Below are 72089 nucleotides of genomic sequence, written 5' to 3' on the forward strand. Positions count from 1 at the left end.
TCCTTATCTTCACTCTTCAGTTTGCTCCCAAAGAGACCCAAAAATACCGAATGTGCGTTAATAAAGCGAAAAGATTTTTCCTCCGATCTTAAGCCGTCATCTGTCAACTTCACTCTCGGATTAGGGATCATGCTTTTTCTTCGGCTATTTTCGCTTGCCTTCCCTTAACATTCATTTGATTTTCTTTTTGATATGGCTCAACTTAAATTCCTATAACAAAGCAGTGACCATTCCGGAGAGAACCAAGACAGATTGAAAATGTTTGGTAATGTAAAGACGATTAATTGAGCTTGCATATATATATACGTATAGCTTACCATCAGTAAGTGTACACACATGACGTCATGTATCGTTCTCGGAAGTACTCTCAAAATATGCATTATACATAAGAAACAAAATACCAACATAACTCGGTTTGATTAATGGTTAATTACACTAGCTGTTTTAAGGTTTAAGAAATTGTGGTTCTTACCCATCCACTTGTATAATCTTTTAACAGGTTGGGGGGAAACGTAAATTCCGCTATAATAGTAGTATTTCACTATTACAGTGAAATTACGCTATATTTCCAGTGGTGGATACCCTCAATTTCACCCGATACCATGCAAGGCGTTTGAACCGCACGTCATGGTGGGTATTACAATGAACAAAAACTGTCATGCTTGCATGTTTTGAATTTTAATAAATTTTCTACCGTTGCGTTTGAAAATGCGAGCACTCTTTTTTTAACGGAAGTTGCATTTTTAACATAGCAACCGATGATTGCGGGGATATATAAGCCTGTTTGAATCTCACTTATTGCGCATTAATGTGCACAAATTAATGTTTTTACAATTGTCAACTTAAACTGGAAAGGGTTTATTGAATTAAACAAGAAAAAGATTATTTCTGTCTGCATGGTTACGGGTATGGAGGCCCGTTATGGTAAACGGAAAGACCCATTATAGCAAACATGAAAAAAGAGTGTATTGATAAACTCGATATCTTTTCTCTTAACAAAATCAATTTATAATAAATAATCCAAAAATTACATATAAAAGATCCCAGAAAATATATCTACTTTTCAATATCGGCTGGTTAATTGTTTATTTCAGAAAAAAAGACTCAATTTATTTCGGTGTCGGTAATATTTAACAAGAGTGTCTGTAACCTTATTTTAACACATGTTCAAATAATTATAATTGAACAATCTTTTTAACTCCGCACAGATGTATCTTTTTTAACATTTTATGGTTATGAACTTAGGCAAAAATGATTTAACTTTAAAATCTGAGAGAAATAGCTATAGTTTTTTTTTTTTTTTTTTTTTGTTATTTAAAAAAAATATTCATATCTAATTATATTCATATGAAATGAAAGTATATAGCAAAAAATCACACTAAAAGTATTAATTTTTCAGACTTTTAGATTTATGCCATTGTATTATTGTTTAAACTACAAGGAAACTTCAAATAACAAATCATCACTGCTCAGCATAAGAAGTGTCTAAAATATCTTCGACTCAATTCATATTTTCCACAATTAAAAATTGTTGTAAAACATCAAATTAGCCGCAAACAATTTAGCATTTGAAAAAGTACTTTCACAATTCTGAAAGCATATCCATGCAATGGAAGTGCAAGATATTCAAAGCTGAAGAAGAATCTTGAAAAGCGTATATTTTCATTTACAATCAATTCTTTTATCATAGACTTCATAGGCGTCAGAACCGCCTAGCCCCCCCCCCCACTTTCTTGCAAGGATAGACATTTTCTTTGTATTGAAAATTGGGGTTTATATTTTTTGTTGGTTTAACCCCCCCCCCCCCCCCACTTTCAATTAGCCACCCTTTCAATTTGCTTCAGACTCCTATGGACTTTATTACATCGATGAATATATATCTGATGAGCAAATGCATTAAAATATGTATATCCGTACTTATTTTAAAAAAAATTATTTGTATTGCTTTGAAGACAGTCTGAAATAAAAATGACCGAACCACGTGCACCCTGGATCTTGATCATGCACGTGATAATTCCTATGTTTTCTGCAAAACAGGCTATGCTGCAAGGCACTGTGCAAAATGTGAAAACGAAATTATTCTTGTATCATTGGCAGCATTCGCAGCTATAACATATTCAAAACAATTTTTACGAGTTGAAGAGTTTTTGATTTTTTATTAACCATGCACTTTATGCACCACGTCATTATGATGCGACCGGAAAATCAAAATTTCCTTTTATATATATGTAATACAAATGTACCTTTTGTAAACTCTTTTTACGAGTATATACATGTAGTCAAAAATTATCAAATAACTTGATGAGAAATGACAATGAAATTGAAACATTATAACAATAATATTTTAAATTTTACTGATGATTTTCTACATGCTATCAATGAAGAATTATAATACTGAACTTTTACAAAAATAACTTCTCATTTTCCATGTTCACTATTTAAAAACCATGTACAAAAAGATCGGCTGCAGCAGCGGTCGATAATAATGGGTCTTTCCGTTTACCATAACGAGCCTCCATACCCGTAACCATGCAGACAGAAATAATCTTTTTCTTGTTTAATTCAATAAACCCTTTCCAGTTTAATTTGACAATTGTAACAAACATTAATTTGTGCACATTAATGAGCAATAAGTGAGATTCAAACAGGCTTATATATCCCCGCAATCATCGGTTGCTATGTTAAAAATGCAACTTCCGTTAAAAAAAGAGTGCTCGCATTTTCAAACGCAACGGTAGAAAATTTATTAAAATTCAAAACATGCAAGCATGACAGTTTTTGTTCATTGTAATATCCACCATGACGTGCGGTTCAAACGCCTTTCATGGTATCTGGTGAAATTGAGGGTATCCACGACTGGAAATATAGCGTAATTTCACTATAATAGTGAAATACCACTATTATAGCGGAATTTACGTTTCCCCCCAACCTGTTTAAGGAGGCTTAATTAAAATGTGCAGCATAAAAGCCAGGTATTTACATGTAAAATGTAATTGCTTGAATTATTAATTATACTAAATAATAGTGTTCGAACAATTAGTATACTGAAGGATAAAATGTTTAAAATGCTTTACCTCTGAAGAAGCTGCATATTGCACATCAGCATCTGAAATATAAACCCAGTATCTAACACCAAGTTTTGTTATTGTATACATCTTGAAATAAGTTCTGAATGTACCTCTTATAGAAAAGTAACATGTAGCAACTGAGGAACATCCATGGTTCTATTTGGTCAACGTAAGATTTATAGTAACTTCGGAATCGAAATGTTCTAGCATCACTTTAAAAGTTTTATTATATTTATTTATTTATTCACCAATCAAGGGCCCGCAAGGGGCAACGACAACTAAAAAACAAACAATATAATCATGATTATAACAACATTGACTAGTAATGGTTGCATCAGGTGCAAAATTGACTTGATCCTCACTTGTAAAAGTTCTCAGTTTTGAAATACTGGTATAGTTCACGACGAAATATAAGCACCACGTATAATGTAATAATAATACAATATAAGGAAAAAACCAAGCTACTTTATACTGCAATGATCAGACGGATAATAGCAAACAAGTACATGTAATCATATTATCAATCAATATTATTACAAAAAGTATATATATTTTGTTGGCCTGGTAGCATAGGTACCAAGAAACGATGCCTATTGAGCAGTCTGGATAAAATGAAACTCTGAGAAACCAGCTTGCTCGGTCCTGTACCCCAAGCACCCAAGACAGCTTGCAGGAGGTAAACTTCATTTGTTGGCCTAACTACTTGGAGCACCAAGGGACGGTGCCGAATGAACAGTGTGACAATGCAGACTGTCAGTCTTGTACCCCAAGTAGCCAAGACAGCTTGGGGGTATAAAGGATCCTAGTAATTAACTTAAAATGTAATGCATAAAGATACAATTCTTCAGAAATCAGATTCCATTGTTCTGAATCATTTTACAAATTTGAGTAAGAATTTCAACATTTTCATTGGTCATTAACCATATTAATTTTTGGTCATTGTCCATCTTATCAAAATTCTTACAATATTTTTCTATTATCTTATACAAAATAGCCCTTTCTTCCTTTGCATATAATATGAAATTTTGAAACATGTATACAGCACTAGCGGTTGGCACTGCATGTACATGAAATTCTGTACTAAGTAAACTGACGCTGATCAATAATATCATTAAGATTTTTTAAGCGATCATCATGTATTTGCTCAATTTGATGAGAGTTATATATGTTTCTTCTAAGTATATAAGAAATGTAGCCTATATTCATTTTATATAATTTTCTAAAAAATTTTACCACAAAACATTTTTTATCGGCCAGTTCAGATATATGGGGACAGTTTCTCAAGAAAAATTTAAAATCACAAGTTTTTACCAAATTCTATAGCCTAAAAACTTAGGACTTTTCAACTTTATATATACAACCATTTCCCACGGTAAATTAAAGTCCAGATTATTTCTATATAGGCCTAATATATAATATCATTGTCAGCTTCTTCATCAATAAAAATAGAACTTGTAATTTACTTACATTGTCATTGGTCATTTACAAAATTGTTTTGTTAAAAACATGTTGATTGTACACACAAGTACCCTAAAGATGCTTGAGTTTCTGATTGACAATATCTATGTGGTTTTTGGATACCAGGTCTTCCGACAATCTATTATAACGTGTAACTTTAGGGTTCGGTTTTAAGGGATACAGGGTCTTAATATTATATAAGTTTATAAATGAGACTTTCCTATAGCTCTATCTGAGCATACAATTAATAACTGGAATTAATATTATTTACAACTATTATAATATATTATTTATTATTTATACATGGGACCCTTGTCCATGTTATTTTTTTTTCATATTAGCAAAGGGATACAACCGGAGGTTTTTTGTCTATTATGACTGGGCTCCCTGCACATGGTTCCGAAACCAAGTTCCTTTTGTAACGAGTACTCGGTACCTCACCCTTACTCAGGATTACTACACCTTGCATTTACAAGGCCGTAACTACCATTGAGGCAAGTGAGGCAAATGCCTCACTAAATTTTTAGAGTTTTTTGAAAAGTGAAAAAGTTTTACGTGGTACTTATGTGTGTCTTCGTGCTAAATCAATATTTTCAACTTTTATTTCCATTTCTGTCAATCCTTCATCTCAATAGGTGCCTCATTTTCATTTAGAGCACATGTAAAATTTAATTCAAAATGTTTATTTTGTAAATTATTTGATTATTTAACACCCCATCTAAGAATTTCTCATTCATATTTAAACGCTTGCCGATGGAGGGCTGCAAGTTTTAAATCGGTACTGGGCTTCCAGGATCACTGAAGATGATTGAACGGTGAGGGGTCTTTTTTGTGCCATCACTTACTGTGACATAGGATCTCGGATTTTACGGTCTCATCCGAAGAACCTGTCTCTACATCCCGCAGTGGGATTCGAACCCGTGATGGAAGGATCAATTCCTTAGTCTGCGACTTTTGAGCATACGCTCTATCCACTGCGCCATGCGGGCGACGAATCAAAACGTAAAAACTCTAAGATTATTTTTTTTATTTTCTAATACCCAGGTTTCAGGACCTCCCTCCCCTTCGAAACATCAATCACAGGTCATGCCCCGTCTGAGACTAGGAATGCCCAGCACCCTTGCCTCACTAAAAATTTGAGCCTAGTTACGGCCTTGATTTACCTTGGCTTGCCATAATTATATTAGAGATGTGATGTAACTTAGATGTGGATATAGATGGGAGCTTTGTACCCTAGCCTCTATTTTTTTCACTTTTTTAAAAAACTCCTGCATTAATATTACCTTCTACTCTCACTTTTCTTATCAACTTCTTTCTTCTTCTACGAGTTTATGAATGAATTCTCAAAGCTTTATATAGCCAGGGCTATACTTATCCAAACAGGGGTGAACAGGATTACGGAATGTTCCATTAGTCCGAGTCATACCAGTGTTTGAAAGGATAGGCCCATTGTTCTAGTCACTTATTCATTACACTATAATTCCCATGGGTACTCAGGGACGTAGCAACAGAGGGGTTAGGGGGGCCTGCCCCCCCCCCCACTTTTTTTGCCAACAATACTTTTACTATTGAAAATGATCATTGAAAGGCTGGTAGCCCCCCCCCCCCCCCACACACACACACACTTTATATTAAAGTAAAGTAAAACGAAGGAAATATAGTATTTTAAGTTTAAAAATGGATATTGAAAGAAATTGCTAGTGAAAAAAGTTTGCATCTAGCCCCCCCCCCCCCCTCCACGAAATAGGATTTTCGACTTTGGGCAATTTTCCTTTTTTTTTTTTGCTTGTCAGCTTTTTCAGGTAAGTAAAAAAAAAAATTCTGTGGCTGGCCCCCCACTTTCAAAACCGATGCTGCGTGCCTGGTACCAGTTGCGTTACAATGACCTTGTCTTCAAATACAATCATTTATATATCATTGAGTATATCACTGAGTCAAATGCTGACTGACGTTTTTCATACTAATTGTTAGGCCATACTTAATTTTCTCCGTTACTTCCAGATCATGACAAGGCGCACACGGCGGATGTGACCGCTCGGCGGGGGGATGCTCACTCCTCCAAGGCACCTGATTTTTGGGAGGTCCGTGTTTGCTCTGTTCCTATTTTGTATTGTTTTATGGACTTTTGAGCTTGAATAATGTTCGTTGTCTCAATATATTTCATCAAGTTAATTAAGAGCGATTCCTGTAGCGTAATGTAGCAGCGTACATGTAATAGTGATCTCGATATTTAAAACATTTTTTGAATGCACAATGAAAATAAATTTTTGGTATTTGAAAAGTGAAAAATAATAATACTTAAAATATGAAGATGAAAGTTCAATAACCTGATGTTTTCGACTTTGTACCAAAGAATTTTTTTTAAAAATATAAAACAATAAACTTCAATATGACAAATTTCATGTCATGATTTCACCCAATATTTGCTTTCATTAAATTCTTTTCATGCGTTAAATGAGAAAACAAATTAATTTTATGATTTTCAAAAGAATTTTGATATACATGTATATTCATGTAGTTAACATGCCTGAAATATTTAGGATTTGATTCGTCAGGTTTTCACAACCTATCAAAACAAATACTCATATAAAAAATAAAATATGTAATCTGTCAACTACATACCTTCTTCAAGTACATGTAAATTAAATTTATACAATTCAGCAAAGATCGTAATATAAATGAAACCAAGGCCGTTAGATATTCGTTAAACGGACACATAAAAAAGAGACAAGTGTTAAAACATATGCTAGCTCATTTGTTATAATATATTCATTGAATAAAATTAATATTTTCACAAGTTTTATTCTCACTGTGTGCAGAATCACAAAGAACCAAAAATTCTATGTTTTTCTTGGTTTGAAATTAAAAAAAAATATTTCCCTGGTGAGAGAGGGATTTTAGAAATATATATTCATATTTATAGTGCCAAGGTCATCTGAACATAATACCGTAAATCTGGAAATATTTGCTGTAGATAAATTTTAAGCAAATTTGCGATTTCATTGCATTCGCAAAAATATTTTTCTTAAAAATAAATTACCAATAAGAAAATGTAAACAAAACAGTGGTCATTCGCAAAATTTTGAAACGTAAAAATTAATCAACAGCATTTTGACCCGAATTCGCAAAATAAAATCGACGTAAAAATTTTCAGATTTACAGTATGCGATTTTTTATTTATTCATTTTGATAAATAACTTCACTTAATACCTGTATGAGTTTGGGTATACCGTTGTAAACTCACACATTCTTGACATCATAAATTTCCCTATATTTTCAGATGGCATTTTTTTTTTATAGTTCTGCAATATTAATGGGTCGATTTTGGATGAGGGATGTGCATGGCCATTGACCCAGAAATTTACTTTATCGATGGAACTCTCGCCAACATTTCAATTCATTAAGCAATAGTATGAAAATCTTTAAAATGATGTCATTCATAATTACAAGTATATGTGCGATATGTGTAAGTTGCAGAATTTTATCTCCACTGGTATCAAATTAAAAATTTTAGTGATGCATTCCATTTGCCTCACTTGTCTCAGCTCTGTTTGAAATAATGATACCCCAACAATAAACCAGGCTGTGGATATAAATACGACTGAAATATCCTAAGAAAGACAACCATTGCAGAACATTTAGGACGATTTGTTTTCAACCAAAACGAGATTTGCCTTTTCTTTCATTTCCTTTTTGTATACATGTATAGTGATTACGTAAAAACAAATATCAAATATAATGCGGTTTTTTTAACCAGTAAGATCACTTTTTACATGGTAATGTTTTCAATAAGCGAAAAAGATACTTTTTCATTTTGTGTATAAATGAATTTTCAGGTAAACTAGAAGTTTTCTAAAAATATATGTCATTATACAAACACAACCAAACACTATGATTTTTTTGAATATTTTTTTAATGTGTTAGACTTCCATCATAACTTCTCTATTTGATCCCAAGTCCCTACAATGGCCTCAGAGCGATATGGTTTCTTTGGTCTTTTAAGTTCCCTCATCTGAATGCTTTCTCTTTGTTTCAACTATAAGAAAACAATTTTTAAAAAATAGCATTAAAATCCTGCTCTCAATATTCCAAAAATTCTTGAATATACAAAACATCTTTATTCTTTTTGATGAGATTCCCACAATTGAGTCAATACAGTAAAGCTTGGCTTTAAAGAACTCTGTTGTAGGGAAATTTCTGTTATAAGAACTTTTTTTTAAGCAAGGCAAGTTTTTCTATCTTTTATGTTCTTTAAAATGGATGAAGAAATTATGTCATAATGAAGTAATGTTTAGGAGTTCTAGTGACTTCCCTGTAAGTGAATTTAACCACTCCATAAACTTAAGAATTTTTAATTTATATGTATATCAAAAATGGTAATTAAATTAATTATAAGCGATACACTTGAAAAAACAAAACTTTCAATTTTATGAGAAAAGGATCAATATAAAAATACTTTTCTGCATAAATTGCCAGTTTTACATTAAAGACCTAGTTTAATGACCATAAACAAGGTAAATTTCATCAGTTGTTGATTGCACAATATATAGAATTAATCTTGTATATGGTGCTTCTAAAATTTCTATGTTTAAAAAAAAAATGATACCCAATGGGAATATTTTACCAGGAAAGTTTTATCTTGGCTCAAGTTATAAACCCTTAAATATGAATTCCCTGTTAACAGTACTATAAAAGTTTATAAATATTATACACATAATTACTAAACATGTACCTTTCTTTGTCGTCGAAGATCTTCCTCTTTCATTCTGAGATTGTGATCATGAGCAAAAACTTTTAGAATTTTCTCAAAACTAACATCAGATTCTGAGGGGCCTCTCCCTCTTTCCTCTGCTGAAGATTTTAGTCTCTCCTCTAATGAATTTTCTCCATTGTCCTCTAATGAATTGTCTTCTTTTGGACTAGACTCTGTTGATTCTTCTGACTGCTGTTTTAACATTGAGCTCTTTTTGGCTATATAACATTTTGCAAATCTGAAAGTTTAAAAAGATAATTTTATATGTTCCACATACATGTACTGTAAACCAACTTTTATTATTTTTGGTAACTTTTGGGCAACTTCATCCATGATCTGTCAGTTTGAAATCTATCTACTAAAAAATTTTTGCAATCAAGGAATTATTCTTTATTAATACACAGTTAAAATTAGAAAGTTTAGAGGAGAAATTTTCCAAAGTAAAAGAATGGTTAAATTGTAAAGAATATATGAAAGTTCAATGCTTTACAGTAACCTGGCAGTGACATTAAATAAAAACATTAAAATTAAAATATATTTTTGTTCTATTTAATCTATTTCTCTTTTATTTCAAAATAAATTTCATTCAAAATACTGTGAAATCACAAATTTAATTTTAATTTTCGTTGTTTTCGAGGTATGACGAGACCCACGAATTTATGTCCAACATGAAATGTCAAATATTACATACATAAGTACAAATCAATTCTTGATCCACGAAATCAAATCCCCATTAACCAAGAAATTTTCCTCAAACCACGAAAATTTGACCCCACAAAAATATGTGATTTTACAGTATATGAGAAAGTTGTACATAACTCAGACTTACTTTTGACTCAGGGTGTCTACATTGCTCTCTAAATTCACAACCTCTGGGGTGCTATATTCATCATAAAATTTTCTGGAAGAAACCACAGCATGCAAAAGGAATTAAAAAACCTCCATAAAAAAAATCATCTCTGTAAAGCCTTGATTTTCTAAATCTACTCAAAATTTTCATTTCTTAACTGTTACTTCTTTACCGCATACTTTAATATAAGATTTCATTGCAAAGATTTTGATAAATCAACTAAAGAAAAGAATGGGAGTTAAATGACTTCACCATCATTTGATGACATGGCAAAACTTTCCATGGAGTTAAGCAAATTGATCAATATCAATTACATTCTGTATATACTATATATATTTGATAAATATCATGGTTTTATTTGTATTTACATTCTAATTAAGTCTTCAGGATAATTAATTCTTTTAATTCTGCTGGATATATCTGGCTCTTTCCTTTCAGCATCAAATGTGTCTAATGGAGGAAAAGCTTCATAAACATTATACCAAATGGGAATCTTTTCTCTCCTCAAAGCACCTGATCTTATAAGTCCTTGTGTTCTGTAAAGAAAAAGAAATGTATTTAATTGGTAATATATCCTCAGGAATGTTTCAGTTACTGCAGAACTTAACATCTCATTATATGTAACTGCAATCTCTGATACATGCATACCACATCAAAAGACAAGTGAACCCACCCACCTAGAAAAAAATAATTACTCTTGAAATAATTGATATATTTTGTCAAACAATTTATTATTCATAATTTATTGAGATGACACATTCCACATGATAAAATATCATTCATTCAAATTCTTGAAAGTACTATGGTGATCAGATAATATGGCAATTCTGAGGCCGGTTCAACAGAGCGAGCGCTCACGAACATTTCTGTTGGAGGTATAAGTAATTTCTCTGAGCGCTCGCGAATATTAGCTCTGTTGAACAGACCTCTGCAGGTCTGGAACTGGTTTGAATTCCCTCTATCCTCATTTTTATTTTGTGACCTATACATAGGATGTGTTACCTGCAATAATGTAGCCCTCGCTCCTTTTTTTGGGGGGGAGGGGGGGGTTATCAGAAAAAAAAATGGAGAGGGCTACATTATTGCCAGCCAAGGATGAGCTATATTTGCCTATGATTTGAACTGGTGTGATCAATTTTGGACAACTTAATTTTAACTTATGAACCAAACACTGTGATACAGAGTGATAGATCAATCATAATTTTTAACAAAATATTTTTTCTTTCTCTCAGAATTTTTCAACTTTGATTTTTTTTTCAAATGTATAAAAGAAATTGAGTACCTTTTGTATATAGTTCCTAGAAATTGTCCTCGAGAAGATGCCATGTTTTTAAACTGGTGTTTCTGTTTAAAGCAAGGGCACCAGTTTTTTTTAAAGTAACTTGTACTTCATCCATTTCGAGTTAGAATTCCCGATTGTTTCTAAATGCAAAATAACTTACAACTATCATATTTTAGGTCCTATATTTTACGCCTAAAACTTTTTTTTTTGTTTATTTTTTATAAAATTTGATAGCCAATAACTGCATAGCATAAATTTTATCGTGCACCAGTTCACGGGCACTGGAAGTTTAACCATCACGGCCCGGATATGGGACAGTAACTTTTAAGCTCACCTGAGATGAAAAATCAAGTGAACTTTTCTGACCACCCGTTGTCCGTCCGTCTCCCCCGGGAGTAGGGCGGGGCCACAATAGGGAATCTGAGTTTTACATTGATATACTGTGATAAATATGGGGAAAATCTTCAAAAATCTCCCCAAGAACCACTTGGCCTAAAAGCTGAAACTTATGTGGAAGCACCCTGGGGTAGTGTATATTTTAGATTGTCCAAATCATGACCCCTGGGGGTAGGGTCTGGTCACAGTTGGTATCACAAGGGGGGGGGAGGGGGAATCTGGTAAAGAACAGCATGGCCAAAGTTACTCAGGTAAGGGATGTTACATATGTAATTGCCCCTGGGCCTCTTGTTATTAATCTACATGTAAAGGTATGGAACATATATTTTTTATGTCCCCGTAATCGCAGTTTCGGGGGTTATATTATAATGGTTTTTGCCTTGTCCGTCCGTCTGTCTGTCTAGATGTCTGTCCGCGAAAAAACTCTAACATACCTTGCCCATTACTTTCGACTGGGTGGGACTATGGCTTTCATATTCCACAGGTGTATTCCTTATCCTTATGACAATACCTTTCATTTGATACCAACAACTTTGACCTTGACCCTGGAGTTTGACCTACTTTTTAAAGGCTATAACCTTGGCAATAATTTTTGAACGGTTAGGGCTAGGGATTCCATACTTCACAAATATTATCTTTGTGACAGGACCTTTCTTTAGAAAATAACAACCTTGACTCGACCCTTTGACCTTGACCCCGGAGTTTGATCTACATTTTAAAAAACGTTAACTTTGGCCATAACTTTTGACCAGGTGGTGCTAGGGTTTTATATTTCACATTTGTATTTTTTGTGAGAAGGCCTTACTTTGGGTGCTAACATGTTTGATTTGCATTTGAGAAAATTTAACCTGAATTCGCTACGTTGCCATACAGGGGCTTCAGTTTTTCATAAACACACCCTGTTTTAAATGCGAAAATCATGGGACATGTAATTTTTTTTTTAATATATGAGATTTTTTTGTATTGGTCCAATCATTGTGTTAAAATTTGCCTAAATAGGGGGGGGGGGGGGGGCTCAGTGAATAATGCACTCCCCAGGTAGCTTAATTATCACATTGACCTCAAAAACAGCAATAATTGTCTAATATATATAATTCAGATTCCCATTTTCGTTTAATAATGTTTTATTGTATAAACGTATGAAAACATATCGGGTTTACTAATATGTGATATACATTTCCTTAACCCATTGTAACATTCATTTCAGTTATTTTCTGTACAAGATATATTAAATAATGAGCGAGTCAATAATAGTTACATGTTTCATATATCAAACAAAGCATTATTATTTGTAGTATAAATGTACAAGGATTTCCGAGAACCTGCGATGAGTTTTTGGATATTAAGCAAGTATTCCTGATTCCAGTTTGATTTCATAAGGAACGGAAGTCAGGGGCTGGAGAGGGTCCACTTGTCCCATCACTACGTACTTGTCCATCTCCTCTGTCACAGACGAGTCTAAAAATAATAGGTGACCGTTATAAATCAAAGAATTCCATACCAGTACAAAAAAAATTCGACAAAGTAAAATTCAAACCGTGTGAAACGAAACGAAGCTCCAAAGAGCTCTTTTACTTTTTGTTTTGGGTGATGATTGAACTTTTTACCCACCTGCAACTAAAGAAAAGGCCATTCCACGGGCCATGGCTGTACGACAGAATCGGTCGATAATACCATTTGAACCCAGGTCCGTCACTTTGTTGGACTGCCTGGCCACAAAGGTTTTCAGATTGCCAGTCGGTATTGGTCCTGCCTGAAACCAATGATAAGAAACTTAAAATAACGGTAAAATAATTTGATGTTTTACACATATTCATTATCTCTTGTTGATGGCTTGAATTTCAACTTGAATTGAACTTAAATTAAATGATACGAAATGATTACCCAAGAAATGGAAGATCGGAGCTCAAGTTCCTGAGAGAAATCAAAGAGACTGGTTGGTGCGTCCAGTATGAAACACAAATGTTTCTTATTGGCCCAGAATGCCCTGTTCCGTTTATTTTTCTCCAGGGTTTCGCTCGTGATTCCTGGCTCGCTGACCTCTACACGGATTGCTTGTTTGTCCTGTTAAAAGATTTGGCTTATATATTTCATCATGTCAAATAATACGCATCGCCAAAACTTAAACATATTAAGGGAGTAAATCGTAATTGACCACATCTTCTCATCGGTGTAATTAATATACATGTATCCAAGAACGTGAAGGACCTACCGCTCCAAAGTCGATCATGGAGAAGCTCTGGTCGTATCCGGCGGCAGTAAGGGAGCGGTCCTTGGACATCAGAAAGCCCACTTTGTTGTTGTTGGAGACGAAGCCTCGCTCGTTCACAACACTGCCATCAGCCAGGGACGTGTTCCAAGAGGCCTTGGTCACATCCTTCAAAGAGAACCAGAGTGAGGTTAAAGAGGACAGCCTCTTTCTCAAACTTATGTTCCAGTTAACTTGAAAGCTTAACGGTCTTCGAAGTATAGATAATCGGATGATGCAGATTATTTATAATTCATTGTAGGTTCCTTTGATGTACCAAATTTTGCTTTTTTTTAAACACGTTATGGTTATTAGATTTTTTAACGAAAGCTTAACGCTTTCTTGACCGATCGAAAAACTGCAACTTAGAATTAAAAGATAAGAAAATATGCATGTAAATAGGGATTAAAACATTGACCATGACCATTGAAAAGTGAGAGCCGGTGACTGTCCGGTCTTACAAAGTAGTCTCAACTATCAGATGACTATTTTGAGCCTGACAGGAAATAATTTTAAACAAAATTGCAATTAGGGAGAACTTTACGTTAATCGCTCTCCTCTTTTGGGGTAAGCTGATACTTCCTTTTCTAGGTAGTAACCTTTGAAGAATTAAGTTCGAAAAATATATAGAAAACAATGTAATTCTTAAAATGATACTAGTATTTGCTATTGCATCAAAACAGAATACAGAAATGCATTTAAAAAGCTAATAAAAATCTCTTTTCATCATAGAGATTTTTTAAAAAAAAATTATTTAGTTGGCTTTTGCAATGCCATGTTTTTAAATTCATTGCATCTGCATGCGCACAAAACGTTAATAATTTAGAATTAGACTACTAGTATATTGTCTTGGATATTTTCCCCTTTAATAAACATGAAGCGATTTTATTCTTTCATTGATTGATTTATTTATCACTTTTAGTTATTTATTTGAGCCGACAAGAAAATTAATTAATTTTTCTGTCATCATGATCACAATACCTACCGACCAGTCCTTGTTCTCTTTATTCTGTCCTCGTCTCCTACCCCAGCGTCTTTTGTTGCCCTGCCCCGACACACAGTATACCAACAAACAAACCAAGGAGAGTACAACTAAAGTTCTCATTTTCTGTGAAGAGTGCTACTTACTATAAGCGATATCAGAGATACTAACGACTAAGTGGGTAAGCCTTGGTTTTTATCGGCCTGTAGCTTGAGGCTTGGTCAGTAATGACGATAGCAGCTTACACGAGTCATCATGTTACGAGCAAAAAAACACTGATGTTACATACAGCAATGACCAATCAATGGCCATGCACACCCACCCATGGGACTTCCAAAACAAATTGATAAGGATATACCCATAAAATTTGTTCAAAGTTATATTTCAGTGTCTTGTATAAAACAAAAAAGTATTGTGTAAAAAGAAATGAGTATTCAAAATTTCAATATGTATATGTTTTTGTTTTCGATTTGTAAAGAAAATACATGTATAAGAGAAATAGCGAACAAACGATTAATACAATGCCTTTACATTTTTCTGTCTGGTTGGAGCCTTAACTTGTATATGCAGCTGCATTTCATTCAGTTCTATAGTACAAATTTATATTTAATAATTTATGTTGAATCCTTTTTATGCATCAATCTTGTTCTCTTACACTAGTGTAGATTTTCGGACTAGAACACATTGTTCTTGCAATCCTATATCGGATAAAAAAAAGGGGTACCTGTAAAGTGCGAAACGAAATAGAAACGAAACGAAACGAAACGAACTGAAACGAAACGAAATCTGCCGAAACGAAACGAAATCTACCGAAACGAAACGAAACCTACCGAAACGAAACGAAATCAAGACGAAACGAAACGAAATCAAAAACGAAACCTGCCGAAACGAAACGAAACAAAACTATCAAAATGTTTTTTTTTTCTTTTCAAATCAAGGTACATGTATATAATTATATATGTGTAACTGCATGTGGACTTTATTTTTTATTTCAAACAGAATTTATATATTCATGCACTTGATAATATAAAATTTAATTACCGATAAATTATGCTCCCTTCTCAGTCTAATGATGTGTTTATATGTTTGCCAGCTGAAAATATGCACGAGCGTACTATGCATGTGCAATTTCAATATGTGAGTATTTTCTAATTTTTAAATCTTACTCTTATTTTCAGTCCTTATTTATCTAGATACAACATATCTATCAAAATTGATGTGTTACATGTACGTAAAGGCTCGTTTATGTACGGTTGTTCAATTATACATGTAACTCCAACCGGCTACGTCCTATTTTTCTCGAGGTAATTTTCGAGGAAGAATTTGCAATAAAGAGGCTCGACCAGAGACGTCTAAAACGATTTAACTGACAAGAATAAAGTCTCTCGAAGCGAACAATGTCATCTTTAAGTAGGTAAATTATTCAATAAGATATTAAAAAAAATATGACATAGGCGTCGGAACAAAACTTATTAGCACTTTTTTTGCAAAGATATATATAATATACGCATTGAAAATTGGGGTTTACCTTTTTTACCCCCCCCCCCCCACACACTTTCAATTGCCTTCCGACGCCTATGTATGAGCTTGAAGCGAAACAATTGCCTGTGGTGCTTGAACTATATAAATTTCATATGAAGTAAAAGTAGACCATATAAACATTCTGAAAGTTTCGTTTCGGCAGGTTTCGTTTTGATTTCGTTTCGTTTCGTCTTGATTTCGTTTCGTTTCGGTAGATTTCGTTTCGTTTCGGCAGATTTCGTTTCGTTTCAGTTCGTTTCGTTTCGTTTCGTTTCTATTTCGTTTCGCACTTTACAGGTACCCAAAAAAAAGTTCAGTAATATAATATACCCAGTAAGGCAGCAGTGAGGAATTCTATGATTGTTATTTTCGTCTAGAACAACATGGGTCACTTGGTGTGAGTCAGTTCACGGATTACTAGACATATATCAACACATTAACACACATATGATACAGAATAATAATTTTCACAAAAAAAAGTTCAATAATACAATATACCCAGTAAGGCAGCAGTGAGGAATTCTATGATTGTTATTTTCATCTAGAACAACATGGGTCACTTGGTGTGAGTCAGTTCACCAATCAAGCTTCAAGCATTGCGATAGTTCGCGTAACTCACGGAAGAATCGCTGTTGTTACCGTCTATTAGAAGGTAACCTGACAAACAACAACAACCCGAAACCCCAAGGAGAAAAAAATAACTATAAAAGTACCTGCCGAACAATAAACCACAAATATATCTAGTAATATCTATGATTATTGTCTTTATTCGTAAATTGTATTAGTTTATTTATTGGAAACAAAACTTATTAGCCTCTTTAAAAGTAATAGCAAAAGCTTAATATCAGAATATATTTTGTTTTTGTGTTTCAGGATCACAGTAATAATTATGTAATTAATTTATGCATGTATACATTATGTTTTAAAGTGGTGTGATTGGTTCTACCTTGGTTTTTATGTAAATTTCTTGCATCTGGTAGTGACATTTATAGATCTAAATATTGTCCAATCATTCTCTGATAAATATCTTAAATACTCAGGGTAACATTAATTATTCCATGTTGACATGTTTCCTGGCATTGTATAACAGTACCCTTTATATAGCTATAAATGCCTATAACCAGTCGTCATTTACATATGTCACAGGTAGATTTGTGGCCACCTTGTAGCTGGGGCTCGTCTAAGCCTAATAAGTATATATATATGATATCGGGACTAGTGTTGCTCCAAGACATAGGACTTTATAATTAGAAGGTTATTAGCAGACAATATTCTTGTATTCATTTGAAGCAAAAAACTGAATTGTCTACGAATGTTCCGTAAAATCGAACATGACAGACAGAAATGGTAGGGTGGGTGTGACCTATGGATATGAGATGCTTATTCTTTTATGTCACCTGATCTTATCTTCGATGTTTCTATATGTCCACGTTTTTTCTATTCCCCGATGTGTATAGATGGACTTTGACCACGATTACTGATTGGTTTTCTAAAATTAACAGCATCTATTTTTCTGTGTGTAAATTGAAGTATAATGAACGATGGGTTGATCAGAATATATTAAAAAAAAAATTATGGTCAAAGTTAAAGCTTACGTGATGAAGCCATTTTATTGTTTGCTGACATAACGTCAAAGTGAATCGGAAGAGACTCTATAGTATGAACGATGTCCTTGACTACACCTACATCTAGGCGCATTGTTTAAAAGATTCCATCACATTCACACTTGCATAAATGTGGACAAGTATTGTATACTTTAACTTTTCAATCAATTTTCAATGTATATATTTATCCCACTGTGGGACGTGGAGACTGTCCTTCGAAAGAGACCGTATAAACCGAGGTCCCGTGTCGCAGTAGGTGCTGGCACGAAAAAGATCCCTCACTGCTCAATAGACCTCAGTGCGGAGCATGGGACAAAACTTACTGGCCTGGGGGCCATAAAACTTAGACGAGATCACTTTTGATCTCAGTCTCACTAAGTTTTATGGCCCCCAGGCCAGCTCTCCACCAGCAAGTGGTGACGTCTCCATATGAGTAAAAAAACTCTCGAGAGGAACATTAAACAACAAACAATCAATCAATCAAGTGTATATTTTCATTCATAATAAAAACAATAATTTATAGATATATACAAAAGCTAATAACAATAAAATCATATTGCAATAGGATCTTTGTATAAAGATCAATAACTAGTCATTCTTGGCATTGACTGTAAAACATTGTTCTAATACAATACATATTTTTTGGCAAGTACATGAAAGAGAGTGATTTCTATGAAATTTCAATTTTTGGTATTGAGAATTTCTTTGAGTTTCCTTTGGATGAAATACTTTGGTCACTCTCTTTGCTTTCATCACTGGAAGAATCCGTAGATAATTTACTCTTCAGTTCTGGTCGTGATTTTTTGTTTTTCATGAGCTGGTTTATAACTGGTCTTGTTAGTTTATTTTCACCCATGCTCTGTGACCTATGAACTGGAGACAGGGTCACGGGAGAGGGTGACTTTTTGTCCTTTAAACTCTCACATGACAGATGTAGGTCTTGAACACTAAGTTCAGAGACAGAACGACTGTCAGAGGTATGCCCATCACGTGATAACGAATGGAGAAAACTAATGGCAATAGATGTCTTCCGGAATGCGCGCCCATACATACTGTCGCTATGGTCACGGTCCGAAATATGAGATTCTGTTGGAGAACAAGGTCTTCCAGTATCTTGAGACTGCCGCCATTTTTCTTGTAAACTGAAAAGGATAAAAGGTATTAAAATATCTTCCAACTGTTGAAAAATAGGAAAACATTTGGCAAGAAAAAAAGTTATACTTTATCATGGTTTGTGGAAGTTTTTTCGTGTATCCCGTTTTTCCGATCAACCAGTAAGTCTTCTGAAGACCTTTGCCCTGTAAACAATAAATTTATTTATTTAACACAATATAAAATTTTCAAATTGTACATTACAGATATAATATGTCTTGATTCAACACTAAGAAGTCCCAATAAGAATAACAAAATCTGAAAAATAGTCATTTTGATGTCCTTTTATTGGGAGAGGGAAGGGTCTAGCTTAAATTTCAAAACGCAACAATTTTATCTTCAAAGGCAAGAAGATATACATGGCTCCATTTTGAAAAATTCATTTTAAATAAGTGCTTTTTGTTCGTTTTGAAATCCAAATTCGTTGACTCACCTTGCTCTCCATTTTGAATTAATCGTTAATTATAAAAAATATATACATTGTTCAGATAAACGTATTTTCTTTTAAGTAAGAACTTAATCGTTTTGCGTTTGCTTTATTTAAGAATTAGGATGGTCGCCAGCGTGGCGGAGTGGTTAGTGCGCCAGCTTTAGAGTCGCGGAGTAATAAAGGAGTTGATCCTTACGTCGCCGATTCGAGGAACAGAGAGACCGGTCCTTCGGATGAGACCGTATAAACCGATATCCGGTGTCGTAGTAGGCGCTGGCACGGCTCAATGACCGTAAGTGCCGAATGTAGGACAAAATTTGTAGCTCTCCACCGGCAAAGCGGCGTCTCCTTATCATTAAAAAATTCTTGAAAGGGGCGTCAAACAACATGATGGTTGATGTAAGTTGATTATATCAAATTAAAGGAATTTAATCGAATTAAAGGATTTTAAATTACCAGTACAAGAACATATCGGAAAATGTTTTAATTTGATTTACATCTGCTGGAATTTGTGGCGTCGAAAGCATACATTCTTTGAAAATAAATGCTTTTTGCTACATATATGTCGCAAAATGAGTTCAGAAAAAAAATCGTTCAGACTTTCTATATTAAAAGTAGATAGAAATGTTGCTGAATTTATTAACTGTACAATATATTAATGTTAGCTATATAATTATTCGAGAGAATCGGATTCATAAAATTCCCTCCAAAGACACAGATTTTTCTTCACTCTATGAAAAGTAAAAAAAGAACTACAGTTGCTCCAGCTTAAAAAATCCTTAAAATTACCTTAACATCTATAATCCCCCGCTCCATCATCATAAACCCCCATCCAAGTTCCTGGAGAGCAGAATTCATAGCAGCACTAATGTGGATATGAAGAGCTATTAATAAACAATGAGTAAATATATGTATAAAATGTTTCTTCTTATGCAAGAAATGAGAAAGTTATGAACGAATCAACTTTGAATACTTTGTCGATTTAGATATTTTCTGGAGCTGTTATTAACGAATTGAATTCTCCTTTTTTCAATTAAAATTGATATTTCCGCTTTAGACGTTAAAATATGAATATTTGCGATTACGGGGCAAAGAAAAACATCAAGTGCATACCTTTTCCTGTAGATTCCATTCTTGAAGCCATATTTACTGTATCCCCAAACAGACAGTATCTTGGCATGGCGGTACCCACCACCCCCGCGGCACACCCCCCTGTATGAAGACCGATCCTCAGCTGAAGCTTGGATCCCGGGAGGTGGCGAATCTTAAAGTTTGTCACTCCGTTTAATAAGTCCAGTGCCATGTTAGCTATTTCCCCACAATGTTTCTTGCCATTTCTTCTCGGAAGACCACTGACACACATGTAGGCATCACCAATTGTTTCAACCTTTGGCAAAGAATAACTTTATAATTTAGCAATGACGATGCAGATTTTAACCAGATTAATAGGTAAGTTACTAAAGATTAAATGCATAAAAATGTTGACACAACATACCTTGTACACATCATGACGCGCAATAATCTCGTCAAAAGTTGTATACAAATCATTCAACAGGTCAACAACCTGAAAAGAAATTCTTCATTTAATACTGGCATTTCCTAATTGAAATTTAAGTAATTATGAAGAAATGGTTTTGTAGGTACATATCTGTTTCCAGAGAGTACTCAAAGTACCTGTAGCGGCTGGCTTTGGTTTGCTATCGTTGTAAAACCGACGATGTCGGAGAAGAAAATGGAGACGTCATCAAAGCACTCCGGCTGTACCGACTCCCCACGCTTCAGCTGCTCAGCTACCAGTCTGCAATTAATTTTTTTTTCTTCTAAAAATGTTTTTTCTTAAATATATTTTGACATATAATTGTGCTAAAAATTAAACAATCTGCTAATTACGGTGGTAGCATGTTGTAGAGAAGTCGGTCCGTTTTCTGTTTCTCCAGTGCCAGTTCCTCTGTTCTCTCAGTGACCAGCTGTTCCAGGTTATTGCTGTACGCCTCCAACATCTGAATCATATTGTCCATAATATTGATTTTTCTGGGAAAAAAAATCAGAAAAAAAGGTATGATAAACTATTAGAAATAACTAATACAACTAATTCACCTGCTTAAACACAAAGCATATGCAAGATATTGGTTTTAGAAAGTTTTGAACAATTGTAATTAAGGTTCGTTTCTAGAGAAAAGAACAACTGTTTCCTCCTCCAACCAAATTGTTTGTCTACCCATGCTTTACCAAATGAGTTAATGCCTTTAAAATAGCTAGTCTTACCAGTACTTTTAACAACTTTGTGATATACGCCAGTAAATCTCTTATATTTCAGAACCTCTATAAAAATATAAATATCTTAAAAGCAGAAAAACGGGTAAAATCTCCTACCTCCCACTGTTTATGTCGATCAGCCTCTTTCTGATATTATGGAAGTCTGGCCTCGATTCGGAGTGTTCGTGCCAGCAGCACCTCATTAGAAATACAGCTTTATCCGGGACATTACTGTCCTCTGGTATGTGTGGACGATATGGAGGTACATCATGGTTCCGAACCCTCATTATTATTTCTAAAAGTAACATTTGTAATGACTCATGTGATATCATTTCCAGTAACAACCTACATGTATCTAGTTGTGTTTTCTGATTAAATACACAATACCATATGCACAGTGCATCCTTTCTTGCAATGAAGAATTGAGTTATTATTAAAATGTTCTTTGAAAGGCTAGAGGCTCCCTCTCCCTGATTTTTGTCGCAATAAAGTTCTCCCATGTTAGTCTATTTTTTTTATTGTAAAAAGAGACGGACCACCCTACGAAATAGGATTTCCTTTCTTTGGACAAAAAGTCTGTCAAAGATTTTTCATGCAAGTTGATTAACCCTTAAAAAATATGCAAGTTGCTTTGATAGTATTGTAATCTTTACTATTTAATTAAATCTATGTACTTATCTTCAAATGTTTATACCAAAGTAAAAGCTATTCTACACATGCCTTTGGGAGAGGATACAATGTTGAAGTAATATGGAGCGGTCCTGAGAAATATTTCCTGTAGAATGATACCAAAGCTGTAAACATCCCCCTTCTGTGTCCCTTTACGGGGCATTTTCTGAAGTCTTAGAAGTTCCGGTGCCGTCCAAAACAAACCTGAAGGGAAGAGATATACATTTGTATTTTCCGCTTTGTTTCCAGTACATTTTTTGTCACGGAATCTTTTTTTAAATTTCATCGAATGATACTTGTACGTATAAATACAGTACAAGAACGGATGACTCTTAGTAACGTTATGCTTGATAATAAATATGTTAGGTTACACTGTTTATGCCTTACCCGTGTAAAATTCGTGTTCCCCAATTTCCTGAGTTGGTTCCTCAGGGTGAGTGGTTATAGCCCCGTAATCGGTCAGTTTTAAAACCCAGCGACTGTCTATCACACAGTTACTGGACTTCAAATTACCATGGGATTTCAAGGAAGACTTGTGTAAAAACTCCATGCCCTGTTTAGATTTGGAAGTTTCTTAAGAAATCAACGAATTTTAAAATATTGATATGAATGAAGAAATTTGATAATTAACATTCAATACTTACCCTTGCCAGATCAAGCGCAAAAGACATTTTGAACATCCAATCCAACTTTATATCGTCATTCTCTATAATATCCTGAAATTAAAAAAAAAAATTCCCGATTTCTTAGTCTTCATTAAATAACTCTCCATTAAAACATGAATGAAATTATTTTAGATACCGGTAAATGGGTACCTGTAAACTTCCTTTGGCACAATACATGGTAAGAACATAGCAGTTTTCAGGCTCCAAATTGGCGCCAACAAACTGGTTTAAGTTGTCATGGTGTAATTCTCTCAACTGCAATAAAATTGTAAAACCTGCATAAAAAACATTTATTTCATAAAGTTTTTTTTTAATATATACATACATGTCTTCACGTAAATGCTAATTTTACCGTTTTGAGATCTCGTAGAACTTCCCTTGTCAGGCGAATGGACCTTCTTTGTAAACTTTTTACAGCCACAACCGATCCCTGAAAAAAATCAACGGATAAAGCCACTTTCTTTTTGATAGTTATTTACTTGCATGATGATCAATTAACAATATAAATCAAAGGTGCTTACCTTGTAATTCCCAATTGGGGCAAATAAGAAATTTTTGTCAAGACTGCAAGAAGAACCAAATCCCAGTGTACCTCTCGTTTCCTGTAAGTAAGTCACGGTATTTAACAATTTACGCTGTAGATCATCATATTTCAAAAAAGTTAATGGAAGTGCGTTTATCAATTTTCAAAAATGTTAACTGCAGTGCGTTTAAGATCACTGTCCATTGAGAACAGCGCCCTACCATTCTGACCAGCTTCTTTGTTGGGTGAGGCCCTTCCTGCTGTTTCGGAGTTGGGTGTTTGTTTCTCAGTTTGATCTCATTTTCATTTACTTTCCACAGCATACCCATCAATTCCTTTTCAAACCTCATTTTTCTGCAATGAAAGTTTGAAAAAATCTTTTTAACGAATATCTATATAACAAAGAAGGATCCATATGTTTTTAATCAATGGGTACTTTCTTTTTCTAACAAAAACTCGTTACAGAAAATCGAAGTAATAAGCTCTCTGTATCAATTATTTATCACCTGGACGCACCTGTAGAGAATAAACGCCAGGATAAGTGCTGCTACGCTGACCAGTCCCCCAATACAGGCTCCAGCGATAATAGCACCAGTATCCGTGCTTTCTGCTGTAGAGATATTAATAAAAGCTTGAGGTTAAACTTTTTGTTTTTGGAACAAACTACATAATGTAGAATACATTGAAATTTATCATTTGAAAACGTTGAATGGACTGCAAGAATCTCAGGGAGCTGGATAACCATCAACGAAATTAAAGTGTGAAACAGAGGGAACAAGGAAACCGAGACCACCTCCAACCAAGAGTTCTCCAACACTACCTTCCAAACGATACAAAAGAGAAAGGAACAATCAATTATACACAGTTATGGGGAAGTTTTACGAGGATATGACCTGCAATGATGCCCACAGGAGAAGACATTTAGGTAGCATGACTGTAATGAAATGCATCATAGCAGAGAAGAGGTTCGGAGTAGAAGAGAAACAACAGGAGAGAAAAGTTTACGTCCCAGTGGAAGACAGTAACAGACATCAGGAAGGACCTCAGACCACACACTTACAAAAAGGTAAATGTGAGTCAGTGGAGAAGAGAGAGAGAAGAATGTAGTCAACTCAGCAATGACAGTAGAAGAAGAGACTAAAGGAACTTAAAAATGCAGAAAGAATCTGGAACAACAAATAAACTCGTATTAAAGGTCGCAAGGGTACTTAATATAAAGAAGCGATCTGGAAAGCTTTATAAATCTACATGTAGAGAAGAGGCTGAAACATTTTTGAAAGAAACACTCAGATGGAACCATTAATAAAATACAAAAGGATAAAACAATAAAAGCTGTACCACCAGAACAGGAACCAATCTAGACATGAAAGAACACTGTAAGAAATTAAAGAAAGGTATGAACTGACAAGAAATAAGAAATTTTCCAAATTTTTCAATAATAATGTTAACAAGAGTCATCTTGAGAGACAGTTATACTAGTATACCAGCACGTTGACAAGCAGACTCAGGACTGTATTGCTCCTTAACGTGGAGAGCTAACAGATGACGTACTGGAGAAGGAATATTTGGACACGTCAGAGCAGAAACGGGTGCATACTAAGTTTTATTACGATTCCGAGAGATCCTAGAAAGCGCCAGTGTCATCTCAAAACTGGTCAATAGAGACTAAAAGGGACATCGCAGTTGTTTGCATAAATCTTGCAAACGCCCATGATATAGTTCACAAGCTTACTGAAACAGCTCTTACATAACGGAAAAGACCAACACAACTTTGAATGATTATATAAAAGGATCCATCTCAGCTTTAGAGTGAGAGACAACACAGCGTCAAAGTAACAAGATGTGATTAAAAAACTATAACACAAAATATTCCACATTTATTGGCATTTTTTTCTTAAATATAAAAAAGTATGAATTGCATCAATTTATATGTTTTGAAGTCTTCTAAATATAAATTTTGTTGTTGCAAAAAGATTTAAAAAAAATTCACTCACCCCCATCGTTGCAGGTTTTTCCCGTAAACCCACATCTAGGTGTGTCTAGTGGCGGACCACTTCCTATCCATTCCATGGCAGTGTGAGTATTAAAACACTGCTCTCCAGATAAATTGTACACTATGGAGAAATTGCCCTGTTGATAGTGGGAGACACGGTATGTTCGAATGGCACTTTTGGAATTGTTAAATTGGATGTGACCGGTCCATCCTAAAACACGTACAGATATACAAAAATACGTAGGGAAAATGTCACCTCAGTTGCACATAACCTTCAATAACGCCTGGGGTGCTTATGTATATATGATGATGACTATATAAAATTAAGTTTAAAATGGTCGTTGTACAATACATGTACATTAAATGCGTATGCCTTGTATGATAGAGGAATAAAAAAGTGAGTACATTTCGACATGTATTGTTACCAATATATAATGAAGTTCTTAAGAACCTTAAATTAAGTTACCCGTGTAGGCTATTGTTTGTAGATTTCGTTTAAGCTGAGATGTCGAACTGCTTGGATATTTCTGAACATACTGACTGTACAACATCACAGCGTCATGAAGGTAAGCATAAAACTCACTGGCCTACAAAGTACATAACTGTCTCGTTTTGGTATCAATATATTAACAATACGAACTTTTAAAGACTTCTTTTTCAAATTGTAAATTTTCGATTTTCAAAAGTACTTCTTTTGGCTCATTTCTAAGAAAAGCAAATAGAATTTTAGTTAGCATACCGGTTGTGAATTTGGAAGGTGATTAGTAAATCTGAGGTATTCCAATTCAGTGGTTGTGAAAGGTCCGATCTGCAGTAAAGATTTCAGTGTATTCTTTGGGTGCGGGACACCCAGGCTGGAGGAGTGATTAAGGGCGGGGCTAAATTTCCAGTTAATGAATATGTATGACCCGTCGTTCATTCCTTCTGCAGAAACCTCAATGAGAAAGGTCTCTAGGAACACCTCAGGCACAAACACCGCTATAACTGAAACAAAATCTTATTTTTAGCACTTTTTAAAAAATACTTCAATATTTTTAAAATAAGGATATATTAAGATCTATACATTTTTCAACACCTTTAAAGAAGTAGGATTATTTGGCGATGTTGCAACTTTTCATTTAGAACTTTTTTTTGAGATTATAGTTACAATAGCTCAAAACTTTCTTAAATGATTCAACAAAGGTTACCACATTTTCTTTTCTTTGCTAACAATTGTCCCATAGTTTGCTATACACCACACTGATGTACATTGTATATTTAATTATTTATATTAAATTTATGCATTACACACAACTTTATTAGCAATGGAGATTCGATTGTTTAATGTCTTTTTACGTTTTTATGTACCAAAAGTGCTCTAAAAAATGAACAGATTTAATACACTTTTTAGTATTAATACATTATTACTGATAGACTTTTTATTTCATGTTTGCAAGAATATTTTTCTTCTTCTTAAGCTTTTATTTTTCAGATAAATTGAATGTATGGATCTTATTTTTTTCGAATTCCCTTTTCTTTTTACGTTTCTGTGTCATCCCTTTTTTTTTTTTTTTTTTTAGAAATGCTTGTTATCTTCTTTTAAATAGGATCGTTTGCTGTAAATGGCAAACCAGCTACTTACTTCTTGCTGAAGATTTCATGGAAGTCAGTGCCGTTTTCATAGAATTCCCAGTCATATTGGTGGCCAGAACCTTTTTTACGGTGACGTCATTGTCGCGTAACAATGATTTGGTGGTGATTGCCATTTGTCTATTTATTTCATTGTTTCCGTGTATAATGCCTATAAAAATATTAGAAAAGCATTTCAACATCAAACCGCTTTTTTTCTTACTATTTTAATACATTTCTTGGTATTCTATGTATTAACATATTTTAAAAATTAAACTGATAGTTTATTTTAAAACAACTTTCAACATTCATTCTTAGAAAAAAAAATCGTTTAACTATATATGTCCTATTTCTCAGATATGTTACTTTTTAAATATAAATTTCAAGAACAGCAAAAATTATTAGTCATTTTTTAGTACGAAACATGTTCAGTTTGTTCAAATCATGACCAGTGCAGGCAGGGGGAGTAGGTTTGGACCATTTGTACATTGAATCTTTTAATAATGAACCATTTCTCTAATCAAAGTGATCAGGTGAGCGATGAGGTCCTTGGATGTCTTTTTTCCTTATTAATAACTATATGATCTTTACTTTAAACATATTACACTAGGAACATAATAGTTTGTTATACCTTTAAAAGGTATTCCTATACAAATCTATATGAAAAAAAGTCTAACATTTCTAATGTTTTGCTGAGCGGGCATAAAGAAATCGATGTTGGACCACTGAGTGAGATATGGACCGGCCGATGAGATGTTGGACCGCTTACGTCACAGAATGGGCGGAGCTTAATCTCATTTTCATTCGTTGGTGTTCAAAAGTACATGAAGGACTTGAGGTTACATCACGGATGACAGTACAAAAAAAACATGTACCCGGTAGGTAAAAAAAAATTAAAATGAAAGGTATAACAAAATATTTATTGACTGAGTTCTAGGGAAAAATGCGTTTTGTCGACCCTCGAACCAAACTGTCTGCCTTCGGCCTAATGGCATTAGACAGACAGTTTGCTTGTTGGGTCCGACAAAACGCATATTGCCCTCGTACTCGGTCAATAAATGTATACACAGGGAAAAGTGGCTTACGTGATATTCATGTAATTATCTTTTTATTTGAAAATTATGTGGAAATCATATGAAAATTATATAAATATATTTTCATATGAATATCATGTGAATATAAGTTTATATGATATTTTTCGTGTCTTTTTTATGCGAAGAATTCACATGAAAGAACTATATGCGGTATTAACCAACATTTGCCCCCCCAAGTCAAACTTTGATGGAGTAATATTTAATTAAGTCCTTAAACAGGGAAAAGTGACTTCAAAGCACTGAATAATTTATGTGATAGTCATGTAATTAAATTTCAGTTTTTTATGAATTTTGAAAAATTATATGGAAATCATGTGTGTTCAGGATAAATATGATATAAAAATATATTTTTATATGAATATCTTAAATGTGAAATATAAGGATATAAAATATATGATAAAAACAGAAATTTTTTCTGGAACTATAATATTTTCTGTTTTATATGTACAATTTATTGAATTCAGCACATCAGGAAGTTTTCAAAATTTACTTTTGTGAGCAATATACCGCATATAACTTTTACCTGTGTATTATTCACTGATTTCAAGATTCAAAAGAGGAAGAAGCGGTCAACATGGGTTAACACGGTGTTTATGTTTTTTGTTTCATTTGCAGGAATCTTTTTGTATCTTTAAATCCATTGCTGGTTCCTTTCTTATATGACTCTATATCTTCGCAAGGCTTTTAGAAGAAAAAAATCTTCATTTATTAAATAGTCAGGTACTTGTTAATTTGTTAATCGTAACACAACAACTACACGATTCTAAAGAATGCAAAAGCACCAAATTAACAGAAAGTTATTGGCAGGGGTTTATTGTGTGGAATATATTGATCTCTCGTGTGGTCAAAGTTGTTGTAGCTCGGGTGTTTTATATTTCTCGCTATCTTTTGCACTTTCATTTGAGATGTCAGTTGAAATGTCATCAAAGAGATAATTATTCTGTGTCAAAGCATTATTTACATATCATCAAAAAAGCACCTTAAGCTTCAGATTTATCATAAGTTTGAAATAAATAGCTTTCTAATCAGCTATTTGGATGGGTTCCAGACAGGAAAAACTTTAGAAATTGTTTCCCATGTGTTCGTCATCCTTCTTTGTAGACAATTTTAGGTTTATCAAATGTTCCCTTTGTATGCCCCATATCAAAAACCAACTCTTGAAAAGCTGAACATTGTACAGAAAGATATACGAGATTTTGGAGAAATAAAGGGGTTTCTTTTTGTGTTCCTAAAGATATGGACACGTACGTGTATCTCTGGTTGTATGCAGAGAGACCTGTAGTTTTGGTTTTATTGAAGACAAACATGTACATTTACACACATTCATTGGAATACGTAAATATAATAATAGCATGTTGTACCAATGACAGACATCTGAAAACTGCAGTCATAAACATTTGAAGAAATGCTTGTACCTTTGAAGACAGACAAGTACAAAAGACATACATTTACCTATAAAAACGAACGTGCCTTTAAAGACATACATGTACATGTAAAGAGAGAAATGTACTAAAGACGGGCATGTACTGTAACTATGAAAACAGACATGTACCTATGCTTTTCCAACCATGACAGCTCAGAAGCGTTGCTATATTCCTTGCGATATCTTCGTATGATCCCAGCGTGCCGATTAAGGTGGGATAGGATTCAAGCTCTTCCTTAATGGGGGTCCACATCACTTATTCCAAAGCCATCATATTCTTATAGCAAATGTCATGTATGTCACATGTCAAATCAGATATATTGCAAGGTTTTACTCCCTCTACTAAATAACCTCCTTAAAAGCCAAATGCACAAATGAGTATCTGAAAGCAAGAATAGCTACAAAGAAGTTCTATTTAAAATGTAACAAACAGAATAAAAATACGTTATACTCATTTTCAACAAAGGATACCTGCCATTTTTCTCATGGTAAATTTTCAAAGACATGCAGTGGTATAGCTGCAGATCTGTAGTTCGCTGGTCTGAAAAATTGGGATGGATCTGATCATCTATCCCAATTTTTTTTTCAGATCAGAGAGCTACAGATTTGCAGCTAGAAGTGATCAGAAAAATACACACAAATAATGTTTTCATTTATTTAATTTTGTGTACAATAAAAAAGATTATCTTTTTTTCAAAATACATGCATGCCATTTACTTTGGATTTTTATTCATTTCATCTTACATCATCAAAGGGCAGATCACTGTAACTGTATGTATAAATCTATAACACTCTTCAGTAAGCAACGTCTTGAGCACGAGCTACCCTAAGTTTAAATTGTGAGCTCTTTTCAATTAAAGACTTTATCATCATTTTTCTGCAACATCTAACATTTAATTTCTATAAAGTAGAAAAATTATTCGAACTTATCTTAAAACAGTGTATTTAAGTATACTGAAATTTAACTAATCAACTGTTGGAAAAAGAAATTGAAAAAAGAAATCCTGACGATTAATCAGTGGAGTTCATATTATAGCTGACATACACAATCGACCTTGTTACATGCTCTTCAAATATTGAAGGCGAAAATTGGTATTACATGTATAAACAATACCCTCTAGTCTACCATTTACATTTACGCATAAATTGTCCAAGTTCTTAGTAGGTCATATTGATTTAAAACAAGAAATACACGTAGATAATTTGTCTTCTTTTGACTTGATTTCATTCATAATTGATTATATATCGAGTGAAAATGGGTATTTTTTTTAACATTCACAGAAACACAAATATCCCTAAATTGTCCAAAGATAGCCATATCCACTGTTGTCAAATACTGTCATTGAATAAATAGTATTTTTTTTTTACATTCAATTTTCAGAGAAGGAAAAAATGTTGATTCCTGTAGCTATGATTTTCCCCTATAGAACTGCTCATGTCAATTTCTATATTAATCGAGACATACTCTCGTTTTCCTCTAAATTAAGTTTCCTTTTGGTGATTTAGTCAGCCCGTGAGTAGAAATTTCGGTGTACTTATTGCCCAGAGGAGTAGTAGTATTCCTGTAAGAGATTAGACCAGGGCCTTTCCAGGTTAAATATGATTATATACATCATCCTGTTCATACTGAGAAATTGTCGATAAGCTCGAGATGAGAAATCAAAATTCCAATTAAGATGGGAGTTTCTGTTCTTTGGTAAACAATTCACCCAATGTTGATTCTTGAATTTCTGGGCCATTGTTTTTCATGCTGTGATAGATCCTCTGTTTGTGTATCTTATCAAGATAATAGACAACTGATTATCTTATCCTAGTGTCAAGAAGGCTCTTCAGATTTTCGACTGTAATCTTTTACCTGTAGCAAAACCAAGTGATGCTACCCTTAAGTTTACATGAGTTGACAAATACGGGTATGACTCAAACCCATCATTACAATTCATTTCTAAATACTATTTTTCCTTATTTCGTTATCAGCTTGCGTCAGCACTGTTTGTCTTGATTTTCTGTGATATTTTCTAATTATTGAATTCTTTTTCCTTTTTTATTTAATGTGCATGTTTAGTTGTTTCATCCATTAAAACTGTTATGATGAAGTCCCCTGCTGTATTATACCTTAGCCAGGATAAACAACTGCTTGTTTGTAATTCCTTGACTGGTATGTTTTCCATGATTATCTAATTCCAGTCGATAGGCATAATATTTTTTTTTTTAAAAGAAGGGTTGTTGCCTTATTATTTTTTTTTTAACAATTTATTTTGTGATAATTGAGGTTGAATAACACTTTTGCATATTGGTTCTATATTAGTGAACTCTCTTTATGGTACACACAAACTGTAAAGGCAATTGAAAATTGTAAGACTATAGAATAATTATGAGCATAGCTATTGTTTTGTAATTCTATGATTTGTTTATGCATAAATAATCAAATATATTTTTTGTTCATCAATTTTTTTCTACAACTTCCCTACGTTTTCTTGAAAGTGTTTGGATAGTCAATCGGTAAATGTCCGGAAACATTGATAATACAGTTAGTGACTGTCAGGGAAGTTGTTGACTCAAGATTGATTGTTAGCATGGAAGGAAAACACTACCGAGCGTCTCAAGACCAAAACAACTGTTCAAAAAACTATTCACATAAACAATTATATTATACATGATTAACACGTCATACATGTATTGAATGCACACATTTCATGCGCACGTGTAAAACCGTGTGTACACTAGTCTTCCTTAATAACGATAATTTTAAATTATGTCTACATGTACAATTTTAAATTTTTTTGTGCAATTTTAAATTATGTCTACATGTACAATTTTAAATTATGTCTACATGTGCATTTGAATCACAAATGTACATCACAAATGTACATGTTTGATCCTTGTCATCTGATATCTTTTAGTAACATTTATAATAGAGAATTTTTAAAATTGCACATGTAGACATAATTTAAAATTGTACATGTAGACATAATTTAAAATTATCGTTATTAAGGAAGACTAGTGTACACACGGTTTTACACGTGCGCATGAAATGTGTGCATTCAATACATGTATGACGTTTTAATCATGTATAATATAAATAGAAAAGTCCTGAAGCTTAATTTCAAATTTCTTATGAAGATTTTAATAATCTGTTAACTTCCTGTCTACTACATTAATGCATGAAATACCGGTATATTACAAAGCAATAATATCAGCACTTGTGCAGAGAAATAAAATAAATTTACAACCCAATATACTAAATATAAAAAATACTTGTACTGTATTTATATCATTGCCTTACAAAGGTAACATTCATTGAAGACTTTCTTCAGTATTTGCAATTGGTTAACCTGTATTTATAATCCTATTGAAGTAACAGGAACCTCTTATCTGCCGTATTTGATCCTTGTGTAATCACACTGAATTAGATGACTTACCAAAATAAATACTGCAAGTGCCACTTGAACCAAAAAGATTGAGTTCCGTAAGAACTGTCGACAAATGGTAAAATTTAATCGGGTTCCAATTTTCTTTTAATTTCTTTTTTTTTTTTTTACTTCTCTAATTTTTTATGCGAATTGCGATCTTTGAACCTGAGAGTTCTGATTTGTAAATCGTTTGTGTGTTTTTCCTGTGAATTAATACTAATATAGAGTGTTATGTTGTCCAAACCAACAGCATGAAATTACCAAAGTAATGATGCAGGGTTTGGAGAAATCAAGGGATGGGTGATGGGAAAGGTGACAGGCAAAGAATACTAGCCTAATAAACTAGCACTGTCTTTCCCTTATACGGCGTAACTTAGACGATGCTCACATTCTGCTCAATGAAGCGCGTGAAGAAAACATAATAAAAGGCATCCTATGATGGGGTGTTTTGCTTCTTGTAAAAAAAAAAAAAATTAGGCACGTAATACAATTGTATCAATGGAGGGGACTGCATCACTACCCCCCTCTCCCTCTCCATTGCACATTCACACAAGTTAAGGATTAGAATGTTTTGAAAGATTGTCCCCATCCCGCTTTTTTGCAGTTGAGTCAAATCTTCCCACTATAATGTACAGTATTCGAAAAGTATTCGAAAATTGTGTAATCTCCTCGTATAGCCAATCCCTCAAAGAAAATAGATTTTGAAAGATGGGATCTTGTTGTAATATAATTCTTTTTCCGACTCCTCCTTTAAGAAACGATACTATGTATTGGTGGATTTCAAATTTGAAATTTAAAACGAAGATTTGATGTTGTTTGAGCAGTATTTACTTTTGTTATTTTTTTTCATTTAGGTGACAAAGGAAAATTTTTATTTTTATTTCTTACACTTGAAAATGGACAGAAATCACAAAATTTTACACAACGTATACAATTATTTATTAAACACGTAGATGTATGTAGAATTTTAAAAAAAATGGTTAATTATAAAACCAATTAATTCTAATCTTTATACCGGCTAGGGGGTGCTAAGCCCCCCACTTTTTTTCCAAATATATACATAATTTAAATCACTTTCCAAAATTTATGATAAAATTGGTAAAAGTTTGATGTTAGCATTTTCGTGTCTGGGAAATACAAATTAGCCCCCCCACTTTCAATTTGCTACCGACGCCAATGACCGGTATACATAATTTAAATCCTAAAATTTATGATAAAGTTGATGTTACTCGTAGAAATTATCTTTCGGCATATAAATCTTATTTTGAAAAAAATACATATCAGTGATATAATGTCATCGATTTTATTAATGCTTATTTATGCAGAGTAGCTTTATATGGAGAATGACATTGCGATTGTAAATGTACTCTTCATTTTGGAGATCGTTAAATCTATGAAGAAAAAAACCTTCTTGAAGAATATGACCAATAACTTTAAATGTACTCACCATTTTCGCAAACAGGACCAAAGAAGACATCTACATCATCCTTGATTCTGAATGCCTCGTTTAACGCTGTTGCTTCTGAACATTTAGTGTCCTGAGACACCTGAAAGTGCAGCACCGAGCTCACATTTCTTAGAGCCTGCTCAAAAGCGCTAAAAACGGTCTCATTTGACGGTAATCCAATACTAGGCGTGGTGGAAGGAAGTAAAAGCCCTATTTTAACTTTACCGGTAACAGTACATAATTCTAGAGAAGAGGTGACGAATAACACAAACCAGATTGAAGGCATACTAGAAACAAAAATATAAAATATAGCTAAAATAATTTTAAGTTGATCGATTCTGGTGAAGTTAAAAGTAACACCCCGGTTGTAGAGTTGACGCTTTGCTCCCTTTGTGCCTCAGAGGGTGACAAGCTGAGCCCGATTAAATCACCCCATCCTCTCCAGTTTAATAAGACAAAACACTATCTAATCAGTTGGTCCGCGATCATCTTGACTTGATTGGCTTTGTTTCGCAGGATTGACGGCATACACAACAAACTCATAATTTACTTTGACAAAATTTTGAACCAAGGAGGCAATGGCTAGTTATACGGGGTCCAACTCTCGATATTATTTCAGATTTCTGCTCAACTTACGACTGTTTGCTTCCATTGGTGTAATGATGTTACTAAGCACATTACTTTGGATGATTGGAATACAGAAAAAGAAACGCTGATAGAATCCAAGTATTTCAACACTGCTCGTACTAGCTTCTTGTTTAAAGCAATGTGCATCGGCCCATGCATTCAAATCCATTACCGCAGTCAATGACCATATTCCTAGCGGAGTTATATCAGAATACTACATCAACCCTTTTTAAGGTTTTCCGCGATTACAGTTTATTATGACGCTTTTCCACAAGTTTTATAACAATAGATTAGATTCAGGCATTTGCGTTCATAAGCCAATCAAAATCTTTTTCTCTCTCTCCTTTATAATCCCCGTATTTAAAAAATACTAAACAAAAACTATTAACGAAACGTACCGCTATTGAATGGGACATAAATGATTGAAAACTGATTCAAATTGGGATTTCTTTAACTACCCAGAAATGTAATCAGTTGTCGCCTTCTTACTGTGATATAATCGTGGACCTTTATTTTTAAACTAGAGAAAGAAGTCGCACCCAAACCTGGCGTATGGTCCCAACCTTTTGATATCATTTATCAAATCTTTTCTAATAGGACCTTCAGAAAGACCCGAATAAATGTTTAAAGGGATTGAAAGGCATTCTCTTTGGTAAGGGTTATAATAACTCATGCCAGTTCTTTCCTTGCAATGATTTATAATGTAAATATATAAGTATACGTTATCTATACCAATTTGTTTACACTCTCTAGTGGTTCAACTTTAAGTTAAAATTAAATATATTTTATTTAAATTGCAGTAAAAATATTTTTTTTAATTTAAGAAAGCGAATTTAGAGTGAGAGATAAATAAGAAAATATATATTCATTTTTAAATCATTAATATTAAAGATGATTTTTTTAAGATAAAGAAGAAGAACGATTATTAAAGTGATATCTTCCTTCGCTCTGCGACAGCGATAAAAAACATAAAAAGTTATTCTTTGTTAGCTGAAAGTTGCAAAAGTGAAAACCTCACATCTTAGGGAATTTCTCCTGGACAAAGTACTTTTTAGCGTTGCTGAACTTTTTTAAATTAACAACACAACTATGTTGCTTTCAGTGACTTACTCTCTGTAAGATTTACCAGCACGTGTCTTGAAAGGAGGTATCTTTTTCAGTTTGTCAGTTTCCCGTCTTAAAGTTCGCTATTCTGTTCATTAATTTTTGAAACAGAAGAAATGCTTGTTTGTATTCTTATCCCATCTGCAGTTATAATTATCAAACTCAAGAATAGAAAAGCAATTTCAGGGACCTTTTTCTCAAAAACATAATTTACACGCCAGTATATATCACCCAGCTGATCGCTGGTGAGATCGGCGGGATATGGGCAGAGGATTAGCATTAGTGGTGTATCTGAAAAGCACGAACTAATTAAAAGATGTACTGTTTACACTTTTGGTTTGTAAATTTTGCAAAAGTAAGCCAAAGTTTGTTTTGTAATTGAAGAGCCTGTTAGTGTTATTACATAATTTACTTTATGTGAAACGAAATTGGGATTTTAATTACAAAGAAATATAATTTGATCAGTTGTAAAACAATTAATTTCTTTAACATTTCAAATTTAAACTAAATTAAAAATAATTTGCAATTTTTTTCTAAATGGAATGTAAAAAAATATTTTTTACGCTATCGAATACTGGCACTTGTTTCAGAAATAAATTTTTAACCCAGAGTGGGTCAAGAATTTATTTCCGAAACAAATGAAGGCTTGTGCTCGAAGTAGCTTTTTCAGTGATGATGTCACACTAGTCTGAATAAACGGTACATGCATCAGCTTATTCGTAATTGTGACGTCATAATGCATATGACATCACAATGCCATCCATGATGAGAAAAACAGGTTGTTTCGGAAATAACTTTGAACCCATAGTATAATAATAACACGTGCTTTTATTATACTATAGGTTCAAATTTATTTCCGAAAGAAACTCACTTGATCTTAGTCCACTTTTCCACTTTTAATTCCTTTGGAAAAAGTGAGACTGAGATATCAACCAGAAGTCTCTGTCGAGACTATAGCTCTACTGGTTTATACTTAAAACAAAGGAAGAGAAAAGTAGCAGTTGGGACTTGAGACTTTAAAACAGCAATAAGTAAAAAAAAAAGATCCTTGCCGCTAATCAAAAGAAAAACAGATGCACAGAATTATGTATCTTAGTGTAGTCTACTTGTGTGACAAGTTATATTGAAATTGGACCAAAACTGTAGGAGGAGTAGCATTTTGAAAGAATTTTACAGAAATTTCTATTTTTAGTAACCACGGCAACACTGTTCATCGAAATCAAAAACAAATGCACAGAATTATGTATCTTAGTGTAGTCTACTTGTGCCAAGTTATATTGAAATCGGACCAAAACTGTAGGAGGAGTAGCATTTTGAAAGAATTTCTCAGAAATTTCTATTTTTAGTAACCATGCAACACCGTTCATCGAAATCAAAAACAAATGCACAGAATTATGTATCTTAGTGTAGTCTACTTGTGTGCCAAGTTATATTGAAATTGGATCAAAACTGTAGGAGAATTAGCATTTTGAAAGCATTTCACAGAAATTTCTATTTTTAGTAACCAAGGCAACACCGTTCATCGAAATCAAAAACCGATGCACAGAATTATGTATCTTAGTGTAGTCTACTTGTGTGCCAAGATATATTGAAATTGGACCAAAACTGTAGGAAGAGTAGCATTTTGAAAGAATTTTACAGAAATTTCTATTTTTAGAAACCAAGGCAACACCGTTCATTGAAATCAAAAACCGATGCACAGAATTATGTATCTTAGTGTAGTCTACTTGTGTGCAATTATATTGAAATTGGATCAAAACTGTAGGAGGAGTAGCATTTTGAAAGAATTTCACAGAATTTTCTATTTTTAGTAACCACGGCAACAACGTTCATCAAAATCAAAAACCGATGCACAGAATTATGTATCTTAGTGTAGTCTACTTGTGTGCCAAGTTATATTGAAATTAGATCAAAACTGTAGGAGGAGTAGCATTTTGAAAAATTGTTTACAGACAGACAGACAGACAGACAGACGGACGGACGACGGACGCATTACTATCGCATAAGCTCTTCTGGTCTCTGACCAGTAGAGCTAAAAATGAGCCCGTCTAAGTTTTATGGTCCCCAGGCCTGGTCTCATCAAAAGTCTTTTTTTGTTGCAAACGTCTATAGATTTCTGAATATATATTTCTGTATAGTTATAAATATTAATTCAAGATTACCGTGATTATAGCACTGACTTGAATATTTCAATAAATAGTAGGAGATAAACTAATGAAAAAAATATAAATACACCGGACCGGTACGACTTTTTTCTCTTTTAAAAGCACATGTACGAGGGTTGTCCCAAAATTCCGTAGACAAGCGTTGTTTTGTAGGAACCTTATGTCATACATTAATGAAACTTCGTACATATATTAAACCAACACTATCTAATAAATTTATGGACCAACAGCAAAGGCTGTTGTTATACATGTACAAGCATATATACATGTATTTTGCTTTTTATAATTTGTATCACTTGTGTCACGCGTAATTTTTTTTTTAAATATACTCATGCTTTGCAACCGCTTTAAATATCAAAAATCAAACCAACTCGTAAAATAAATCCAAAATTGAATATTGAATCTAAAAATTAATTCTAAAATAATTCCAGATGAAATATATGGAGATAACAAACAAGATTCAATTCCATTAATTAAACAATACTAAATAGGAGCAGAGCAAACACGGGCCTCCGAAACAATAGGTGGGATCAGGTGCCATGGAGGAATGGGCATCCCCTGTCGACCGGTTACACCCTTGTCATGATCGGTAAATAACGGAAAATCTGTCGTCATATCAGTGTGTGAAAAATGGACTAACGATTGGTATGAAAAACGTCAGTCAGCATTTGACTCGATGATAAATTGTATTTGCTGACAAGGTCATTGTATCGACCATAGAACTTACGAAATGATGACTTTAAACGAGACCTCTGATATTCTTGTCTCATGAACTTATTTGTCTATAGTCTACTTCGTTTTAGAAATTGTATATACGTAGAACATGCTCTTAGATCTGTTTTGACATATTTGCATCCCTTTCCTATGTACCCCCTTAATTTACTTTGTTCTGATATGGCTAAATTACAAAAAAAAATTAATATATACCTGCATTTAGAGTATTTTCTAAATCCGCAATTAAAGTTTGGTAATTTTTAATATTGTACAAGTTGTACAAGATCTGCATTGCTGCACTGAAGTCAAATCTTCATTTATGTTCGTCACGATATGAAGGCTATAATTTCTGCGACTGTTATTCATTTGGCTCTCACGGTTTAGTTGTCATCAGTATTGTAATTATGTTGAGATTAATGTGAAAAAGCAGGCAGAACTTCATTGAAAATGGGCTAAAATAGCCACCAATAAGCAAGATCATATTGCACTTTACTGTTGCTGATCATAAAAATCTATATTTGTTTCTGCTGGCACTTGAAATAATTGGTAATAACCACAAGATATCAAAAGGTACAAAAGAATTTGGTGACTTGGAATTGAAACACAGACGTTAGTGCGTGTATTTATGTAATCTTATATTGTGACTAGGAAAAAAACTTTGCAATACACATTTATTATTGAATTTAAAACAATTGTGTAAGAATAGGACATTTTGAGCTTTCTCATAAATTGTACCAAAATGTTGAATTTCGTACACTTACAAGTACAAATAATATATGTTTCATAAGAATTTGTGAATGTCCCATCATACCCGCGGACTGTTTTGCTTCCTTGGTAAAGTTTTCGAGGTCGCAAACTGGATTTTTATTAACTTCAATTTACTCTTTTTCTAGGAGACCGCGGATAATATTTTTTTTATAATGAAATATGCGCAAAATAACACTATATGACTTTTTGATTAGGTATTTATTGCTATATTAAAACCCAATTCACACATTAAATTCCGCACCATTACCAAATCTTACTATTCAAAATATGTTAAATATATTTCATTCATTGATTATAACATAGCTTAAAATCTCATCTGTCGATATCTGAAAATCTATTGTTCCATTATATCTTTGATAATAGACAAATAACATCTCCAAACCATAGAAGACGTCCGCTATTTCAGAATTCCGTTGTCCTTAAGTAATTTATACATTGGTTCTTGGGGGAAATCGTCGTCTTTCTGCCCGAGAGCCGTTACCTAAAGACGGCACGATATAATTGATTTATTTCACAGGAAAATAAATATTGCAATTGCTTCTCTAGATTATTTGGGTTTTTTCTTCGTTTTACAATCGATTACCGAATTGGAATTCCCAGAAAGTATTTCATTTGGCCCGTTTGCATTTCATGAATGTTCAGGTCATTGGGCGTCAGAATTTCGTAATGTTCGTGTCCCAGGAGGTTTCTTGGAGACAGGGCTGTTAACAAGAGAGCAAGGAATGAGTATGAGCACGGGACAGGCCTCAGACTGACATGAATGTCAATTGCACTTAGTAATCACTGCTAAAATTATGAATCTGCTCAATGGAATTTTACCAATTCCGAAATGACCTAACAAATTTTCGTAAATTCACGAACATCTATGGACCCGATCCTTAAAAAAGAAAATCCATATTTTCAGTGCAAGATATGGTTTATCGGACAGATACTCTTTCATAACTAGTAAACAATTGTTTAAAATCCTAAACTTTCGTTTCAAGTATATTTTTCTACAGAGCATATTCTCTTTCTTAATATGGAAATTTCATTTCAATACTAATCCCCCACTTACCTTTTGTTGCTGAAAGATCAAGCCTTGGCACACACCCCACCCCATCCCATAAAATAGAGTAGTAGAATTTTTTCGACGTTAGCCTTTTTAGCTCACCTGAGCCGAAGGCTCAAGTGAGCTTTTCTGATCACATTTTGTCCGGCGTCCGTCTGTCCGTCCGTCCGTCCGTCTGTCTGTCTGTCCGTCTGTCCGTAAACTTTTCATATTTTCGACTTCTTCTCAAGAACCAATGGGCCAATTTCAACCAAACTTGCCACAAAGTATCCTTGGGTGAAGGGGATTCAAGTTTTTTCACATGAAGGGCCACGCCCTTTTCCAAGGGGAGATAATCATGAATTTGTTAAAAATTAATGGCATTTTTAAAAAATCTTCTTCTCCAGAACCGCTGGGCCAGGAAAAATGAAACTCATGTGGAAGCATCCTCAGGTAGTGTAGATTCAAGTTTGTTCAAATCATGACCCCCGGGGCAAGGGTGGGGCCAAAATGGCCGACCCAAGTTTTACATAGGAATATATAGGAAAAATCTTTAAAAATCTTCTTCTCCAGAACCACTGGGCCAGGAAAGACGAAACTCATGTGGAATCATTCTCAGGTAGTGTAGATTCAAGTTTGTTCAAATCATGACCCCCGGGGCAAGGGTGGGGCCAAAATGGCCGACCCTAGTTTTACATAGGAATATATAGGAAAAATCTTTAAAAATCTTCTTCTCCAGAACCACTGGGCCAGGAAAGATGAAACTCATGTGGAATCATCCTCAGGTAGTGTAGATTCAAGTTTGTTCAAATCATGACCCCCGGGGCAAGGGTGGGGCCAAAATCAAACCCTAGTTTTACATAGGAATATATAGGAAAAATCTTTAAAAATCTTCTTCTCCAGAACCACTGGGCCAGGAAAAATGAAACTCATGTGCAAGCATCCTCAGGTAGTGTAGATTCAAGTTTGTTCAAATCATGACCCGGGGCAAGGGTGGGGCCAAAATGGCCGACCCTAGTTTTACATAGGAATATATAGGAAAAATCTTTAAAAATCTTCTTCTCCAGAACCACTGGGCCAGGAAAGACGAAACTCATGTGGAATCATTCTCAGGTAGTGTAGATTCAAGTTTGTTCAAATCATGACCCCCGGGGCAAGGGTGGGGCCAAAATGGCCGACCCTAGTTTTACATAGGAATATATAGGAAAAATCTTTAAAAATCTTCTTCTCCAGAACCACTGGGCCAGGAAAGATGAAACTCGTGTGGAATCATCCTCAGGTAGTGCAGATTCAAGTTTGTTCAAATCATGACCCCCGGGGCAAGGGTGGGACCAAAATGGCCGACCCAAGTTTTACATAGGAATATATAGGAAAAATCTTTAAAAATCTTCTTCTCCAGAACCACTGGGCCAGGAAAGATGAAACTCATGTGGAATCATCCTCAGGTAGTGTAGATTCAAGTTTGTTCAAATCATGACCCCCGGGGGTAGGGTGGGGCCAAAATGGCCGACCCAAGTTTTACATAGGAATATATAGGAAAATTTTTTTTTAAATCTTCTTCTCCAGAATCTCTGGGCCAGGAAAGATGAAACTCATGTGGAATCATCCTCAGGTAGTGTAGATTCATGTTTGTTCAAATCATGACCCCGGGGGCAAGGGTGGGGCCAAAATGGCCAACCCAAGTTTTACATAGGAATATATAGGAAAAATCTTTAAAAATCTTCTTCTCAAGAACCACTGAGCCAGGAAAGATGAAACTCATGTGGAATCATCCTCAGGTAGTGCAGATTCAAGTTTGTTCAAATCATGACCCCCGGGGCTAGGGTGGGGCCAAAACGGCCGACCCAAGTTTTACATAAGGAAATATAGGGAAACCTTTTAAAATCTTCTTTTCAAGTACTTCAAAGCTTAATATGATTAGTGATATTTATATGGAATCATCCTCAGGTAGTGTAGATTCTAGTTTGTTCAAATGATGACCGCCTGGAGGGGGGGGGAGGGGAGTAAATTCAAGCCCGATGTGCTCAGGTGAGCGCTGTGGCCCCTGGGCCTCTTGTTTTAAAATTAATTTATTTACTAGTATTTATTTATTTTGCTTGTGAAAATATTTACTAAGAAGTCCCCCAACAATTTTGAAATCATTCAAACCATTCCTGTGACCTGAAACTTGCGACAATAATTATAATATACATGAAGGCCTACAAAGAATGCGTTCGTAAATTAATTAAATCAAACCTATTCATTTGAAAGCATAATAAGTTTTGTATAAATTCAAAATTATCGTTAACATTTATTTTTTAATTCATAAACTTTATTTTACAGCAGTAAGAAGTATATGGAGATAACAAATAGTATTCAATCTCAAAGTCCATAAAACAATACAAAATAAGAGCAGAGCAAACACGGACCCCCGAAACATCAGAGGTGGGATCAGGTGCCATGGAGGAGTGAGCATCCCCCGCCGACCGGTCACACCCGCCGTGTGCTCCTTGTCATGATCAGAAAATAACGGAAAAAACCCGTCGTCAATTCAGTGTATAAATAATGGACTAACAATTGGTATGAAAAACGTCAGTCAGCATTGACTCAATGATAAATTGTATTTGCTGACAAGGTCATTGTATCGACCATAGAACTTACGAAATGATGACTTTAAACGAGACTGCTGATATTCTTGTTTCATCAACTTGCTTGTCAATAATTTACCTCGTTTCAGAAATTGTTCATATGTAGAGCATGCTCTTGCGTATCGAATCAACTGAGATATATATACTCCGTATGCAGGTGATGAAGGTATATTGCTGCATAAGTAAGGGAAGTTGACGATAGAAAAGTTTAAGTCATCACGTTTATCAAATAGTTTGGTTGTTAGATTACCATTAGCGTTTTTTTCAAGTAAAATATCCAAGTATGAAACAGAAGTGTCGGACTCTGTGGTATCTTTTATCTCAAGCTCACCAGGATATATCGTATCGACGTAGGAATGGAAATTACCATTGTTAATTGACAATACGTCGTCGATATATCTAAATGTCGAGTTGAAGGCCACAGCAAGTGTTTTTTCTTCTTTTCACGCATAAGATTTTGCATAAATCCTGCTTCATATGAATATAAAAATAAGTCTGCTAATAACGGAGCGCAATTTGTACCCATGGGAATTCCAATAGATTGTTGGAATACCTGGTCTCCAAAAACCACATAGATATTGTCAATCAGAAACTCAAGCATCTTCTTGATGTCAACTTCAGAGTACTTATGTGTGCAATCAGAATCTGTTTTAACAAAATAATTTTGCAAATGACCAATGACGAGGTAAGTAAATTTACGAGTTCCATTTTTATTAAAGAAGCAGCTGTCAATGATATCAAAAAGCCTGGATTTTAATTTGTCGTGGGGAATTTTTGTGTATAAAGTTGAAAAGTCGTAAGTTTTCAACATGTTGATTTTTGATAAAGTCTTGTGATTTCAAATTGTCCAAGAGTTCTTTAATTAGAATTTTTTAGTATCCACATCTGATTCACACCAATTCTTGAATATATAGTTGCACAGTACTCTTGAAGTTTTTCCTTCACTACTGTCAATATCTTAGTGAGGAGTAACGAAAGAGGTTTGGTTGAACATTTACTGGAACCTGCAATGTATCTTTGTTTGTAAGGATTCTTATGAAGTTTCGGAATCCAATATATATAAGGTAGTTCAAATTCATTTTGACTCTGTGGAATATTAAAAGTATTCAAAACTTACACTGAACATGTAAACGAGTACAGTGAATGATAGGTTATGTCGATAAATTATGAATGACAATCGTCAAAATCATAGGCGCTCCCCATGTAATTCTGTAAGTGACAAAAGATCAGTATGAAAGAGTCTACCTCCTCTACACTATAAATTCAAAACAAAACAAAAAAAATATATGAACGTGATGATTTTAACTTTTCTGTCATCAACTTTCCTTACTTATATAGTAATATACCCTTGGAACTTGCATATGTTTTTTTTTTTGTCTCCCAGTTGATTCGATAAACAAGAGCACGCTCTACGTACGAACAATTTCTAGAACGAGGCAAGCTATTAACAAACAAGTTTTTGAAACAAAAATATCAATCGTTTCGTTTACAGCAAATACTATCCATTACTAAGTCGATTGCTGACTTTCTTTTCTTAGTTCTTGCTTTATTTACACACTGGACTGTGTACGGATTTTTCCGTGTTCCCAATCATGTGAAGGAGTACACGGCGGATGTGACCAGTCAACAGGGGATGCTTACTCCTCCATGGCACCTGATCCCATCTCTGATTAAATCAGAGGTCCGTGTTTGCATTGCTCCCCAATTTTGAAGTTTCAATAGACTATTTGGTTTGATTAGTTTTTATCTCTATATTTCAATGTATAATTATAGCATTTTTTTATATTTCCGACCTTGTTTGTAATAGAGGAGTTTTCCATACCTTGTCCATTTGCTTTTACTCTACCCCAGACCAAAAGGGGGATAATGATCCTGTAGGGCCCCCCCCCCCCCTTCTCAGATGTAAAAGATTTCTGGGCAAAATATCCAAAATCATTTGTTGAATTCTAGACTTTAAATACAATTTCACAAGATTATCACTGCAATAAAACAAATTCTTGCCAATAAAAACTGGAAACATATATAGTTTCTAATGCATGTACTTTTGAGGCACCACAAAGATACAATGTACCAGTGAAATTGCAAAACTAAAGCTGCATAATATAGGTAAAATAGAACATTTTATAACAATAACACATGTAACAGTGCAAGTAGCAGAGACGGAGAGAAAAGTCACAGTTCAATACCCAGATATCCAAAGCCGAAGTATGTAATGAAAGGTAGTTCGCACTTCCAATTCACTTCAAAATTACCAATGACAACTTGAAAATTATAATTTGCACAATTTTTATTCTTTACATAGCATATAACTGTTGACCTTCAATAATAATCATAACAAGATGCAAATAAGAACAATTCACATTTACAGTAAAAAAAGAGTCACACATGATCAAAAAGGAAGAATAAATAACAAATACTTGTCATGTGTAAGACCTCATTAAAAGTACAATAGAAATAAATGCTTCAATCTCATATTTATTACAATTAGTAAGTTCTGTAACCTCATGAAGAGTATCTATAGACATAATAAAGCTTTTGGCAGGTACAGTTCCGGGCAAAGTTTTGTATTTATTACTGATCATAATTCTGTATATATACACGTACTTTTATTTAAAAAAATAAGACACTATATAATAATTGCCTTAGATAACTTCTATGTTAAAATATGTTTTTTTTTTGGTTACATCTCCCTGAACTTTTCAAAATAATCTAAATGCAGCCTTACAAAAATTTGCAAAGTAAGGACTAAGTGGTCAACATATTCATGTAAAAACCTCAAAAGCTGATTCTCTACTCTCTCATCAACATCAGCTTTACTTTTCTCTACTCTCTCATCAACATCAGCTTTACTTTCTCTACTCTCTCAACATCAGCTTTACTAACTCTACTCTCTCAACATCAACTTTACTTTCTCTAATCTCTCATCAACATCAGCTTTACTTTCTCTACTCAGTCAACATCAGCTTTACTTTTCTCTACTCTCTCATCAACATCAGCTTTACTTTTCTCTACTCTCTCAACATCAGCTTTACTTTTCTCTACTCTCTCAACATCAGTTTACTCTTCTACTTTCTCATAAACATCATTTTTCCTCTTTTCTACTCTCTCATTAATATAAGCTTTACTCTATTCTGTTCATCAACTGAAATTTCTGGTCTAATCTCCATCTGAATTGTTGAAAATCGTGGAGAGGTGACAAATTACTTGTCAGAATTTGCAGCTTCCTCCATTGATTCCACACTGAATGTTTTTTTTTTCTTCAACAATCCTCTACTTAAAGTAAACTGCTTCCTAGTGCATTTTAACTTTACAATCATATGTATAACCAGGACTCTTGTGTTGTACTGACACCTCCATTTATCTCTAAAGAAGATTCCAACTGCTTGCTTTTCCCTAAATATTCACTCTTCTCACAGTATTTTAATGCAAGTCAAATACCACATGTACTTCATTATCATATGTGATAGCCCAACTTACAATGTGTATAATGAAGGCTCTTACACAACACTGCCAGCTACCTCCATTAATCTCAAAAGAAGATTCCACACTCAATCTTCTTTCCTTAACATTCACTTCACTTAGTCTAATACCTCCAAGTTAAATCAAACCAAGTGTGTAACTAGGCACTCCTGCACTGTAGTACCATCTACACTGTACCTCATCTGATCTTAAAAGTAGATTTCACACTCAATCTTTTCTCTCTTAAATATTCACTCAACTTGAGTCAAATATCTTCTTCACTAGTGTATAAGTGAATCCCAACCACACAATTTGTATAACCAGGCAATCTTGGCTTGTACTGCCATCACACTCAGTTGTATAGACATCGCTCACATATCAACATCAATATCATCTCTGGCACATCATGAAGCACTGAGACACATATAAGAACATCTTAGATAAATATTAAAGACGAGAGCACCACACAATATTTCCTATCATACACACAAAATTACTAACTTGCCATTCAATGACATCCTGCCTTTTTATCACAATCAGCTTTGTATGTGTGTAAAAGCAGGTAAAATGATACAAAAATATGCAGCACAGCTACAAAATGCAGCATAATTTAAACAAGTTAGGCAGTGTTAGGAAAAAAAACGGAATAACCACATCCGCAAAAAAAAAGGTATTTCGGTTACTGATCTCCTATCCTCTCATACATTAACATATAGGCCTCTGTTGAGAAAACATCCGCAATATTGACAGGTATCACACTGTTATCAGAACAACATAGCCACCTTTCTTTCCTGTATGTTCCCTTCACCGTGTTAGGACTGCGGCGATAGGTAACGAAATGTCCTGAATTGACATTGCCCAGGTGTACGATAACAGCGCTCAGTCTGTACGTGAGAGAGGACTTTGTAGATTTGCTGAGATCTGTGGGTCCGTTGTGGTTGACATCGGAATGGCTGTTCTGTGTGTCAGTCTGGGGCTGCAGGAACAGTCCATTCTGATTGGTGCGATTGTCATAATTCAGGGTCCTCAAGAGGTTTACAGGGGGTGCTGTTCCTAGGTTAAAAGTGTTCTCTTCATATTTTATCCTGGATAAAAGTCAAACAGTCCACTATAATACATATATTTCAATAGATATTTACATTGGTACAATACATGACACATTAAAATTCTAAGATGCAGTAATTCTTCACATGATATAGAAACTAATACTCATTCAAACATTATGTACAATAATATAGCATTGATAAAGCCCACTTGAGTGTCATTATATTTTATCAAGGATAAAGGTTGCTTAATTTAGCAAATGACATTTCTGGCAGTTGGATTTAATGAACCTATATTCTGGATTTAAATAGGTTCATATACGGATGATGTAGAACAAACTTGAATCTTTTGACATAAGTTTTAACTTTTCTAGCCAAGTTGTTCTTAACAAGATTTTTAAATACTCCCTCCCAGTTTTCACTATTTTTTAGTTATATCCCCTTGAAAGAGAGTGTGGCCCTTCATTTGAAAAAAAAAATGGAATCCCCTTTGCGCCAAAATACTCTGTGCCAAGTTTGGTTGAAATTGGCTCAATGGCTCTTGAGAAGAAGATGAAAATGTAAAAAGTTTACAACGACAGACAACAGACAACTTTTAATCAGAAAAGCTCACTTCAGCCTTCAGCTCAGGTGAGCTAAAAAGGCAAACAGAAGTGAAAAAATGCATTATTCTAGCTTTCATTAGGCACATAAATGCAGTAGTTTAAAATCTTTTCAACATTCCTAGACTTCTAACTCTTAATTATTTCAACTCTTAATTAGATTGGCCACAATCAAATTCAAAAGCTGTTCTTATCAATGTTTAAGGAGGCTCATTACGCCACTTTTTGATGACGTACTTCACAAAAAAATAAACCTCCATTGCGTCGACCGGTTTCCTCTGGGGACGAGTTGTACAGGTACCTCTATAATATGACCCTGACCTTTAAAACGCTTTAAAAATATATGAAACATGTAGTCTAGGTCACCTACACGTTTGTTGCATCGATGCATGGTCTCACACCAAACGTCTAGGAGCATTCCACTATAAATATTTTTACTTCAGAATGAGGCTTATCCAGAATTTGATAAAGCCTGTGATTGGTTGAACAAAAATAAACATTTGACAGCAGAGTTTTGGCTGATCTTAGAATCGACTTTCCTTTAAAAACATCACAGAAAGTATGCCTGGAGAAATTAGCAGATAGGTTCGACATATTTGCAGTGCTAGCTACGGGTTATGGGAAGTCAATGTTATACCGAAATTGATGCTTGAAGTTGAAGATTATTTACAGTGTGCCGTAGTAATTTATATAGGTCATTAGTCATCTGGTACACACAGTGCGTATGCAGGTGTAGGAGTTTGCAGATGAAATAATAATCAGTCTAAATGTTAGAGTACACACTTTCTAATCACTTGCTGAATTTAAAAAAAAAGAAATATATAGAATGTTTGACAGTATATGCTTATTTACTTTTTAAATGTAATGACTCAGCGGAGTCGCCATAAAAATTTAGAGTTAACGTTCTTTAACAGCGCCGCCCCGTGGTGAAAATTTTATCTACAGTATGCTCCAAGGCGTTTGAGTGGGGGGTCAAACGACTTGCGTGACCTAGGCTAATGAAACATGCGGTGTTATAAACAGTGAAAACAAAGTAACGGATTCATTATGCCTAAACCAAGAAGAATTGCTTTTAAGCAGAAACAAAAGAAAAACAACAGTCAAATCTTCGCCAAACAAGTAATGTCAATTTCATAGCGATGCATGCAGTGAGCTCTATCAATCAATGACATGTTTGTATAGAGGAAATTCAAGTTAAAATCCTCAACCTTGTTGAAATTAAAAAGTTATTTACTTGCACTATTTACTGTGTTGGTGTTAATTCATATATTTGCTTTATTGATTTAAATGTATAATCTGGCAATTTAAAGCTTTGCTCTGAATTTTAGATGTAATGTCAAACGTTCCTTAGCGTTTTGAGTCTTGGGTAATTAGGAAAGATAACTCTTGAAAGTGGACTTTTTATACCAAATATTTTTTAAATTGGATTTTTCATTTCGTTTAAACATTCTTCATTCAATTTGACACATGTAATTCATTGAAATACATTCCTTGTCTCTTCAGAACTCATTTTATTAATGTTTTATGCATAGATTAAAAAGATAATGACATTAATTGTTTTTTATGAGAAAATTATTTTTTCTAATAAAATTATTATAAGGTATTATGAGGTATTTTCATTGTGTGTACTTGTCTTAAGAAGATGCCCATCATTTGACACTGAAAGTTCTGAAATTCTATTGATATTAAACTTGAAATGAAATATTTAACTAAAATTAGACAAAAACTAAAAAATTCTTTAAAAAATATTTATGATATCAATACCCCCATCCGGATATTTGACATCTACATTATAAGTGGTGCTGTATTGAAATCTTAAATAAACTGTGGATGTAATGAGCCACCTTAAAATAAAGTTTTTTCTATGTATAGCATTCAATCAGTTCAATACCCAAAATGGAATAGCTCTCCTCCCCCACTGAGTCCCCCCTTTTTCCTGGACTCCTTGGCTGCTGTCTTATGGTAGACAAACTCACTCATGTCCAGAATGTCTGGGTAGGAGACAAATTCCCGTCTCTTTATGGGCATCCCATTGTCCATCCACTGGCATCTCTGGATGTGGATTGCCAGACACTGGGGGAGCTTAAAGAATCAAAAGTTATCATTAGACTCTTTGTTTTCTTAATTTTGTAACTACGTGAAAAGTAAAGAAATCAAAATTAAAGATTTACCTATGTTTTATTGTAGATGTATTTTCCTTGTCTTAGCACTATTGACTGATTTTGCTAAAACAACCTCAGGCTGATAGTATACAATAAGTGTGCAGTGTCTGTTTTAAACATATAGCAAATTTCCAATACTGACTTAAATAAAACTATCAATGTACTTTTTTCTTTGGGGTCAAAATTCCATTGAATTACAAATTCTGATTACGCCTCCCCTTGTAAATTAAACAGATTGCTTGGTCACCACTATGCGCCTTATATATACTTTAATATCATAAAACTACTTAGTATTATTCAGAAACTCAAAATATTCAAAAGACTTACTATCTTTTAGATAAAGAAAAAGGTTTGCAAGGAAGGGCTGATGTAAGGTCAGCAAGCATTAAAATAAATCTATTTAACTGACAGTCTTGATGACAATTAAACAATTTTAACTCCTCAGAGTACACAACATTCTATTCAAGAATTAACTCGGGAAAAAGTAACCCAACATTCGATAAAATGACACTCTGAAGTGAAATACATACAAAACCTTCCTTTCACTTCTTTCACGATGATTTAGAAAAGAAAGATATTAATAGATCTTTAACATTGGATCAAATAAGTGAACATGTATAAGGGTTGCTTACCTTTCCAATAGTGAGTTTTTTCTTAAATGTAGTTTTCTTCAGTGGTGCCTTACAGCCTGGAGGTCTGTGTTTTATTTTGCTGCACCCTATACACTCCACATTGTTTACAGTATCAGCACTGATGTAGTGATACAGGAGGGTTTCCAAGGAGCGATCCACCTACAAAGACCAGGCATTCACTAAATAATACACGTGTCTCTATCTGTGGTAGTCAGAAGACATCAATGTTATTGTTACTGGCTCAAAACAAAAGCTTCTCAGCAACATTACCAGAGTATTTGCCCCTCGGTATCAGACAAAATAACACTCCTGGGGTTTTCCTGTCACCTTCCGCAAATATTCTGGTATGTTGCCCTTCAAGCCATGTAATATTTATGTATAATGTCATCTTCAAAGAATGTGATAAATGCAAATTGTTTTATAGTTTCAAAAGAGTCTCTGGGTGGATCCATAAAAGTTCTGTCTAACACCCCTTTATTTTGAGGCATGAACAATATGAAGTCAATGTTACACTGACCCAGATACTCTGTGGAATGGACAGTGACAGGCTGTCAAAGTGATCGTATCTGACCGGGTTCCTGTAGCCACACTCCACACACTCCAACTGACTGGCCAGCAGGCCACGAAATGGGTGCTCCATCTCACGATGTGGAATTAAAGGCAGGGGGCACTGGATTCTGTTTATAGCATGCTCATTCTTCAGGAACTCAGTCTCAGGATTCTAGAAAAGCAGTCAACATAGTAAAAATACATCTATAGAATACTCTAAAGAATAAAAATCTAATCTACAGCCAAGGCCATAACAGTCACCTGAGTATATTCCAACAAGGTAAGGATCCACAGAAGTATAACATAAAACAAAATTTTAACTGGTAGATAGTATACACTTATCCAATGGGTGTGAGTGGGATAGCTCTTTTATCAAACCCGTGACAGAAAACTATTCCCCGAGGGCTTGCCCGAGGGGAATAGTTTCTGTCAAGGGTTTGAGAAAAGAGCTATCCCACTCACACCCAGTGGATAAGCGTTTTATTATACTGATGTATAATATAATTCCTGAGGTTTTAATTTTTTAGGAGTAAGATAATACTGCAATAATAATCTGAAAACCTGATGACGTCACAATGCTACTGAAGTCATTATAACATCATCAGTTGATAGATTTATTGCTGAAAACCAAAATTGGAGGCAAAAATTGCATGAAAATTTTCCGAGGGTGGATAGCAAAAACTATACCCCGGGGTATAGCTTTGCTATGCGTGAACTATAAAAGATAGCTATTTTACCTTCTGAACTTTATATAGGAAACATTTTAACAGAAGTATAATAAATATGTTTCCCAAAGTCAAGAGAATAGAATAATTTAATAGAGATGAACAAAATAGTCAAGTACTCAGTTTAATAACATTTTATAAAGTAGAAGAATAATTTGACTTGAATGAAATAGTCTAGTATTCAGGTAACATTTTATAAATTGTAGAATAAAAATTAGGCTTGAATGAAATAGTCTAGTACTCAATTAACATTTTATAAATGTAAATATATTTACTTGCTTGTACTTGCCAATGCTAATACGCAACGTATTGCTATATTCCTGATAATCGATTTTTCTCTCTTAGCAAGCATTTTTGAATTGCAAAAAATTAAGCTTGCATCAAATTGTCACTGTTAAGGTATTAATCTAGATAAATAATATAGAAAATTCTTTCCCACCAACTGGACAATAACAAATGTAAGATTATACAAATTAAAAATACCAATGTATAAATTGCATGTTTTTACAAAAATTGGGCACAAAACTGTGATATGCCGAAAATAACTGTTATACAGTAATATACCTATCACAATTTTATCAAAAAAACATTTCAAAGACTTTGATTATTTTAAAATGTGCAAACTAAAGATATTATTAATTATCCAGGTTCAATCAAGGGTGTACGGGGATTTACCCCAGGTTTTATTCCATACACCCTGAGGCCGAATTTATTTCCTCTGTACCCATAAAAATGCTTTGTAAACATCAGAGTGTGTCTCAATCTATCGATAAGATAACTACGTACTACAATGCATCGTGACGTCATGTTATTTGGCTTTTATCATAGAGAATGCATCCATTGTGACGTCACGTTTTATTTACACCCGGCTCAAGTCGGGTGCACGGATATTTACACCCGACTTTGTAACCAATCAAAGGTCGTGTTACAAGCTAGATAGGAAATAAAGTATTTGGTCTCGCTTTATAAAATCTATAACAGTTTATTCACGTCTATAAGAGAAATTAAAACCATGAAAGTTCCTTTTGTATTATACACAAAAAATTCTATTATAATTCCTTTATCAACTGACCTATCTTTTACATATTAAAAGTGATTATTATCAAAGGTGAAATAATTTCCCACAAATCTGCAGTCTGTGAAAACATCCTTACTTTATATTACAGCTTTGTACATTGTATTCTGTATTCAATTTAGTTGTCTTAAATACTGTACAAGTATTTTTTTCTGTCTGATTCTTAGTTTTCTAACTACAAAATACTTGATCCTGGGGCCATTATTTTCAAATATTTGGTAAAGTGCTCAATGCTTATCATGTCATTTGTATACTTGATGTTCAGAATTAAATAAGTTTTTTTTTTAAAGATTATATCACTTCTCAGGCCACATGGAGTAGGGGCATGAATTTAATACCATTTACTCATAAATGCTTTATGCCAATTTTGGTGGAAATGGGTTGGGGTTCCAGAGAATAGGGATGGGTATCGCCAAAAATTTCATATCGCAATATATCACGATTTTTTCCCACAATATCACGATAATATCATGTTATTTTTAAAAGCAGTTTTTACAATGATTTATATGAAAAGTCATTATTTTTCTAAAATATATGCTGAAAAAACAAAATTTTACTTTCTTGAAATTTTTGTGTATATAAAATCAATTATGTTTGGACGGTAAGATGCCATTCTTTTCACTATTTACAACATTTTTTTTAATACTTTCTGTAATTGTAATTTGAAAGATTGAACAAATAAATCAATAATTTCTGGACCTTATAATATGTACCTAAATACCGGTAATTAGGTCTCAGTATCACGATACATATCACGCAACAAAAAATCGCGATATACCGGTATACCGATAAAATCGCATATCCCTACCAGAGAAGAAGCAAAAAATGTTAAAATGTTCATGGATTCAAAATGGATGATGGACGATACACAGGAAGGAAAAAAATACAGATAGCATTATTTTACCTCAGTGACTCAGGTGACTTAATCATAATTTTAAGTATTAGGTGTCTTCAGTGAAAATTTTTGAAGGCTAATCTGTATTTTAGAAAATACCTCAAAGAGGGAGATAATTTCTGGGAACTTGGTTGTCTCCTCATCAATCGTCTGGGTCAACACATGAAACATTTCATGAGCATCCTGAATTTGATAGAAAAAAAATCCAATATGTATTTCAAATGTTTAACACTGTCACATAATCAACAAACAAGGAAAGAAATGGATAATTTTATCTAAAATAACCATTATATACCAGTAAATAAACCATTATACATGTACATATATATCGGTAAATATGCAAGACACAAAGTCAAGTACATATAGTTAATTTGAATATGTGAGATACCGGAGGTATTTAAAATTTTTGAGTCAAATTTATATTTCCATTTCTATTTGGTTTCTCTGTGATAACTCTTTGAAAGTTAGATCAATTGATATCTTGATAATTCAAACAGATTGTAAATTTTGCCAAACGAAAGGTCAGGAGCTAATGAGGCCTAATATGCATGTAAGTCTCATGCGGCTGTCCTTGTGTTTGACATCAGTGGGCGGGAACTATTGAAACTGACATTGGAGGTCACGCGTAATTTAAAAAATAATTTAGATAGCATTTTTTTTTAGATTTTAATTTACAATTTTATTGCACAATGAAACGGAAATATAATGAATCACTGTTTTGTTTGTGGGGTATGCCAGGGACATCAACATTTAGGAGTGAAAAGGTTCACAGCGGTATTGACTCACCGTGCTATTTTTTCTCGGTTAGATACACAGTACAAAATCTCTACTTTCGGTTCCATTCGTTTTTCAGTCAGGATCGTCATTCAGTCAGGTTTGGCAGAAGGTATAAACATTCTCCTCTGTATAATTTATAGTTCAAAAACCTAAATTTTTGTGGACTTAAAGTTTGTAAAGTATTTTTTAACTGTCAAATTAATTAAATTGATTTATTCTATTCAATTTGCATATAACCTATTTGACTAGATTAAGTAAAGGGAAGCATAAAACAACAGTTGAATTTGTTTCCTTCTATTAAAATGTATTGTATCGAAAATAACTGAACCGAGACCAAATTTTATGATAGGTATTGAACCGTGAGGGAGGCGTATCGTTTCACCCCTATCAACATTAGTTGGAATGTGGGAGAATTTATGCATAACCAGCTTCACCCATTATGCAAATTATCCCTTGTTTCCAATTATCATTGATACCTTGGCATACCAAACAAACTACACAGTGATGACTTAAAAATGTACAATGTTGTTTACCTGTTGCTCAGATGTAATGACCCACTTGTTGGCTACTAAAGCTCTGATCACCTCCACTGGACTGTAGCAGTTATCATCAATCTGTGTCTCATTATTCAGCACTGCAAAGTCAATTGTTCAGTATGATGTTTATTTTTAGCTTTTCATTAGTTAATTTAATTAAAGTGCCCATATGTTTTAACTTTTAAAGCCTGGGTGGGCGTTTTCAATACCAATACTGAATTAACATTAATGGAAGAAAAACATTCCAGCATTTTCTCTCACAATGATTTAGATGTCGATGCAAACTATTTAAGTCTAAATCTTATAATATGGATACACAGGGAGCAACCTTTGACTGTATCGTTCAGTGTACTGGCCATCAATGCAGTCTTCTCATGTCCAGAGCTCACAAAATCAGAAAGCCAGTTCCTTACATGAGAACAAGAGGCCAGGCCTTGTAAAATGGTGTTTAAAAAGCAGGTATTGCCAAGATTCACCAGTCCTGGGCAGCGATCTAAAATATAAACAACACAGGAACAGCTTAAGTACTTGTTCAACTTGTAATCAAATAAGACAACTGAAAAGAAATTCAAAATTATAAGAAGTCAAAGCAACACTACTCTGGACTACATATAGTTCTTTCTGACAAGTGAAAACTGTCAAGTATTTTCACTGTCCAGGGTTGGAAATAATTGCTTGCCTGTCTCGGGGGGCAGGGACAAAATTTCAGTTGCAAGCCTTGTGGTTACAGGCTAATTTAAACAGCTAGTTCCTGTATCCTATTGTTTCTTGCTTTCAAACAGTCTATAGAAATCTTTGAGAATTATATAAGTATAGTATTACAAATTTTAATTAAGTTTTATTTATAGATCAAGTACGTTCATAATAATGAGCATTTAAATCAGGTCTGGCAGATTTTGAGCAGGGCTGGCAACTTTGCGGAACAATATATTCAGGTCCGGTTCGGTTCCGTTTTTCTGGAATCCCGTCCGGTTCCAATTTGTACAATAGACTCGATTTTACCATAAAAATGGCCTCTAAAACAAAAGGTTAATTAGATATTACCATTATAATGTGATTTGAATCATTTGGTTCAATTATTTTTCTAGTCAGAAAACAACTTGACCTGAAAATTAAGGAACAGTGACAGTCTATGCGAAAGTTTAAAATTTTTACAGGACAAAATGTCTGGTAAAAATAAAATTTTTAACCAGACCAAACAATTTCTTACCAGACCGACTTTTTTTCCTTTAAACATGTTAAATCCATATATCATTATGATACTGAGATTGAGAGGGTGGGTGGGATGGGGTTAATTCACACTGTGAAATTTAACTTTAAATAAATTCAGAGTGAAATAGACAAGTTAACTATTTATAATTTTCCTTTGTAAAAGTTATCTATTTAAACAATTGCATGCATTTTTTTTCGTATTTGACTTATACAACATACACTGTATCAAAGATTTTCTTAAATTTAATATATGCACTTTCATTGCATATTCATTTTTCCTGAAACAATTCATTATGGTTACTCAAGTTCAATGATCATTTGAAAATAATTTCCCAACCGAATATACGTATGAGCTATCTAAATATTTTCCCAACCAAATCTACGTATGAGCTATCTAAAGATCTCTAATCCTTGACAGAGGAAATTCGAATTAGAATAAAAACGATCATGACAGGGTTGTAATACATAGAATTTAATCAGGTATTACTGCTAAATTGGTCAAATAGAGGTTATTTGTGGGGAATTTGACCATGTGTACCTCTTTATTTAGATTTATTTGGCCTTATTTTTTATCGGACATTTGGTCCTGTATACTGAAATTTTTTACCGACCCGACCTAAATTTTACCGGTAAAAACCGACGGTCCGGTGACTTTCGCATAGACTGCAGTGACATTCTTATCATACATCAAAGGTTTTTACAATGCTTGGATCTGTTGCTCTCTGCTTTATCTAAGAGCTACAGTTCTGCAGCTAACATCAATATTGACAGAAGTTGTACAGACAAGTCTCTTCTAGATTGTTGATAAGCAAGTTATGTGATTTAGGATGATTTGATGTTAAATCTTGGGATTCTGATGACACACAGAATCTGAAACCTATAGAATGTACCACCACCCATACCATGATTCAGTTTTTATTTCCTAGAGGCAAGTATGTTTGGCTGTAAACAGGTAGAATACACAGAATAAATGGATCACCTGAACACATCCAGTAAGGTTCCTTCTTCATGGGTGAGATCACATCTAACAGGTGAGCTTCTTTGAGCGTGATGAGAAGAGAAGGGGACTTTGATGAGGATGAGGAAGCTTGTGGTGAAGTAGTTTGTGATGAAGAAGAAGCTTGGGATGTTGAAGGAACTTGAGAGGTAGAGGGAACTTGTGATGTAGAGACATCTTGAGAACAGTGAAGATAGAAAGGACAGTTATGATAAGAAACAGTGAAGATAGAAAAGATGACAGTTATAATAAGAAACAGTGAAGATAGAAAGGATGACAGTTATAATAAGAAACAGCTTCTTGAATTGTAAAGAAAGTAAAAAAAGAAGTTATGAGTAGAATAGCTCAAGAAAATGAAATATGAAAGATAAAAAAAAAATCAGTATGAGTGAAGGGAAAAAAAAGTAAGTCAAAAGGTGTTGATTAAAATGTTTATTAACCATTGTTAACCTGCAGTCAGGAGGTATCAGTGAAAGCCATGATGGAGAGAGGATCAGTACGGTCACCACTAAGCTACTGAAGTTTCTCTTGATATATGACAACAGATTGATAGGTCAATGAGTGAAAGATCTGTATTTAAGGTCATTGGTCAATCCCGAAGGTTAACAGACTTGACCAAGAATCTTCCTATTAAATTTTTAGAGAATATGTAAGCAGGTAAGTATCCAAGTACCAGTGTGTACCTGTAAATGTACTGTGTATACACACAAGAGAAAGTGGTGTCACACGCATACTTGTTTATTACAAAACAAATAACACTAAATCAAGACAATATAAAGTACATTCATTTTGATATGATTTGTAATTTGCCACAATAAACATTTCGAGTGATGTTGTAATGTCTCAATGTCATGATCTTTTTCAAGAGTCTTGATCTGAGTAACAATATCCGGTAACTGGAAAAACCCGAAACCCCCCGATTTTTGGAGAATACCCATACAGGAGGGGTGAAACCCCAATAAAGTGGTGGAAACCCCATAAAATTGAATGTAATGGGGTACTATAAGTCCTAAGGTGATGTTTAATTGAATGATATTGACATCCGTAAATTTTTATAGCCAATTTTACCTCAGAATCGACGGTTTTCTTCTTGTCTTGATATACTGCACACCACGCCCGATCTAAATTCGCGATCGCTGAAGTCGTTTCGACTAATCCGTGGAAATAATTACTGTAATCTTGATCAATATGAATATTATATTATGTATGAATATTATTTTAAAAAAAATTATTTGCAAGGAAACCTTAAGAATATAAAAGAAGTATGAAATATTTATCATGTTGAAAGACATTACAGTGCAATGTTTAAATTGATTTTTTTTTTTTTAAAGAATTTAACTAGTCCATTAATCAAGAAATAAAGTCATTTTTATAAATTCCAATCATTTATAATATGTAATTAAATTAAATTAATTAATGAATGAATCTGTTAATGTAATTATTATAATGAAAGACATTACAGTGAAATTTTTAATTGAATGTTTTTTTTATGAATTTAACTAGTCCATTAATCAAGGAATAAAGTAATTTTTCTCAATTCCAATCATTTATAACATGTAATTAAATTAAATTAACTAATGAATGAATTTGTTAATTTATTTAATTTTTAATTAAGGTGTTTGTTTTGAAATGTTTTCTTCTATGTTTAATAATTAATTTTTAAATTCAGTATTCATTCATTATTATTTTCCAGTTACTAATTTTTTGTTTTAATGTTTTTGGTTCTGTTTTTTTTTTTTTTTTTTTTTTTTGGAGAGTGTGTTGTTGTTGTTTTTTTATTTTTTTTTTTTTTGGTTTGTTTTTTGTTTTGTTTTGTTTTGTTTTTTATGCAAGTAATAGAAAGATATGAGAAAGCAACATGTATCCATTACAATGAATTTATTAGAATCCAGGTCTATGAAACAAAAAAGTCTGATAAAAAATAATAAAAATGTGCATGTTGCATATGTGAATCCTTGTACAGTTGGCATTGTAACATTATTTTGAGAATATTATTCACACCTCCGCTAGCTCTGTTGTTTTGTACTGGGATAGACAGGCACCCCTGTGTGTGTACATGCACTATATACACAGCTGTTGACACTTGGTCAACTTGATAATAAACACCTTTTGTTTAAACACCTGGGTTCCCAGCTAGTCTGACCAACCCCCCTCTGGCAGGGCATGTGTATATACATTGAACCTTTACTATTCTCAATTGTACAGTTATGCTTTACAGAATTTCATTTTAAGGACGTTAGCACACACATAAGGAAAATATGAATTTTGATAATTTTGATAATTCATGACAAATTAATAAATAAAGACCTTTTAAATTAGTAATAACTGAAAATATTCATAGTTTCCTTATGTTCCCAGCTCTAGCCTCGTGGAGGCCTCCTTAAGTGTAGAGCCATGATTTGAATTATGAAACAAAAATATTAAAACCAAAGGACCTAAAGATGACCGAAAGATAAAAAATAAAAAAAAAAAACTTTAAAAAGATTTTTAAAAAACTTAAAGATACTAGTACTGGATCATTATTCCTAGTCAATCTTTTGTTCATATATAAAAATATTACAGCCAAATGAAAGTAATATACATGAAATAAAATAACATAATAAAAATTTTAGAGAAAGGAATTTATAATTTGATTAGCAATGATTTAAAAAAACAATAACATTCCTAACCTAACCTAACCTAACCTAACACAACACCAAACAGTATTCACTGGTCTGCACCCGTCTGGCGGGGGAGGAATACGTACTGCCTGATACTAACCCTATTCTAAGTTCTAACCTAACACAACACCAAACAGTATTCACTGGTCTGCACCCGTCTGGCGGGGGAGGAATACTGCCTGATACTAACCCTACTCTAGAAAAAATAATAAATATACAATCTTAAAAACATTTTTGGTTTTGTTTTTTGGTTTCAGGCATTAAATTTTTCAGTGACAAAGATACTACAACAAAAAGCTTTATTTATAGTCAATCTTTTGGAAGAGCAGTTGAATTTTGTCCAACAAAAATGTTTCTACAAGTGGGAGAAAAAGATATAAATTCATCTTCTGTGTCAGAAATAGTGTTAGGAATCCAAAACATTATTGAAAAACTGTTAAGAAATGATTCGGTTCAAAAAATATTCATTGGAAGTCTGTTTAGGCAAATGATTTGTGGTACCATGGATCCAGGAAAGTACAATTCTACGGTTTTTGATATAAATAACACATTCCGGAGGAAATATGGAAATTCTCAGAATGTGATATTTTGGAGATGTAGGGGTTTAATGAATTCGAATAAAAACATTTGACATGTCAATGGGATTAGTTTGAACAGAGAGGCAATGGAAATTTTTAGTCGACAGATTCAGCTTGCAATGAAATGTAAAATTACATAAAATACCTGTGCTTGGAGATGATCAAATAATTTCAGTTATCTTTCAACCAGTTCAGACAGACATTTTTCATAATTAAAATTCCATCAAAACTTCAGTTCTTTTATTTTGTTGTGTGATTTTTTTTTCTTCTGTTTTTTTCCTCTATTTCATATTTGTTGTAATTTAAAGACAATTCAAAATGTAAACAACTGATGTAAAAAAATTTTTTTTCTAAGAAAAGAACATAAAAAAGTGACTTTGAAATAAAATATCTATATATTTGAAAATTGATATATTATTTTAATTTACTGTTTATTTCAGGTTTCAGTATTTTCATCTTTTGACATTGATTTATTTTTTGTTCTCTTTGTAACATATAAGTAATTATTATTTCTATTTTTAATTATTATTGTTGCTTTGAACCTTTGAATTTCAAATTTTTATATCCCTACATTCAGAATTTGTCTAAAATCTCAAAAATAAATTCAGTATTTTCATATTTTGAATTTTATTTATATTTTTGTTCTCTTTGTAACAAATAAGTAATGAATTATCTTTACTATTTTTTTTTCTGTTAATGTTGCTTTGAAGCCTTTGGATATTTTCATATCTCAAAATTCAGATTTTCTCTAAAATATCCTAAATGACAATTTTTTTTAAAATTATGGCTCTAAAAAAGAATGCCTCCAAGTGGCTAGAGCTGGTAACATTGGGATAATATGAATAACTAGATACGATCTCGTTGCGAGCAACGAGTGGGTCTTCCGTCCAATTCTTGATGAGATGAGATAAGATTTTGATTGCGATTTTCACTCTAAAATAATGATTTACCACAATCTGTAAAAAGACATTGAACATTAAAGACTTAAAAAATAGGCCTTTTGCCCCTAACGACCCCTAATTTAGAAATCAGCCCTTTTTATTCAAATCATCTTAAAGATCTTAAGATTTTGAACATTTTGTGTTCAACAACTGTTCAGAAATTCTTTTTCGTTTTTGAGCTATTAGCAAAAGAAATATTTAGGGGCCAACCCTTCAACTCCTTAATGGGGACGTTTAGCAAAAAATGAAAGGTTGCATACTGTTCAGAACATTATTTTGAACAACTTTTGTTCAATATTGCTTATCAAAATATTTCTCCCTTTCGAGATATAAAGCATCAAAGATTTAGCATTCTGGCCCCTTGTGGCCCCTAATTATGTACCATACGACATAAAAACCATAATATATAGTTGTAGATGGTTGAGATAAACATCTTTGCTTCAGTAATGTATTACAAAATATTAACTGATAAAGAGTTATCGATTGAAGACTTTTGGCCCCTCTTGGCCCCTAATTCGAGTGCCCAGCCCCTTTTTCGGGATTTCATCTTAAAGATCTTAAGATTTTGAACATTTTGTGTTCAACAACTGTTCAGAAATTCTTATTTGTTTTTGAGCTATAAGCAAAAGATATGATTAGGGGCCAACCCTTCAACTCCTTAATGGGGACGTTTAGCAAAAACTGAAAGGTTGCATACTGTTCAGAACATTATTTTGAACAACTTTTGTTCAATATTGCTTATCAAAATATTTCTCCCTTTCGAGATATAAAGCATCAAAGATTTAGCATTCTGGCCCCTTGTGGCCCCTAATTATGTACCATACGACATAAAAACCATAATATATAGTTGTAGATGGTTGATATAAACATCTTTGCTTCAGTAATGTATTACAAAATATTAACTGATAAAGAGTTATCGATTGAAGACTTTTGGCCCCTCTTGGCCCCTAATTCGAGTGCCCAGCCCCTTTTTCGGGACCTCATCTTAAAGATCTTAAGATTTTGAACATTTTGTGTTCAACAACTGTTCAGAAATTCTTTTTCGTTTTTGAGCTATTAGCAAAAGAAATATTTAGGGGCCAACCCTTCAACTCCTTAATGGGGACATTTAGCAAAAAATGAAAGGTTGCATACTGTTCAGAACATTATTTTGAACAACTTTTGTTCAATGTTGCTTATCAAAATATTTCTCCCTTTCCAGATATAAAGCATCAAAGATTTAGCATTCTGGCCCCTTGTGGCCCCTAATTATGTACCATACGACATAAAAACCATAATAAATAGTTGTAGATAGTTCAGATAAACATCTTTGCTTCAGTAATGTATTACAAAATATTAACTGATGAAGAGTTATCGATTGAAGACTTTTGGCCCCTCTTGGCCCCTAATTCGAGTGCCCAGCCCCTTTTTCGGGATCTCATCTTAAAGATCTTTAGATTTTGAACATTTTGTGTTCAACAACTGTTCAGAAATTCTTTTTCGTTTTTGAGCTATTAGCAAAAGAAATATTTAGGGGCCAACCCTTTAACTCCTTAATGGGGACGTTTAGCAAAAAATGAAAGGTTGCATACTGTTCAGAACATTATTTTGAACAACTTTTGTTCAATATTGCTTATCAAAATATTTCTCCCTTTCGGGATATAAAGCATCAAAGATTTAGCATTCTGGCCCCTTGTGGCCCCTAATTATGTACCATACGACATATAAACCATAATATATAGTTGTAGATGGTTGAGATAAACATCTTTGCTTCAGTAATGTATTACAAAATATTAACTGATAAAGAGTTATCGATTGAAGACTTTTGGCCCCTCTTGGCCCCTAATTCGAGTGCCCAGCCCCTTTTTCGGGATCTCATCTTAAAGATCTTAAGATTTTGAACATTTTGTGTTCAACAACTGTTCAGAAATTCTTTTTCGTTTTTGAGCTATTAGCAAAAAAAATATTTAGGGGCCAACCCTTCAACTCCTTAATGGGGACGTTTAGCAAAAAATGAAAGGTTGCATACTGTTCAGAACATTATTTTGAACAACTTTTGTTCAATATTGCTTATCAAAATATTTCTCCCTTTCGGGATATAAAGCATCAAAGATTTAGCATTCTGGCCCCTTGTGGCCCCTAATTATGTACCATACGACATATAAACCATAATATATAGTTGTAGATGGTTGAGATAAACATCTTTGCTTCAGTAATGTATTACAAAATATTAACTGATAAAGAGTTATCGATTGAAGACTTTTGGCCCCTCTTGGCCCCTAATTCGAGTGCCCAGCCCCTTTTTCGGGATCTCATCTTAAAGATCTTAAGATTTTGAACATTTTTTGTTCAACAACTGTTCAGAAATTCTTTTTCGTTTTTGAGCTATTAGCAAAAGAAATATTTAGGGGCCAACCCTTCAACTGCTTAATGGGGACGTTTAGCAAAAAATGAAAGGTTGCATACTGTTCAGATCATTATTTTGAACAACTTTTGTTCAATATTGCTTATCAAAATATTTCTCCCTTTCGAGATATAAAGCATCAAAGATTTAGCATTCTGGCCCCTTGTGGCCCCTAATTATGTACCATACGACATAAAAACCATAATAAATAGTTGTAGATGGTTGAGATAAACATCTTTGCTTAAGTAATGTATTACAAAATATTAACTGATAAAAAGTTATCGATTGAAGACTTTTGGCCCCTCTTGACCCCTAATTCGAGTACCCAGCCCCTTTTTCGGGATCTCATCTTAAAGATCTTAAAATTTTGAACATTTTGTGTTCAACAACTATTCAGAAATTCTTTTTCGTTTTTGAGCTATTAGCAAAAGAAATATTTAGGGGCCAACCCTTCAACTCCTTAATGGGGACGTTTAACAAAAAATGAAAGGTTGCATACTGTTCAGAACATTATTTTGAACAACTTTTGTTCAATATTGCTTATCAAAATATTTCTCCCTTTCGAGATATACAGCATCAAAGATTTAGCATTCTGGCCCCTTGTGGCCCCTAATTATGTACCATACGACATAAAAATCATAATAAATAGTTGTAGATGGTTCAGATAAACATCTTTGCTTCAGTAATGTATAACAAAATATTGACTGATAAAGAGTTATTGAATAAAAACTGTTGGCCCCTTTCAGCCCTTAATTTGATGAGTCAGCACATTTTTCTTGATATCATATTAAAGATCTTGATATTTTGCACAAATGTTGTTCAGTATGTTTTAACAAAATATTTATATTTTAAAAGATATGATACAAAATGTCTCAAAAAATCACTCATAAAACGTGTCCTAAATTTTGACCCCTACCGAGCTTCCATACTAGGCACTTCCGGAAAATATCCTGACCATGTTGCAACATGGCAACATGTCCTCTACTATCACTAAAAATTTCAGCTTTCTAGCTTGAGCCGTTTTTGAGTTCCATCACAGACAAGGAGGAACTCTAAATTTCGATCAAAGGGCGATAACTCCCGACCGGAAGTGAATTTCAAAAAAATGATTTGCCGGAATTAACTTCAGATGACAACGCATCGACTGTGAAAATTTGAAGCAAATCGAACGAGACATCTCCGAGAAATCTTCTGCACAAATTTTGTAAGAAGAAAAAAGAATAAAAATAATAATAATAATAATAATAATAATAATAAAGGTAAAAAAGAAACCGAAGAATAATAGAAGGGTCTTCCGCTGAAGACGGAAGACCCTAATAATTAATACACAAATTCATATTTTCTTAATGGCTAACGTCCTTACATTTTTTGTTAAATACTTATTACATAATTAATATTTTACTATTATCATTGTAAAACAAATATAATTGTGGAAATTATTATGAATTATTTTAATATTATCTATACAATTATATTGACAAACAGCTCGCTTCGAATTTAGATCGGGCGTGGTGTACGGTAAACTCGTAATGGCGCCCGATTTCCGTCGATTCTGAGGTAAAATTGGCTATAAAAATTTACGGATGTCAATATCATTCAATTAAACATCACATTAGGCCTTATTGTACCCCATTAAGTTCAATTTTATGGGGTTTCCACCACTTTATTGGGGTTTCACCCCTCCTGTATGGGTATTCTCCAAAAATTAGGGGGTTTCGGGTTTTTCCAGTCACCCACAATATCACGCCATTTTTTTTCTCACCTTTTTTCTTGTTTCTCTTGCCTGGAGATGATGTCCATAGGACATAAGCCCCGCCAACAACAGCAGCAGTTAAGCCACCGATCCACCAAATATTTCTTTCCATTGTCAACGTGACATCTTACATCAATACCAAGGTAACGACTGCCCTGCACTTACAGCCTCCATTACAGGATATTCCATTATAGTTTATAGGGGACGGGTTTAATAAATGGTGATTTATTTCTCTATTAGTGGCATTACATCAAATTTTATTTTTTCTAAGTGACAATATATATTATAAGTATTTAAATACATCTTAACCATTTTTTAATGAAATATTTGTTGTATGCTCGATAAAAGTTCTTTTTTTTAATAATCCTGACACCCCTTTTCCAAAGTGAAAGTAACCAATTTACTTCCGCTTTCTTGGTGGATATGTCAAAATTTCAAGTTCTGGGAAATTCCGGGGAAAACATAGCTAAACATGTCTGATTCCAGTGGTAGTTGTGTTAGTTCCCCAAATATAAAGGTAAAGGGATATTTTGAATCAATATATCAAAGTAAGAACACTTTCATCCCGTTTTAAAAACACCTGTCAAACAAGTCAGGTAATATTGCATACATCACCTGTACAAAAAAAAAAAATTAAAAATATATGAATTTATGCCGTAAAGAGGAAGTGTAAAAAAAATTGTTTTTCATTTGACATGGATTTTCCGAAATGTAAAAATTTTCACTTTCCTCAAATAATTTTCTTATCTAGATACTAGAATGCAGCCAATATTCATCTTGAGTTATTTTTTTTCTGAAAATTTTAGACACACTCTATAACAGATGACTACATTGTTTTATGGAAGGAAAAGCTGGGAACAGGCATAACTGGTCCAGTCAGGTAAAATAAGACAAGTTTTATATACAGTAAAACTTGGTTATAACGAAGTCGCCGGGACCTGTGAAATTACTTCGCTATATCCATAAAAGGAATTTGTTTAATCTAATATAGCTGGGGATCCAAGATAACTTCACTGTATCCGTGAATTCGCAATATCCATGTTCGTTCTAAATAAGTTTTTTAAAATGTATCGATATACGGGGTTTTAAATAACTCTATGTCTGTATTAAGTTTGAAACTGAGAGACAGTTCCAAGAAGTAGTAAATTAAGCCCACCATTTTTATATCAAGTAAAATTTCCAGAAAATATGTCCATATTTAGCATGTTCAGTATGATGTTCAGAGCAAGAGATTTATTACTATAATATAAATAGAATACTAAATAATATTTAAATAGAAACTCAATAAAGTGTTGATAGTTTAAATAAAATAAAAATCTACAACAGTTTCAGTTTATAGATTAACAAACACAGTATAAATGATTTCTACAGGCCATGTATCAAGAGGGATACAAGGGAGAGGTATGCCCTGAAGTGTATGATGGATGGACCGAAGGCCCACACCGAGGTCAGACTCCACAAACTGTGCAGTGACCATCCAAACATTGTAAAGGTACTGGACGTGTACGCAAACGATGTCCTCTTCCCAGGAGATCCTCACCCAAAGTAAGAGTTTGTTAAAAAAAATGTAAGACCTTTGAGATTAGTAAACTACATTCTCAGCTACATTTTTTACTTAATGACAAGCTAATGAACATTTGTCTCTGACTTTTTACTGATATCAGAATTTTTTTTTAACTATTTCCTGTGTGTAATGTATAATTCCATGTTTACCAGTGACTGGATTCAGTGGTGACTGGTCTTTTATTGACTTGCTTATTTGACTCTTGAATCAACCCTGCATCATGATATCAGTATCATTGCTTAATTAATTCCTCTTTCACTTTCTAGGGCACGGTTGCTTATGGTGATGGAATTCATGGAGGGAGGGGAGCTGTTTGACAGAATCAGTAAGGAGAGCAAGTTCACAGAGAGGAAGGCTGCCACATACCTCAGGGACATCGCCGAGGCGGTGCACAGGTGTCACAACCTGAATGTGGCTCACAGGGACCTCAAACCCGAGAACCTCCTCCTGAAAAACAACTCCGAGGTGCAGAATTGTTTGTGTTTTACCCCTTTTATATGTCTGTAACTGATAAGATGTAGTAAATGTTTTATCAGTGTAATTTTTTTTATGTCGATTAGTACTTTATTATAAATATGTTTGATATTATAAGTGATACTGTAACAGTAATAGAGGGTAAATTCTTAATTTAGGATGCTGAGATTAAGCTGACAGACTTTGGTTTTGCTAAGGTGGACGACGGAAACCTACAGACTCCTCATTTCACACCTTATTATGTAGCACCTCAGGTATAACAAACCCAGGAAACCCTCCTTTCACCCATATTTATTCTTTTAATTTAAGTGTATTTTGTCAATCTATGAGGGTTGTCTGGAACAATTATAGACCATTTATGAAAGTTACGGTAAATTGATAGGGATGTGGAAAAATTGTTAAATTTATTAGGCCTATAAGAAAATATTTTTGTGTTGACATTTCAAGAATTTCACTTTGATCATTAATTGCCTTATTTTAAAGAGTTTTCCGAACATTTTAAATAGAAGTTGGTATACACTACAGATGAAAAAATGGCAATTTTTAATGATGATAAGGTACATTGGAGAGCTATTGTATTTATATGTACATGTATACATGCATTCTTGTCATTCTTCTGAAAAGTATATAATTTTTTTTTCAGGTTTTAGAGGCTCAGAAATTTAAATCCAAACAGAGAAAGGGGGTCATACAGACCTCTAAACCATATACTTATGACAAGGTTCTTTTTTTTAAATTGTCTCTTTAGTATTTTTTTTTTTAATTTACTTGAAATGTATAATATACTGCATATAATATGCCATTGAGGATGCACGCTACTAGCTAGCTGGCAAATTAAGTCCCTCAACCAGCTTGGCAGACACTTTTTTTAAAGATTTAAATTGACCTATTATTTATTCTGTACATTCTACATACATGTAATACACCATATTTATTGATTTGTCAGAGCTGTGATATGTGGAGTGTGGGGGTTATTCTGTACATTATGCTGTGTGGTTATCCCCCTTTCTACTCAGAAACTCCCTCTAGAAACATTACCTCAGAAATGAAAAGAAAAATTCTGTCTGGGAAGTATGAGTTTCCGGAGGAGGACTGGAAGTTTATTTCTGATGCTGCCAAGGATGTTGTCAGGAGGTGAAGTTACACATAATAACTGATAATCTAAAAACTTGAGAAATTCTGTTCAGTGCTTCCTCTATGAAAGTCAAGTGAAAAAATTACATTTTTTTTTATGATGTATAAAATTTAAAGCCAATATCTGGAACCTCTGTCACAATTTTCTATAAAATTTAAATTGACATGTACATTCCCGACAGGCTGTTACATGTGGATCCTAGCTGTAGGATGAATATTTATGAGCTGAGGGTCCACCCCTGGATGACAGAGGCCCCCGACACTATTCTACAGTCCCCCGCGGTCTTCTCCAATAAGGTGAACAGTTACTATAAATATCCACAAGGGTTAATAGCAAATTACATCAGAGAAAAATCAAGAAAAGAATTTTTCAAAGCCATTATAGTTAGGTGAATCTTTTGATGGTGTATGAAGTTGAAAAAATAAAAAAAAATTTTTGCACAAAATTCTGCTTTGAATTACAAAACAAGTTTTTGTAACAGGGAAATATAATCTCTGAATGGTAAAATGGTTATTTGCTTTGTATTCATTAATGGCGAATAAATCATCTTATCCTATGTGAAATTGAAATGTTTACAATTTTTTTAATTTACAAAACTTCTTTTTATTTTATGCATTCAGAATCCATGTTATTAAATTTATAAGCACAAATATTGAAATCTAATTAATGGAATCATTTAATGTTTGAATTAATATGGATCAAGCATTTAAATTTTTCCCTGAATCTTTAATATATCAACCTTTCTTTCCTCAGGAAGGCCTAGAGGACATTAAGTTAGCACATGCTGAACAGCTCACACAACTGAGATTACCAGATATAACAATTAAACTGAAATCAGTCAACGAGTCGCAGAGCACCATCATCAGAAAACGCAAGCTCAGGTAGCCATGAAACACGGTAACATTTAGTACAGCTTCAATATTGAAATATGGTGGGCATACTTGTTTCTAAGAAATGTCTTGTTCTTGTGTAAATTATCTATTTGTATCTCTATAGTTGTGTTAATCAATGATACATTTCTATTCAGACAGAACAGTTTTGAAGAGTGTGACAAACAGACTAAACTGAAGATAAAAGAAAATGATGTAAAACTTAAACCACTAAGAGACATAATAGCCTACTGTGTGTTGCCACCAAAAGGTACATGTACTACAATGAGATGTAGGAGAAATTTAGTTACCTTACTGTTTGTTGTTTATTACTTCAAATCTTTATTTGGTTTTGTAATTAGAGTTTTTTTTATTTCCCCATTAAGTTGTATTTTTAGCTCACCTGAGCCGAAGGCTCAAGTGAGCTTTTCTGATCAAAATTTGTCCATTGTCTGTCGTTGTGGTTTTTGTAAACTTTTCACATTTTCGTCTTCTTCTCAAGAACCAAATTTCAACCAAACTTGCCACAAAGTATCCTTGGGTAAAGGGGATTCAAGTTTGTTCAAATGAAGGGCCACACCCTTTTCCAAGGGGAGATAATTATGAATTTGTTAAAAATTAATGGCATTTTTAAAAAATCTTCTTCTCCAGAACCGCTGGGCCAGGAAAGATGAAATTCATGTGGAAGCATCCTCAGGTAGTGTAGATTCAAGTTTGTTCAAATCATGACCCCTGGGTTAGGGTGGGGCCACAATGGCTGACCCAAGTTTTACATAGGAATATATAGGAAAAATCTTTAAAAATCTTCTTCTCAAGAACCACTGGGCCAGGAAAGATGAAACTCATGTGGAATCATCCTCAGGTAGTGTAGATTCAAGTTTGTTCAAATTATGACCCCCAGGGCAAGGGTGGGGCCACAATGGCTGACCAAAGTTTTACATAGGAATATATAGGAAAAATCTTTAAAAATCTTCTCGAGAACCACTGGGCCAGGAAAGATGAAACTCATGTGGAATCATCCTCAGGTAGTGTAGATTCTAAGTTTTTTTTGTTCAAATGATGAACGCCCCAGGGGTAGGGGGGTAAATTCAAGCCCAATGTGCTGATGAGCGCTGTGGCCCATGGGAATATTGTTTTTATTTCCCCATTAAGTTGTATTTTTAGCTCACCTGAGCCGAAGGCTCAAGTGAGCTTTTCTGATCAA

The 72089-nt window shown here is 33.7% G+C and overlaps 5 protein-coding genes across 17 annotated transcripts in view; 1 reads left to right on the forward strand and 4 right to left on the reverse strand.

Annotated features, from left to right (window-relative positions):
- Positions 1–8299: 8299 nt before the first annotated feature.
- Positions 8300–11483, reverse strand: LOC134251426 (small ribosomal subunit protein mS23-like). Its single transcript, XM_062733834.1, has 5 exons — positions 11412–11483; positions 10498–10665; positions 10109–10180; positions 9259–9517; positions 8300–8562 (listed from the first exon to the last, which is right to left on the reverse strand). The coding sequence occupies exons 1-5, from the start codon at positions 11453–11455 to the stop codon at positions 8458–8460; spliced, it is 648 nt and encodes a 215-aa protein (XP_062589818.1). The 5' UTR covers positions 11456–11483; the 3' UTR covers positions 8300–8457.
- Positions 11484–12990: 1507 nt separating this feature from the next.
- On the reverse strand, positions 12991–15160 carry LOC134251434 (uncharacterized). The gene is made up of 5 exons (XM_062733841.1): positions 15041–15160; positions 14020–14184; positions 13692–13871; positions 13419–13560; positions 12991–13265 (listed from the first exon to the last, which is right to left on the reverse strand). Exons 1-5 carry the CDS (start codon positions 15158–15160, stop codon positions 13150–13152), a joined length of 723 nt encoding a protein of 240 aa, XP_062589825.1. The 3' UTR covers positions 12991–13149.
- A 3527-nt stretch (positions 15161–18687) lies between these two features.
- On the reverse strand, positions 18688–35893 carry LOC134251414 (atrial natriuretic peptide receptor 2-like). Its single transcript, XM_062733822.1, is given in 23 exon segments — positions 18688–19304; positions 19384–19460; positions 20534–20628; positions 20858–21131; positions 21240–21308; positions 21419–21542; positions 21635–21775; positions 22118–22295; positions 22721–22873; positions 23057–23222; positions 23314–23385; positions 23485–23589; positions 23687–23764; positions 23856–23936; positions 24079–24211; positions 24374–24467; positions 25852–26061; positions 26317–26437; positions 26590–26834; positions 27472–27630; positions 30105–30252; positions 32564–32573; positions 34829–35893. Coding segments are annotated over 23 exon segments (3495 nt in total). The 5' UTR covers positions 35119–35893; the 3' UTR covers positions 18688–18832.
- A 10225-nt stretch (positions 35894–46118) lies between these two features.
- LOC134251435 (ubiquitin carboxyl-terminal hydrolase 30-like) lies at positions 46119–67039 on the reverse strand. Of its 13 annotated transcripts, none has more exons than XM_062733846.1 (10): positions 66853–67039; positions 56648–56812; positions 56317–56417; positions 55106–55189; positions 52280–52483; positions 51763–51921; positions 50860–51050; positions 47411–48408; positions 46814–47243; positions 46122–46724 (listed from the first exon to the last, which is right to left on the reverse strand). In XM_062733846.1, the coding sequence occupies exons 1-8, from the start codon at positions 66953–66955 to the stop codon at positions 48003–48005; spliced, it is 1413 nt and encodes a 470-aa protein (XP_062589830.1). In that variant the 5' UTR covers positions 66956–67039; the 3' UTR covers positions 46122–46724; positions 46814–47243; positions 47411–48002. The 13 variants fall into 13 exon arrangements, with proteins under 13 accessions (XP_062589837.1, XP_062589838.1, XP_062589834.1 ...); XM_062733848.1 differs by having other exon boundaries at positions 46123–46724; positions 46814–47088; positions 47383–48408; XM_062733853.1 differs by having other exon boundaries at positions 46119–46724; positions 46877–48408.
- Positions 67040–67225: 186 nt separating this feature from the next.
- LOC134251448 (MAP kinase-activated protein kinase 5-like) overlaps positions 67226–72089 on the forward strand; it is a 7593-nt gene continuing 2729 nt past the window's right edge. The window contains exons 1-10 of the mRNA XM_062733870.1: positions 67226–67360; positions 67650–67723; positions 68215–68388; positions 68674–68872; positions 69040–69135; positions 69525–69602; positions 69828–70015; positions 70198–70312; positions 70770–70897; positions 71044–71156. Coding sequence (XP_062589854.1) covers positions 67316–67360; positions 67650–67723; positions 68215–68388; positions 68674–68872; positions 69040–69135; positions 69525–69602; positions 69828–70015; positions 70198–70312; positions 70770–70897; positions 71044–71156 — 1210 coding nt within the window. The 5' untranslated portion in view covers positions 67226–67315. The remainder of the gene's footprint in view (positions 67361–67649; positions 67724–68214; positions 68389–68673; positions 68873–69039; positions 69136–69524; positions 69603–69827; positions 70016–70197; positions 70313–70769; positions 70898–71043; positions 71157–72089) is intronic.

Source organism: Saccostrea cucullata, unplaced genomic scaffold (assembly GCF_032062105.1).
Source record: "Saccostrea cucullata isolate Sc308-1 unplaced genomic scaffold, CSIRO_AGI_Scuc_v1 ctg65, whole genome shotgun sequence".
NCBI classification, from domain to species: domain Eukaryota; kingdom Metazoa; phylum Mollusca; class Bivalvia; order Ostreida; family Ostreidae; genus Saccostrea; species Saccostrea cuccullata.

Excerpts from the sequence above, each read along its gene's own strand:
- LOC134251426 (XM_062733834.1), bottom strand. The coding sequence starts at position 11,455 with ATGGCATCTTCTCGAGGACAATTTCTAGGAACTATATACAAAAG. Across the intron at positions 10,181-10,497 it reads CCTGAAGACTTAATTAGAAT|AAAATTTTATGATGAATATA; the intron begins GTAAATACAAAT and ends GGTTTCTTCCAG. Across the intron at positions 8,563-9,258 it reads ATCTTCGACGACAAAGAAAG|TTGAAACAAAGAGAAAGCAT; the intron begins GTACATGTTTAG and ends GTTTTCTTATAG.
- LOC134251434 (XM_062733841.1), bottom strand. The coding sequence starts at position 15,160 with ATGAGAACTTTAGTTGTACTCTCCTTGGTTTGTTTGTTGGTATACTGT. Across the intron at positions 13,872-14,019 it reads CCATGATCGACTTTGGAGCG|GACAAACAAGCAATCCGTGT; the intron begins GTAGGTCCTTCA and ends ATCTTTTAACAG. Across the intron at positions 13,561-13,691 it reads TCCGATCTTCCATTTCTTGG|GCAGGACCAATACCGACTGG; the intron begins GTAATCATTTCG and ends CATTGGTTTCAG.
- LOC134251435 (XM_062733853.1), bottom strand. The coding sequence starts at position 66,955 with ATGGAAAGAAATATTTGGTGGATCGGTGGCTTAACTGCTGCTGTTGTT. Across the intron at positions 56,813-66,852 it reads CAAGAGAAACAAGAAAAAAG|ATCGCTGCCCAGGACTGGTG; the intron begins GTGAGAAAAAAA and ends TTTATATTTTAG. Across the intron at positions 51,922-52,279 it reads CCATTCCACAGAGTATCTGG|GTGGATCGCTCCTTGGAAAC; the intron begins GTCAGTGTAACA and ends TGGTCTTTGTAG.